Below are 72,089 nucleotides of genomic sequence, written 5' to 3' on the forward strand. Positions count from 1 at the left end.
TGAAACTAAGACTTGTATATAAAAATTGAATTCTGTGATGAAGAAGGAATTCACCTTTTAAACATCAACATGCTTTGAGCAAGGAGTCCCTGCTAATATTTCTAAGAGCAGGGATCCACAGCTTCTCCTGTGGGGCCTTGACAGAGCTGGCACGTAGCTGTCAAACATCAAAAGATAGGAATGAAGAATGCATTGAGTGCAGGGAGGAGGACTAAATCCTTTAAAAAGCCACTTATTTTTCTTCAGCATCACACAGTTTATGTCCACTGGATGTCTTTTTTCTTTAATAATTCCGTACTACAGAACAAAATCCACCCAGATTAATAGTAATGGTAAAAACAGCAGCAGAGCAAACATAAAAGTTATCTTGAATATCCAACATGCTGCCTCTCTAAAGCTTTTTGCTTTATAGAAGTCAATAGTATTTAGAAAACATTTTCAAAACTGCTCAGGAACAGTCTTGGGGTTTTTTTTCTGAAAGTATGTATATATTGCATTTTTCACCCCAAATGAGATTTTTGAGATAGTGAACAAAATCTGAAATGAAATGACAGGGAGATAAAAACAACCTCTCCATGGAGAAAAATAATGAACAGGCACATCTTAAATCTCTCATGTTAATACTTCCTTATTATGATTCTGTATTGACATGCAATAGCAGTGACATAACTAATAATATGAAATCTACAATTGTAATAGAGCACATGCATATATGCACACATTCACATGCATGTGATGGGTTGGCCTCTCCAGCTCTTTAAACAAAGGTCCCCAAGTCTTTTCCCCACAATTCCTATTATTGCAATCTCCCACATTCTAGTGGTTTGGGGAATGGGTTGCAGTCCTCACTTTTATTCAGAGACAATTTTCCTCCCTGTAGGAAGGAAGGAAGGAAGGAAGGAAGGAAGGAAGGAAGGAAGGAAGGAAGGAAGGAAGGAAGGAAGGAAGGAAGGAAAGAAGGAAGGAAGGAAGGACCAATTTAGCACTGAAATGATAATAGAGAAAAGAGAATAGGCATTCCTATCAGTATCAAAACTACATGCATATACACCCAGGTAGACTAAAACAGTAGCAAAACACAAACAATGGCTCAGATCAATCATTAATATAAATGTTTAAAAGTTCATCTGACAGAGAGGGGAAAACTTTCTGCTCCTGACTGGATGCTTTGTTTCAGGCCTCCAGGTATTGCTGGACTCTGCCCAGTATCTAAAATGATTAACTCTTTCATATCCAATTTCCATGGGAATATTTTTCCCCTTTCACCATAACATTTGATAAGTATTTGGATAAGAAACAGACAAAAGGCTAGAAAAGTATGGGCAAATATAACTTGAGGGTTTGCATAATCTGTTCACCCTTGTAATTCAAACTTCTTTAACAATGACCACATATATATATATACATGGGTTCAAGCGAAAAGAGTTAGCCAAGTTTATACCTGAGGCAAAATGCCTTCCCTCCCCATTCAACACACAGAAGTCAACAGTATGAATGTGGATTGCCATCCTGCCTAAGGGCAACAGAGTGTCATAGCTGTATGCAGAGATCACCTGATACATACATTTCCTTTTCTCTCAGCATCTGCTTTCTCAATTGTAGTAGAATAATATGCTTGGATAATCCTAGAAAGCATTTTAGAGCAAACCTTTATGGTTCACCACTTTTCCATAATCCAAGACAAACAAACATAATAACATAAATAGTATATATTGCTATGTTCCAAATTGTAAAGCACATGTGTCTCAAAAGTTAAGATACAGTTTTTAAATTTATTTGTATTTATTTATTAAATTTCCATAACCACCCATCTCAATCAATGACTCTAATTCAAAAATATACCACAACTAAAACACTAAATAACAAAAAAACCACAATAAAAACCAAAATAAATATACATAGCAAAGATAATTGGCCAGTTAACAGCCAGAAACAGGGCCCTTGACATTCAGGAACACAACCAAGTTTTTAGGGCCTTACTCACTGGTTGGATAGAAATGTGGAAAGAAGCTTTGACAAAAGTAGGAAAGTGGGTTTATAGAGACATTAACAGAAAATAAAACGCAACTCAATCCTGGGAAAGGAAGGAGTGTGAGAAAGAGACTCAAAATAACCCTGTCTTGATTCTGCCTGGTATAAAAGGGACCAGAGGGAAACTCTAGCAGAGTCTCAATGTTCTGTTATTATACCCTACAACAATAAATAGTATTCCTGCAATCCTTGTAGTGTCCATTTCCTGATCTGGTCCAGCTCAAAGATTTGACCCTCATGGACAAACAGATATAATTTTATTTTCAACTTGTTCTTCTCCCAGGGGCTATCATGGCTACTATTGTTCTACTATCATGGCAACCATTATTTTCATTTCCTAAACCCTCACAATTTATTTCAAGTTCATCTATGGTCAACCAAACCATTGATGAATTTTAAATGTGGAGGACACCTGTGAAGAAATCAGTTCAATGTTCTATAGGATGGTGCAGAAATCACTTCCCTCCAGTACCCTATCTACAAATGTGATATTTAGTGTTTTTTGAACAATCTGAATGTTTGCACTAGGGGGCTGCAAAACCACCAGGGACCACCCTTTTGCTTAGATTAAAATACTTGAGAAATGTTAGAATGAAGCTTCCTATACAGAGAGGAAGGGAGCACAGGAAAGTATAAGAAGAGGGTGGGATTTCCTGCCAGTGGGAAAAAGAGCAGAGCTGTGGTGCTTCTCTTGGAAAACAGAATTAAGTGATTGTAGCTGAGGCAGAAGTCAGATCAGCGGAACTGCTGAAGAATGACAAAGTTGTGTGATTACATAAATACAATCCAGGAATAGTGCATATATTGCATGACATTAGGAACCCTAAAAGCAAAGTTGTAACCCTCTTGTAATGACGCTTGGGTGTAGACTTCCAAGCCCATCATCATACATAAGAGTACTTCAGCACCAACCTGGGTGTCAGCTTTAAAGAGCTACATACTATATCACTTTGTACAGAGAGATGTTTCTTGAAAATAATGAGACGCTTCCTTTCGCATCATTTTTTTCATTATTGCCCAGTTGCCAGCATCTTGAGACAGTTCACAAGAGTTAAGACACAAAGATCTTTTGCTTTTTAAGGAATGACATTGGTTCCTTAACCCTGCTGCAGAAAGAGTTTAAACTTTATTTTAATTGTTCTATTTTTAAATTGGCATTTTTCTTTTCTTGTTACAAATCTTTTCATAAACTGATTATATAACTGATGACCTCATCAGGGACTGGATCTTGTCCAGTTCCCATTAGCCATTTCATTCTCCTGCAGGCACATCCTTTCATATCCAGTCAATGGGTACTTTCTTCTATGTGATATCTGCCTTTTTTTCTGGGCTGCATTAGCTTAGTTGTTGTTTATTTGTTTTACATAAGACTATTGATATCTAGCTGACTAGCCAGCGGAAGGGAGCCATTGAAGGGAGCACTGGCTGAAGCAAGGCTAGAGCCAGCAAGTTGCATGAGTGAGTGTGGATGGGTAAGAGACACAAAGAAAGGGGGAGGGCAGAGGATAAGTGAAGAGCTCATCTAGAATGACTACATTTCATTTTACAGAAGTTATTGAAGTTTATTTACTGAGAGAAAATCATTAAAATAAAACTGTGACAAAATACTGAGGAAATGTGATTATCTCCATCTCCCTTAAGAAAAGTTTCTGAAACACCCCAAATCTACTGCACATTATTTTGAGTTTAGAAAGATCCAAATACTTTTATCCTACATATGCGAAATGAAATTTGAAAGTAGAGAATTCATTATTACTGGCATTACATCTTGTCCTTCCTTCATGGACCTTAAAAGCCTTATCTTTTCTAATGGTATTTTAGGTTTTACACTGGTCAAATAGAGAATTCCAAAAATGACTTCCACATAGATGCCTAAGGTTGATGGGCTTCCATTAGTTGTACCTGCCCTATTTTTCCATGTGTTTACAGGCTAAGCCTGTGTCTGTTAAACTAAAGATTTTTAAATTTAGCAACTTTAAGGAATCAGAGATCTGCCTCAGGCCAATATTCCTAAACAGAGAGTGACATAAGTCTAACCTATTATCTTGCATTAATAGTGCTACTAACAGCTCCAGGGAAAATAAGATCCTCTGTTCATCACCTTTGCCATCTTTTACCTTTAATTTTTGATTTTCTATTGCATTATCTATTTTATATATATTATCTATTTTCTACTGTAATTTATTTGATTGTTGTGAACCATTCAGAATCATTAAGAGTCGGACAGCATACAAGTTTTAAAAATGATGATTATTATTATTACTATTATTATGCCTATCTTTTTTTTAAATTAAAAGTTGAGTTCCAGGCAGTGAAACAGCATAATGCAGGCATGTCAAACTCGTGACGTCACGTGACGTCGTGCAATGTATCGTGACATTTTCCCCATTGTTGGCAATGGGGAGGGCACAGTTTTGTTGTGATCCATCAGGCCCGCAGGCCGGCAGTTTGACATGCCTGGCATAATGGTTTCAACAAATTTGATGCATGCAAAGCAAGTGTTGATAGCTGTTCATAAGAATAACATCCACTTTACAGTTTGAGATATACCTTTCTTCCATGAATACTATGTGGTTTCCCTTCCAGGAAAAATATCTAAAGCTTTGTTAAACTTGGGGCACCTCCCATTGGCCAATATTTTGTCCTATTAAATATTTTTCTATTATTTTTGTTTAAACTATAATCAACCTCATGCTAATGGTAACAGAATATTGAGAGAATTATAGTTAATAAAAACAGGTGGGGAAAAACAAGAGAAAGAAAGATAACTTCAACAGTCACATTAATTCCCTACATGTTACTAAAAACGTCAAATAAGTGCAATCCTTCTTCAAAAGCAAGCAAGCTAGAAGTAGTTCATCAGCAATGTCAGCAATGAAGCAATATGACAATATAATCACCAGCAGTTATACTTATGATAGACATCCAAGTAGTTTCTTTGAACATCTTTGGACATCCTTGCGACCCATCTCTTTGTTGGGGGAAAAGTGAATTTCTTAGCCTTCATTTAAAGCTGCTTATTATTATTCTCTACTGAAGACATTTAACTTATTTTTCTGCTTCTAATTTTCAGTAAGCAATTGGAAGTACCAGAATACAAAAATCATAACTACATTTAAATTAAAAGGAACCATTTTAGTGAACATTATCTTTAACTTACAAAGCAATAGGATTTCACTTACATATGTGGAATGAAAGACATTAGAAAGCAGTTGTCAAGACCCCTTTCAAAGAAAATGGAGCAACAAAGCAAACTCTACATGATCCGTTTGAAGCCAATACCATACCCTTCTTTCAAATATAAAGCCTTCCAGAAGGGATTCTGTCACAGTCTATAATAAAGGACATCAGTTTAGCAACTGCCACCCACAGTTCTTCCACTTTATTTTGTGCCAACACTAATAAGCTTAATACTACTGGTATCTTTTGAAATAAACAAGTTAATCATGTCACTATAATATCTCTACTGAGGTAAATCAATACAAGCATGCACACAAATACATACAAAAGAGGCACCAAAGAAAATAAGGATAGTGTTGCTGAATACGTATTTCCATCAAAGCTAATTGATATAACTAAACCAATTCAAAAATCAACCAAATTATAGTGTGAATTATTAGATATCAAATAATAAAGGTGGTCATACCAGGAAAGGAGATGCTTTGTCTCAAGCCCATGCAATCTAGTCCTGTAGGTGTGCTCTGGGAATAGAGGTGCAACTTGAGAGGAAGAGCATTAGTGGCCACTGGAGAAGTAACTGATTTCATTTTAACCTACAGGGAAAAAAAGTAGTAATACATTTACACAAATGACTAGCCTGAACTAGTCTTCAATCCAAACAATCTGGATAAAAGAAAGCAAATGAGAATATTAAAGGATAGCAGGGAGTACTCTCTGAGTGAAAAGAGCTTTATGGGTATCAGAAATGCTAGATAAGTCATTATGAAGAATTTTAAAAGGAAAAGATTGGTCTTAAAATTACACATTTGTGATAACGAGGGATGGGGGAGAATGAATTAATACTGTGTGGTCCTTGGTGTTCTCCATGCAGTTGTTTAATACTTAATACTGCTTCTAATAAAGTTACATTTATATAGTTTATATTCTAAAATATAAATTTTAGAATATAAACTATATTCTAAAATATAAATACTTTTCAATCCACTCATCATAAGTATGTTTATATGACACCATGCATCCTATATGAGGCAATAAAGAAGACCTATCTGTCAGGATAACCTTTCCTTTTATGGGTAGTCAAGTGAACGCAAAATTGTCCTGCTGTGTTAGAAACAAAGGAAGCAGAAGAAGTTAACAGAATCATTGAAAGGGAAGGATGAGATGCAAACAGAGAGAACAAACAACTTATATTTGGTGCCTTACATTGAGTTGATCTTCTGGAAAGTTACTTGATTCATTGTCTCTGTCTGACTGAGCCTCTTTCACAAAGGTCCTTTTTCGATTTCTCTCCATCCATGTATCATCAAAGCTGAAGCACTTGTACAGGGATTTGTGTCGCTTCTGCTGGACGTGCTTTTTTATCTTTCCCTCCTGGATATAGAAGGGAAGGCTCCAGGCCTTGTCTTCTACATTTGAATCCAAAGACCCTGGCATCTGAATGGGCTTATTTCGATAAGGAAGACCATGCTTTTCACCTGACCTCTTTTCTGATGAGATTTCACTTTGTTGGAAATGTTCCTATTTTATAAATAACATGTGAAAATATCTTTAAAACATGTTTCTTTGGGCAGCTCATTGCAAGCAGTCCTTATAAATCTGGAAAATCTTATTATATTTGTCCCCTTTTAAAGTAATATCATCTATAAGGAAAGTCTTTATTGATTCAGTGTGGATGCTGCAATCTAAATGAAACCTGGATTTGCACTCACCTGTATTAACTTCATGTAAAGCCTGGGTGGATGCTCAGATAAGCACTGAGGAAAAATATTTCAGCATAGTGTAGATATTCTTAAACAGTTGCTTCAGGGCAGCACATGGCAGGACTCACTTGCCATATTCTGTTTGTGAGGCAGTCCCAGTTCAAATGCCCCTCCCACATGCGTTATTCATAGAATTACATAGAAAATTCTTAACAGCCATTTTAATTATTAATCAAGTAAGCCAACCAATCTAGAAGGACAGGCATCAGAAGACTTTTGATCAAGAGTTCCTTAAAACTGAAACTGCTGCTAAGAATACACAATTAGCAAGTTCTGGTAGCTATTTTCTTAAGCATCCTTTGCATTCTCTATGTATAACTGTTATTGGGCCTATAATAAGGAACACCTTGCAATATAAAACCTTGCCTCCAGAGGGCACAGAAAAATTTTATTTAGCTGTGACAGTTCACTACCTTCCCTAGTAATACTAAGATTGTTGTCCACATATCTAAACTTACTTGGTACACTTAGATGTTTCTCCAATTTTGGAATGCTGCCTTCTCCTAAGAACTATGTTCCTCTTTCCTTTCTATTATTTCAGCCAGAAATTAGATTTACAGATGTAAGTTCTACAGAAAGGAGTTCAACAAACTTCTATATAATTATTATATAGATGTATATAAACATCTATATACACAATTCTGCACTATATGGGAAATAGGAGGCTATAATTTCAGAAATCTCTAGGAATCTAAGAAGTTGGTGTCATGATCCTAGAAAGCCTAGTACAGACTATGTAACTGCCCTTCTGAGAAGCAAAAAAAAAAAAAGTTTGAACATACAGGTAGCCAATCCTTTTCACTGTTTTTTATTTTACATTTTTAGCATCGGTTGAAATGGTGGCATTTGTCTGATTTTCAGCCCACAGTAGAGGAGGCCTGAAGTTGTCTTTAACTGTTCTAGTCTTAAAGTAATATTTTTCCCTTTTCTCTCTACAGAATGTGGACTCATTACCATTCCCATGCAGCATTAGTTTAGGATAGAGCTTTTTTCCCCTATCAATTCACTCCTATTTCAACCTTTTCAACAGTCTCTCTTGTGCTTGTAGTCTAATTGATACATCATAATCTACTAGGCCAGGGGTAGGCAACCTCGGCTCTTTTATGACTCATGGACTTCAACTCCCAGAATTCCTGAGTCAGCTATGCTGACTCAGGAATTCTGGGAGTTGAAGTCCATGAGTCATAAAAGAGCCGAGGTTGCCTACCCCTGTACTAGGCAAACCTTGACAGCTGGGTAAATACACCATTCCAAAAAAACTTCCTACACTCAGTGAGGCCTGCTGTAGCACACATCAGGAAAAATGATTGGAGACTACTTTCCTGCTATAGGCAATGCTTGACAGAAGGGGCTGTAAAGTCAGAGAAAGCCACCAAGCGCTTTCTTAACTTTTCTCATTACATTGGCAGAATAGGGCTCAGCAATCAGGACAGAACAATTTATGCCAGCATACCTTTCTGCTCCTCAAGAACTAATGGACAGTAGTTTAATGTTTGACCATCCCTTTGTCTAGGAGAGCAGGTGATATGGATGTTCTCTGAATTCTGCAAAGTGCCTCCTGATCTGAATGCATGGTTGCAGCATAATTGCACAGATAATGTGTCCTGGTACATCTTTACTAAAAAAAAACACCTAACCCTTCATTAAAAGACAGTAAGAGAGAAAACTACCATCATTAAATTTTAACCCAGGTATTTAAAATGAAAAACCTGCATTTGTCTAGAAATGAAAAGAAACACTCTTTCAGCACCATTTTTTAGGGGTCCTTTCTGAAAGCAAACCTATGACTACAATACCATATCCTCACATACTTATGAAACATGAAAATAAGCTAATTAGCTCTAAATATTTTTTCTGAACAGTCTTATAACCAGAATCTTAAATTATTGTCTCATCTTATTTCCAGGTTCTCTGGAAAATTTACACAAATGAGTAGTTCTGATGCCATATGTCTTGTGAGCAAGTTTCTAAGGTCACCTCAAAATACGAAGTTTATAACATTGAGCATGACATCCAAATTAACCCAGAATTCCACTTGAGATACGTAAGGAAAAAATGAAGATAAATCCTTATCAGTACACTCAATGCCAATACACATAGTCTCCTGCAGAGCAACTCACCTCATTTCTGATTATATCACTCATTGAAGTAGTAGTGTTTAAGCTGATCTGTGACTGGCTGCTTATCCCACTGTCTTCTCTAAAATAGTCGTTATCTAATGAGTGCATGGACTGCAAGAAACTAGATCTGGGTTTCAATGTCTTTGGCCTCTCGGGTGCTTCCAAACCGCCATCAATAACAGAGATATTTCCAAGAGATATCAATGAAGTTGAACTTAATTTGCCAGGATAATGGAGGCCCATGCGCTGATGAGCAGTTCGAGGACTTTGCGGCTTGGGACTCATAGGCCTGCATGGCATGTCTTTACGTTCATACATTGACAACTGGGGGCAAGAAGGAGTGAAATGAGGAAATGATGATTGCAGGTCAAATTGAGTAATTGGAGATTTCAGCCAGAGTTCTTCATAGGAAGTATCCCCATCACTCCCCATCATTTTCTCTTTCCCACTGCAATCTGGGCTGTATGATGACTCTCTCCTCTTCCTCCTGGTGTCTATAGGAAGAAAGTCAGCAGGCCCAAAGGAATAGGAATGCCCACATCCTGCAGATGAGCCATTAGAAACATTGTATTTTAAAAATTCTTGCCCATTCTGATACTCCTTCAATGTTTTTCTACCAAAGTTTCCAGAGCTCCGATTTGAACAGGGATTTTGCTTCAGGCTATCTGTCTCTTTGCTTTTCAGAAAAGCTTTCCAAGATTGGTGCATTTTCAGTTTTTCTTTTTCATTTTTTAATGAAATTTTTGGACTCTGTTGAGCATTTTCCTTCTCCAGAGTTTTGGATTCAAAAAAACTTGAAAAGGATCTGTGGGCCAAGGCCAATCGGCTCCGGAATTTTTTGCTATCAATGCTTTTGTTACTTTTAAAATCATTCTCAGGAGAGGATTTCTGGACTTCAGGGTACTCAGTAAACTCATTATTGTTGTTCTCTCCAAATCCTAAGTTTGTTCCTTCTCCATATTTCACTCTGGCTAACATGGGAGAAGAAGAATATGTCCCTGAACTTTCTAAGAGTGTCCGATCAGACCTAGAAGCTTTTCTCAGACTAATTCTATTGAAAAGTCTAGCAGGTCTCTCATAGAATAAATCATCATCATCTGAACATCCTGCAAGACATTGATCCTTGTTTTGCAAAGTAGAACAGGATGAATTGAGGTCTTTCCAATTATCTTCTACTTCATCTGCTTTATCACTATCAAATGTTACTTCCTTAGTTTTCATGTTATCTTGATTGTCTGGAGATGTTAGCTTAGATTTCCTGAAAGATGCCATCTTGGAGAAAGCTAAGAATTTAGAATACTTAGCAGACTTTTCTGTGGCACCCATTCTGTTGATTCTCTGTACCGCCTTATAGAAACTATTGTTATTACCAAAAAAATTAATTATATTATTGTCCATCTCTTCACTATTTGCACTGCCCATGCTGATATTAATTAGGCCACTGGTACTATTATCTTGGGTGTCAGTTTTCATGGGAGTGTCACAAATATCTGGATTCACATTTATGTCATAGTTTTTACTAATGCACTTTGAATCTTTTGCTGAGACTTCATCTGATTCTGATTTGGGAGAAAAAGCAATTTCCTGCATTATATCACAGATTTTGGAGTCTTCCTCCTCAATAATTTGCTTAGCATTGATTTTATTTTCTTGAAGATGAATCTCATCATCAACAACAATGTCTTGGCACAATATATTTACACTATTCATTTCCTGTCTTCTTGCAATATTTACACAAGCATCTTGTTCTACATTTGTGGTCATAGATTCATCCATTGCTATATAGCCACAAGTTTGAGATTGATGGTTTGTTATCTGTACTGTCTCTAAAACAGAATCACCCTTCAACTGACATGGGTTTATTAGTGATATGTCCCTATTTGTTGCAGGCAGGTCCAAGGACAAAATATCTATGCACCCCTCTTCTTTCCAAGTTTGCACATTACTTTCTAAAAGTAAATTAGTTGTGGATGTATTGTTCACCAAACTAGCTTCTGTAGATTCTGCAGAGACAGGCAAAGACAGCAAGTCCAGCATGTTTGCATCTGCTTCGCAATGTGTATTTCTTGAACTTACCTCAGGGGCCATCGTAACTAGGAATTCATCTTCATTGTATGATGACACTTGCACAGAAAACATATCATTTGTACAACTGGACTTTCCATTTGGAGATTCTTCTGATTTTGTGGCATCCATGACGGTGATGAGGTGAGAGTTTGAATTCTCATGCTCTAGTATCTCAGTAAATTTAGCCAAAGAGTTCTCAACTTCAACCTTTCTTTGCAATCGTTCTTGACCAGGACTTTCCATCAATAAAGCTTTTAACTCAGAAATGTTATCTGATTTTTCCTTCTGGCACATATAATGTGGTATTAGTGCTATTTCAAAAGCAGAGACATCAACATCTTCACCATTACTACAGTTGCAAGCCTTCTTTTCTATATCATTGAGATGATTCAAAGGATATTTTAGTATATTGGATGTACTGGATTCCTGTTCTCTAAAATCTTTTACATTTGATGTCAGAATCTCAGCTGCCTTCTCACAGCCTATATTTGGCCCATGTTTGCTTCTCACTTCAGATGGTCTGAGAAAAGCCTCAAGGTTTTGAGTTTTGATGCATTTGCTTTCCTTGTTTACATCTGAATTAATCATGGAAGCATGAACAACACAAGTATTATCATATTTATTTGCCATATTGCATTTATCTATGTATCTTTCTGACACATGAACATCACAGATGTGAGATTCAGAACTAATGTGATTTGGAAACAACCCTTTAATTTCTATCTGATCCTTTGATTTCAGATGTTTTTTTAACACTAAATTGGCATTTATGTGTGTTGATATACATCCCATATTTGAAAAAATATTATTTTTAGAATTGCTTTCTGAGGAATTTGGCAGCTGGGACAATACCAAAGACTGACACTCAGATGTATCTATTTCTTTTGTTGTAAGGCCACAGAGCTGGGATTTGTTGGTCCCATGGGAGTTTTCTGTTTGCTTCTGTACATTCTTATTTGAAATCAAGTGAGGATTAAGAAATAATCCTTTAATATTAGTGTCTTTTCCCACTTTTAAGGATGTTTTTGAACAGTCTATGTTTTTCTTAATATGAACGTGATCTGATTCTTTTAGGGGCAATGTGGAGCAAGATTGGCTTAATTTATCTGCCAGACAAAGGCAATCATTGATATGTTCTCTGAAATCTTGACCATTTATATTTCCAGGAGAACTATGCCATGATTTCATTGCTAAATTTCCAGGCTTTGTGGAAGGCACCAGAAATGTAGATTTAAAATCTGTGAGTTTCTGCTTTTTGCCACACAAATTTGTTTCTACAGTTTTTTGACTGTCAAAAATATTCTTTTGACTATACTCGGTATTAAATATACAATCTTTTTTATACTTCATTTTGGAAGATTTGTTATATCTTTTCCAACTTCCATTTGTTTTTAAATGAATATTAGGCAAACTGTTTCTGGAAACTATTTCTGAGCAGGAACAGCAAGTTTCAGAAAAATTCAAAGAGCTTTCAGAGTTTGTTCTGAGATTAACCAAAGTTACTGCTTCTGGGCACAATCTCTCTTTGCTACTAGCACCTTTAATTTGATCCTCTGAATGGGTATAGAAGTGTGCCTCTCTGTTTGCAGATTTTGTCCCCACTTTTAACAAAGCTTCAGTCTGTAACACAAAATCATTTTCCTTAGCCTTTGACCTTGTGGAGGTAATACTGTAAGGTAACAACTGCTCCTTTCCTTTGACGTCTTCAATTTTGGATTCTGGTAGTAATAACGCCAATGCACATTTGCTTGTTGCTACATGTAAGACTGGAGGGAATTCCACACTTTCCTTCTGAATAAATCCCAACTCTTTTGTAAAACACTTGGGAGGAGACCTATCTCCTTTTGTTTTGGAATGCTTATGCCATGATTCTTCTATTTCTGAAGAAAGATTTGGTTCTCTAGTGACATCACTGGCAATGGACTCTGAGTCTGACACACTTTCATAAGGCTCTGTCTTGATATCTGACAGTGATTCACTTTGATGTGATTGGGTTTCAAAATAGTCTTCATCGGTTTCCTGGCCTGATCCACTTATCTCCAGTTCTGGAGTATCTGGGATTGAATAATTCTGGTCTTCTTCAATCTCTCCTTCACTTGTGCAGTTGTCAACTGGCTCTGAGGCCTATAAAAAGAGGAGAAATTAATCAATAATAGAGTCTTGTATACTGAAAATTATTTTATAACAGCTGTGGTTCCCATTGCTCTCCCCAGAATTACAACAGAAGAGATCATTTGATACATAAAATGCAGCGTTGACTGATAAATTTTGAGAGTTGACATTTAAATATCTTTAAATTGCTAAGGTTGAGAAAGAATGCTGTAATTGCCCATAAGAGCACATTGTACAATGCCATTGGTGGCATTTTGTGGACATTGTACTGTACTGTGCAAGAGCTAAACCACATCTTCCAAATAATTTTCAAAACTGCTTTAACACTTGGTGGATTTTTACACTGCTTTGTAATCTATGCAATTTACAAGTAGAGTGCTCTGTGTGCTTTGGTTGGAATATTTCTTCATATTAGAAGATAATGCATTCCCTTACCTTTATTTTAAGAATTTATCTTAAAATGTTTGTTATATAAATTCTCTATTACATGGAAGGGAAATCTTCTGCACCGCATTCTGTTGGTATTCAAACTGTAGTGATAGTCAGTGCATACTAAATCAACTGGATTAGAATTTTTGAAATTAAATGTTATCTGTTCCAACTACCGTAAATAACAGTTCATTTCCCAAAAATGTGGATGTGTAAGGTTTAGTGGCTCCCTCTACTGGACACTTCTAAATATGTTTACATTTGTTAGCTTTTGCATTACCGGTAAGTATTTGTCAAAAGATTTAAAACTACATTTTATGTATGGTGTTTTAACTTTGTATAGGATAGGTGCTTGATGCTTTATTTAATATTAGAAATATATTTAGCTTGTTTGATATTTCATTGGAGTAATTTAACTACATGATAATTCATGACAAATAGGTTCATAGAAATGGTCAGAACTACAGTAGTGGTCATTAATAATTGGTGGGGTTTTGGGTCCTAGAAAAATATAGTCTTCTGTCAAAGATGTCTTTTCCAATACTAGAATGCAAGCAAAATATATTCACACTGAATTTATATAACTTTCTTTTATTCCATCTTTATGACCCAATTTTTAACAACAAATTACGCTTAAAAATTATGGTTCAGTTGTAGCTACATTGTACACACACACCCTTCCTGGAAAATGAGGTTAAAATCTAAGATCAAAGTAACTCAGACAGAGGTTAATCAGCTGATGGAATTACAGAAGGTGTGAAGATTAAAGGTAAGACTCAGCTACTGAAAGAAATATAAGAGCCTGACTCTAAGCCCCTATAGCAGGGGTGTCAAACTGCCAGCCCAAGGGCCAGATGCGTCACGCCAAAACTCAAGACAACTCACATAAGTAGCCATCAAGTGCAACATATACGTACCAATGTGATGCACTGTTATTGCTGATGCTCTGCATTGACTTGAATCCCCTCAGCCAGATAATCACAATAGGGGTACAAGTTCAGGAGCCGAACCTACCATCAGTCACTTCTTTCACATGAATGACATTAAGTTGTATACCAAGAGTAAATGAGACATCAACTTGCTGATCTACCTGACATGAATCTACAGTGAGGACTTTAGGATGTCATTCAGACTGGAGAAGTGTAGCCGGATGATAATCAAGAGAGAGAAGATAGTTATGACTGATGGGGTAGAGGGCAATAGGCAATACAGAAGACAGACAGACCAGATACAAATACCTTAGTATCCCACAGTCACACAGGAACCATAATGAAGTGGCAAGAAAAACAATAACATCCAAATACCACCAAAGAATAAGGAGAGGCAGCTCAATGGGAAAAACAAGATCCATGCCAGCAACATGTTCTTAAACTGCCAGTAATAAGAGCTGGCCAAAGAAGTAAATAGAAGGTGCCAATGTGAAGATCTGAAGCTCCTCACAATGTACAGAGGTTTCCACCCAGAGGTTGTACAGAGGTTCAACACTATACACTAGCCAAAAAGAAGATGGTCAGTTTCTAATGAGTATCAAAGTCACTGTCATGGATGAAACCTAGAGCAGTACATCAGTAAGATGGCACTCGATGATGTTGAGAGAATGCTTGAGGCAGCAGCAGACATGGGAAAAAGACCAAGCAGAAGTGCCATGGCAAAGCAAGACCTTGCATGGGATATACCATAGACAGATAACTGAGGTGGCAGACATCTTTTTCCCTTTTAAAATGTACTTCTGTATTAGATATTTGAATTATTCATATCTGACTGATATAATTTTTAATAAGCAAACATCATATTTTTTTGCCCTTAAACCACTTGAGTCTTAGGTCACTGTTCGATTAGGTAATTAGGTAATTAGAGAATTACCCTGTGGAATTCTGAGAGAACCAAGGCCACAAGAAAATATTCATTTCAGCCAGGAGCAAAACTCATAGTGTTCTAACCAATCTGTTTCTTGAAATAATGTTAGCAACTAAGCCTGAAAGGGCAGATTAATATGGACTTAACTTTTCCACAAAGCCATCCACACTTATTTGAAAAATGAGGAGAACCAGCACAATCTTGACACACCCTCACTGGGTGCACAAAGAGTATCTTCCCAGGTGATTGGTGTAGTAAGGTTCTTCCCCAGCAGTTAACTTGTTTGCAACTTGTCTCTCTTAATGCAAGCAAGAAGTAGGTGTCTATGATTCAGTCATGCAGCCTCCACAAATTCTAATCTTTGGAAACCTTCCACAGCAAGACATTTTGTCACAGTCAAAAATCAGCTGTTCTTTGACAGGAAGTAATAATAAAAAACAAACAAACAAACAAAAATACCAGTTCTACTGCATAACATTTACTGGATATATGGCTCCATGACAAGTATCTTCACACAGAAGTTCTCAGAAAAAGAAGGGATGAATTATAGTAATTTCAATCTAATGTTCAAATAGCTAACACTATAAACTGCAAAAAAATTAATGGTGTTAGAATAGCAGTATGAAGTATAATAGTTAATACATCCTAACAATACCCTTGTGCAATCCTATGCCCATATGACAACCATAAGACAGACTTTGGCCAAAATGACAAGTACAGTGTTTCTGTTTAATTGTTCTGCTTAATGATAAACAAAACACACAAATATGCAAGCAGAGATATTCTTTCTTATAATCATCCGGTATACTTCAGAAAAATTTTAAACAGCAAATATTTAGGAGTTAGCTAGAATTGCAATCTTGAATGATATTAATAAGATAAGATAAGATAATCTTTATTGTCATTTTTTACTGTGGGCACAATGGCGCACCTCAAAAATGAAATTTAGTTGCCCGCTCTCAAAGTGAGACGCATGCATGACACACACCCAAAACATGCTACATACAACTTATGTATAGACCCAAACCCCTACATATACATAACAATAAAATATTAAATACTGTCCAACTTTAATAAATAACGAAAGGAGGAAGCCAGAGAGTTCACAAGGTTAATGCTGTGTGGAATGAAACTATGGTTGAATCTGGATGTTCTGCTACGGATACCACGAAGCCTCCTCCCAGAAGGTAACAAGGAAAACAGTTGTGAAGAGGATGAGTAGTGTCCCAGGTAATCTGTTTGAACGGACCCTGTTCAAACAACGCTTCTGTGCTATGTCCTGGATGGAAGGGAGGGAACTGCCAATGATCTTTTCGGCCATCCTCGACACTCTCTGCACCACCTTCCTGTCTGAAGCAGTGATGCTTCCAAACCAGATTGTGATGCGGTATGACAGGATGCTCTCAATCGTCCCCCTGTTTTACTGTTTGTTTTACTGTTCTTATTATGTCTTGTATTTTGTGAATCTTGGGTTTAAGCAGTTCTAGTCCATCCAGAGTCTTTGACATATTTTACATATTTCCAGTGGTGGGATTGAAATATGTGAACAGCCAGCTCTCTGTGTGGATGCCGTTTCCGGAAGTCCATTCTGGGCCTGGGCAACAAAAAATTAGCTACCGGTTCTGCCAAAGTGGTGCAAACCGGCTGAATCCCACCACTGCATATTTCCCTTAGAAAGTATGTTACCTTACCTAGGTATTTTTCAATTTATTTATCTGAATATTTTTAAAAACAGAAAAATCATTTGGCTGAAATCCTCGCCTAAATTGTTCACAACAAATAAACAGAAACAAATGAGTGCATCATTATCAATCAAAAGTGCTCTGGGAAACCAGAAACAAATTAATAGGTTGTTTTTAAAAAGGATGGAAGAAGCAGTTAATCTGAAGTTTTTAAACTTAGGCTATGCTATTAAACTATCTTAGAATGATGACTGATATATTAGCTCCTTACATATAATAGAGCCTTGGTGGAGCAGTGGGCTAATGCCTCCTTCAGTAACACCAGCTGCCTGCAATTTGTGCAGGTTCGCGTCCCACCAGGCTCAAGGTTGACTCAGCCTTCCATCCTTCCGAGGTAGGTAAAATGAGGACCCAGATTGTTGGGGGCAATTAAGCTGACTTTGTAATAATGCCGCTTGGGGTGTGTGTGAAAGCCCTAATAAGCAGGCATATACATAGAATGAAGGCTACTGCTAAGCTTGTAAGCCGCCCTGAGTCTTCGGAGAAGGGCGGGATATAAATGGAATTAAAATAAATAAAAATAAATAAATATATGGATTTATCATTTTTATGTCATTTGCATTATGGAATCAGAGAGTTAAAGTAAGTCATTTAGGCCATTGGGTCCACTCCTCAAATTAAAGCACCACAGGCAGACAGTTCTATAAGTTCCCCCAGCAACTCTAAGGAAGGGAAACCTCTCTGTAATGGGATCTACATTAAATTGCTCTTACTCTTAGGAAGCTTTTCTTTCATTCAGCTTAAGAACATTGTCCGTATTCTTCATTCTGGGGCAATGAAAAACAACCAGAAAGCACACTACTCAGAATAGAGCCTGGCCAAGTTAAAATGTACTCCTTCCCATGGATAGGCAAATGCCTAAAATTGCATTTCCCTTTTTACCAGCCATGTCACACTGTTCATTCATACTAAGCTTTTTCACAAGTACTATTACGGTACCAATGCAAGTATCCTTCAATACATGTACATTTGCTTTCTATTTTTTAATAGAATACCTCTTTTTAAATAAAAATATCCATTCCTTCCTCTTAAATACCACATCGTTTTAAACCTAACTTTTAATTTCTCATGACGGTTTTGAATTTTGCTTCTGTATTAGCTGCCTCTACCCAGCTTTTAGCCATTTGTAAGTTTGATAAACATTACTTCGACTTATCAAATGTGTAAAAAATGAAATACCGCACAACATAATTAATATTAGCGTGTCAAATGTGCATCATCAATGCTGTTAAAAACATACCAGTTTGCTCGATGCCCTAAACTGCATTACGCTGTGGCAATTGTGGAAAGTCTTTTTGACCAGACAGCCTTTAGTTCCATGTGACAACACTCCTTTTCCTGTTCTTTGCTGCAACATTTCATAATGTCGAAAGTCTTTCATTCTCCAGTTTCTACTGCTGATAATCTGATGCTTCCATTGATCTATTGCTGATGGTATTCTAGTTGGTGCTGCTTTGAAAGCTGTTTCCATTTGTGAGCCAAGCTCTATGGCTCCGGACAGAGTCAATGAATTTATTTGGGTAAAGAGAGTCTCCCTAATTCTCCCATCTCTTGCCTTCTCAATTAGCTGGTCACGCACAAGCTCATCCTGCAAAGGTCCAAAGTCGCAGTGTAGTGCCAACTTGTTCTGAACCAGCCCTCTTCTAACAAACCCCTTATCAGAAAGAAGAGACTGGAGAGCGTCCAAGGCTAAAAGGCTTCTGCCAAGATTTAATTACGCAGTTAACAAAAACACTAGAGCTTGTCTTCTCAAGCGGAAAAGTTGCTTTCAGCAACCAGCCCCTCCCCAAACACTCCTTTTATAGAGAGCTCAGGGCGTGGTCTCCCTGTGCCTCCTCCCGAGGAGTCTCACAGCCTTTCTTTGTTTGTTCCTGCTCGACTGCCTCCTGCGTCGGGCGTCCTTGAACAGGGCCAGCTGTGGGTCATCTTCCTCCGCACTCTCGGGCTCACGCAGCTGAGAAGAGGTCCCCGGCTGAGGACTCTGCAAAGCCTCCAAATCATCATCAGCCGGTTCGTTTCCCTCCTCCCCCACATCTGAGTCCTCCGATACATCGGAGCCGGCTGTCGGACCCACAGGCTGGCCCTGAGTCACAACACAACTCCCATAAAGCAGAAGCAAAACTCATAAAGTTTTCCCCAGGGAGCTGTGCTCGTTGCCAAAAGCAGAGCCTCTGGATCCTCTTGAAAACATTTTGCCGGAATTCAAAACCTTTCTGAAACTGATTGATTGGGTCAAAACATGTAATCGATCCCAATTTTGTAACCATCTTCTGATTTCCCCAACCAAGCTGGCAGGGATGATAATTCTCCATTTTCTCCAATCCTAAAGTTCACTTGGTTATATTTCTGGGGAAAGCAATTGAAGAAGGAAGGCATATGAGTCCACCATCCTCCAGAGCCACACTGTAGCATAAGTGGCAGTAAACACCTTACTTTCCTAATGAACAGAGCAGGTTTAGTCAGCAAACTTAAATCAAGACATTTCTCCATCAAAACACCTGACCTGTAATTTGTCACTTGGGCATCTCCACCCTTTAAAGCATTTATTCCTGAACATGACAATCTACAATGTCAGAGCTAGAAGAAATTAAAATTCTTTAAATTAAACAAAAAGCAGAGGGGAAGACTGTCTATTCTCACTGTATGAAATAGTCAGGGGGGGGGCAGAAATGTATATATCACGATGCAATCAACCCCTCCCCCCATTTTTTGACATTAAAAGAAATAAAAATTTACAATAACCTGATCTGCATGAATCCCAAACAGTTTAAATTCTATAACCCCACCCCTTGGGGGAGAAGCATAGAAAATAAAAACTTAAAACAAACATAAATTGTATAATAAATTGATTTTCATAGTCTAAGATTACTCTGGGTGCCGTAAAATCTACAAAAACCATATGGCAAAGAATCCACTTTTGTTAAAACTGGAGCAAACATCACATTTTAAATCATCTTTATCATGAAGTTTACCTAAAGCAATTTCTTCACACCTGTTCCTATCCAATATCAACAACACTGTGCCAAAGAAGTGGGGGAAGCTACCTTATCAACCAGGATTTTAAAAAAGCAGCTGTTTAGGCATGACAATAATATGTCTAAAGGGGTGTATTTCCTACAGTTTTGGATATGACTTTACTGATATCATAATCATTTTACTATGTTATACTAAATTTTACCCCAAACGTAGGAGGTATGTACCACTTCCATGCATCTGCAAACCAGTGAGTATTCACTACTTATAAGCAGATATTTGGCTACGAGCTATCTAAAACTTGGTAGAAAAAGGCAAAAAGGGAAATGAGTCTAAAAATTATGATTGGGAATCCAAAAGATATGTGAAAAAATGACATAATGGTTATCCATGATGGAACCTGCACCATAGATATTAACCTTTCCTTTCCTTTCTAACTCTTTGGTAAGGACTGACATTCTTACAGGAACTTTATGCTACACTATACACCAGGGGTGTCAAACTCAATTTCATTGAGGGCCGCATCAGCATTGCAGTTGCCCATTTTTGCTAAACTATAATTTGTTGAAACATTACAGTTATCTAGATTCACACAATATGCTTAACCATAAGCCACTTCATAAATCACAAAGTCTGGATTCACACATTATGCTAATTCAAAGTCAAAATGCAACATTCAAATTTAGAAATGTTGAGGAAAATTATGAATACATCTTGTTAAAACATTCTTTGGTGTCCTTGTTTTTGAATTAACATTGAACTTTGTAGTTTATAAATCATGTATTATGGCTTAATAATAGTCATTCAATTACAACAAACCATTGGTAAAATAAATCAAGAATTAGTATGCTGGAAACCCAGCCATTGTATGTGGCATCTTATATTCTCTATTTCTCCAACATGTTATCAATATTATCATAGCCAAAGGAGCAGCCTGAAAGGGTAGGATGGGAAACATAATCCAACAAACTTAGAAAGTATTTACTTATTGGAAAAGTTATTCTATTCAGTGGTGAAGAAAGCAAGTATGACAAAAAAAAGCCACAGATACACTAAAGAAGTGAATCATCCATTTATTTGTTAAAAAACTTATCATAAAAAACATATTCAAAACACAGTTCAAAATTATAAAATAATAGAGGCCTTCAAATTATTGCTACAAATGTACCAATGAATTTATTGTGTAGATAATTATTTATTTATTTATTTATTTATTTATTTATTTAAAATACTAACAGCATATATTCTGGGTGAGATTGGATGAGAAACATAAATGGAAGTTCAGTCCAGCCATCAGAGAAATACATGTATGAGTATGTTGAACCATCAAAATGCATTGAGTAACAAATCTGATGAGTTTCAAAGCAGTTGAGTACCAAGATATGACTGTAATAATAATATTCAGATACTAAGAAGCTTCAGATAACTGATATAATCTGGAATATATCTGTATCCATTACAATCAGTGGGCAGCTTGATGGTCAATAGTTCCTAAATTCAGAGGTCAGCGAAGGGCAAAGTTAAGAGAAGAGCAAATGAAAAAGATAATGTTATAACAATAAAATTGTTTTAGTTTTTTTTATTCATATTCTTTAATGATATGTAACTCCCTCAGACAAATGTGGTTGAAGTTAGTAGTAGATCAAAAACATAAGTATTTCTGTCAGGCAGCAAAATGCACTACCATATGTTATAGATTCCATGTATCAGAAATCAGTGTGGCAAAAAAAGTATCTTAAAGGACATAGCAATAGCAAAGCACTTAAACTTATATACTGCTTCACAGTGCTTTACAGCCCTCTCTAAGCAGTTTACAAAATCAGCATATTGCCCCCAACAATCTGGGTCCTTATTTTACTGACGATCGAAGGGTGTAAGGCTGAGTTAGCCTTGAGCCCTGTCAGGATCAAATTCCTAGCTGTGGGAATGCAGAATTAGCTTATGGTGCATTCTAACCGCTATGCCACCACAACTCTATAGTATGCAAACATTCTTCAATTTTCCATCAAATTCAGTTGAGCTTTCTTGTCAATCTTTTGAATGGAATTTGGAATTTTCCATACACAGACTTGACAGATTCAATTAATTTTGGCCAGTAGTTACAACTTCTTTATCAGTCATTTCAATGTCCCTTGAAAAAAGAGCTTATGGTTCTTTTCTATTCAAAACCTCTTTAGAGTATATTATCATTCCCAGATCTCCCTCAAGACAATCCCCATATCTTTTCATTTGGCAATCCTTATTTAAAAAATGTGAATAATTAAAGTTCAGGCCTGATATTCCTGATTCTCACAAATATGTGAGATTCATGCTTCCGAATCTGGGCTACTTTTAGCTACAACTGCTATATCACCTCTCTCCATGAATGCTAATATCCTGTTCAGAATTCAGGGCAGCATGTCTTTTGCAAGAGTGGCCACATTCAAAAGGAAAGTCCGCTTCCTTCAACATGACATCAGATCCGAGTACTAAGATACAAAATGATCATTGTCAATTGACCATTAGAGCCCAGGATTCCACATTGGAACATACAGGTGAAACTCGAAAAATTAGAATATCGTGCAAAAGTTCATTTATTTCAGTAATGCAACTTAAAAGGGGAAACAAATATATGAGATAGACTCATTACATGCAAAGCAAGATAGTTCAAGCCATGATTTGTCATAATTGTGATGATTATGGCGTACAGCTCATGAAAACCCCAAATCCAGAATCTCAGAAAATTAGAATATTACATGCAATCAATAAAACAAGGAGTGTACATAGAACAATATCGGACCTCTGAAAAGTATAAGCATGCATATGTACTCAGAACTTGGTTTGGGCCCCTTTCGCAGCAATTACTGCCTCAATGCCGTGTGCATGAAAGCTATCAGACTGTGGCACTGCTGAGGTGTTGTGGAAGACCAGGGTGCTTCAATAGCGGCCTTCAGCTCTTCTGCATTGTTCGGTCTCATGTCTCCCATCTTTCTCTTGGCAATGCCCCATAGATTCTCTATGGGGTTCAGGTCAGGCGAGTTTGCTGGCCAATCAAGCACAGTAATCCCATGGTCATTGAACCAGGTTTTGGTGCTTTTGGCAGTGTGGGCAGGTGCCAAGTCCTGCTGGAAAATGGTCAGCATCCCCATAAAGCTCGTCTGCAGAAGAAAGCATGAAGTGCTCCAAAATCTCCTGGTAGACGGCTGCGTCGACCCTGGACTTAATGAAGCACAGTGGACCAACACCAGCAGATGACATGGCTCCCCAAATCAACACAGACTGTGGAAACTTCACACTGGACTTCAAGCATCATGCAGTGTGTGCCTCTCCATTCTTCCTCCAGACTCTGGGTCCTTGGTTTCCAAATGAGATGCAAAAGTTGCTCTCATCAGAAAAGAGGACTTTGGACCACTGAGCAACAGACCAGGTCTGTTTTTCTTTAGCCCAGGTAAGCCGCTTCTGACGTTGTTTGTTGTTCAGGAGCGGCTTGACAAGAGGAATACGACATTTGAAGCCCATGTCCAGGATCCGTCTGTGTGTGGTGGCTCTTGATGCACTGACTCCAGCCTCAGTCCACTCCTTGTGAAAGTCCCCAACACTTTTGAATGGCCTTTTCCTGACAATCCTCTCCAGGCTGTGGTCATCCCTGCTGCTTGTGCACCTTTTTCTTCCACACTTTTCCCTTCCACATAACTCTCTATTAATGTGCTTTGATACAGCACTTTGGGAACATCCAACTTCTTTTGCAATTACCTTTTCAGGCTTTCCCTCCTTATGGAGGGTGTCAATGATGGTTTTCTGCACAACTGTCAGGTCAGCAGTCTTCCCCATGATTGTGATTCCTACTGAACCAGACTGAGAGACCATTTAAAGGCTCAGGAACCCTTTGCAGGTGTTATGGCTTAATTAGCTGATTAGAGTGGGACACTTTGAGCGTAGAATATTGCACCTTTTCACAATATTCTAATTTTCTGAGATTGTGGATTTGGGGTTTTCATGAGCTGTATACCATAATCATCACAATTATGACAAATCACGGCTTGAACTATCTTGCTTTGCATGTAATGAGTCTATCTCATATATTAGTTTCCCCTTTTAAGTTGCATTACTGAAATAAATGAACTTTTGCACGATATTCTAATTTTTCAAGTTTCACCTGTACATTACATATCAGTAAAATATCCATATAATACTATTATTTCATACCATCACAACCTAATCCAAAAAAACCACAAACCCCTTTTGGAAATATTAGTTTCTGAGAGTTCCCTAGTATTCTTGGGGAAAAAAGGGAAGAGTTCTCTAAAGTATTTGATACACAAAATAATAATTGCAGCTTCTTCAACCATGATTAAAATAGTTTGGATAGAATCTAGGTCTTAGAAAAATAGATAATGTTAGGAAGATACTGTATGTTCAGGTGACTCAAATGAGTTTTAGAAAGTGAAAATGCCAGAAACTTTGATTATTGTGGATCACATTGTAACACCAGATAATCAAGACCTTTGCTAATCTTTTTCTTATTTTTATTATTTGCTTGGTATAAACACTGGAAGTTTCTGTACTGACCTGTGGAATTCTCAACTTATTATTTTGTACATATCCAAAATATGAGCCACATCTAATACTTTCAAGTGTTTTGCCATCAGATTACAGGAAGTTTCTATTGTATTTTATCAAAGCAAGTTTGCTCATTTTGTGTGCAAAACCTTTCAGTGTTTTAGCTAATGACTAAGATGATAGCTACAACTGACATTTGAAGAGGTGATACTAGAGATATTATCAAAAAAAAGTATTCCACAAAGATTGTCTGGAGAAGTGATTTCCTGGTTCATTCTAAAGTCTCTTTTTTTTCTTCCATGGGGATAGCTGCCTACAGAAAATAACAGGATTTTATGATATAACAGCAAGTACAATCCAAAACAATAGGTAAAGGTAAAGATTCCCCCGCACATGCATGCTAGTCGTTTCCGACTCTAGGGGCCGGTGCTCATCTCCGTTTCAAAGCCGAAGAGCCAGCGCTTGTCCGAGGACATCTCCGTGCTCATGTGGCCGGCATGACTAGACGCCAAAGGTGCATGGAGCACTGTTACCTTCCCACCGTAGTGGTCCCTATTTTTCTACTTGCATTTTTAGGTGCTTTCGAACTGCTAGGTTGGCAGAAGCTGGGACGAGTAACAGGCGCTCACTCTGTTACATGGCACTCGGGATTCAACCCGCCAAACTGCCGACCTTCTGATCGACAAGCTCAGCGTCCTAACCCACTGAGCCACCGCGTCCCTTATCCAAAACAATAGGTAGCAGTAATATAGATAATCCTCAATTTATGATCACACTGGAGCCCAACATTTCTGTTGTTACGTGAGAGATTTCTTAAGTGAGTTTTGCCCCATTTTACAACCTTTCTTGCCATAAGTTGTTAAATGAATCACTGCAGTTGCTAAGTTACTAACATGATTGTTAAGTGAATCTGGCTTCCCCATTGACTTTGCTTGTCAGAAGTTTGCAAAAGTTGATCACATGACCCCTGGGACATTGCAACCGTCATAAATATGAATCAGTTGCCCAGCATCTGAATTTTGATCACGTGATCATGGAGATGCTACAATGGTCATGAGTGTGAAAAATGGTCATGCTTATTTATTTATTTATTTATTTATTTATTTTAATCCCATTTATATCCCGCCCTTCTCCGAAGACTCAGGGTGGCTTACAATCTAAGCACAAACCAATGTGCTTAGCAATAGCCTTCATTCTATGTATATGCCTGCTTATTAGGGCTTTCCCCCCCCCAAGCGGCATTATTACAAAGTCAGCTTATTGCCCCCAACAATCTGGGGGCAATAAGCTGATGTTACTTCAGCTTTCCTTTGCTTTACCAACCTGCAAAGGTCATAAATGCAATGGATGTATCACAAAGTGACTTTCTAATCACCACAGTAACCACAGTCACTAAACGAAGCAGGTGCTAAACCAGGACTACTTGTATAAAGATAGTTTCATCCGCTTTCCCAACCAGAGCAATGGAAAGATTTACAGTAGTTCAAAGTCTCATTGATTCCAATGTCAGCTCCTTTAATTTGAGAATCCTTTCTCTGAAGGGCTTCATGAGTGATGGGAAGCTTTTTTATGACGTTTCTGGCGCAGTATACTTTTAAATCTGGATCTTAATATTTTCTGGCAGTATTTATCAAGGGTTGTTTTGAAAATGGAGGGAACAGTTTCATTTTGGATCTTTCTATTCCATGCAGGGCTTGCTTGGTGCCATTCCAAATACAGAACAACATGAAAGTCTTTTGATCTATTTCATTACAAATACACCTTTGTATTATACATACAGTACACCCATCATTTCCATATGATTGGGATTTAAAAGCTGTAAATAGCCCTGGTTTATTATGACAACCCACTTGTGCTGCATGCAGCTGAGCATGGGTGACTATCTTCTAAAAATGCACTTGCTGGATTTATCTGCAAGATGTAGCAATTGATTTGAGTTACAGATGTTCAAGTAGAGATGAGAAAGAGGCCAATTACTAGAGTGCAGAAAAGTGTTGAGAGTTTATGTGCCTCTTTGCTCCCACTTAGGTTTTTTGTAGCCCAGATATCATAGCACTAATATAACCTACATACAGTATACAGATATTATGTTTGTACAAAATATCATTTTAAAAAGACCGTGAGCATATAAAGGAATGACTCAGATGCTGCTGACTTACAGCTCTTCCTCTTCCTACCAACAACTTTTTATCCTGGCATAGGTACAAGGTTGGCAAATAGTGAGATGCTTAATTACAATCTAAAGGACATGTTAAAGACAGGAATGTATTATTTCCTGTGGCTTTGTTTCTTTCTGCTGTACCCAACTCCATCTATTAGAAAAAACAATCACCAATTACTCTCCTTAAAGTAGGGTGCGATGGGGACAGGGATGAAGAGAATGTTAAAAGATGGCTAGAGATTGAGATAGGGATGAAGGTAGTTTTAAAGGATGTGGGTTTAGATATATCTCAAAGTAAATTCTTGTTTTGCATTGATATATTCAAAGAGAATCCGTCAACTGATATCAGATGGCAATCAGACTACCAAGTGTTCAGTATTCCTCCAATAATACCAAGCCATCTTTAAAAAATAACTTAAATGGGTTTGGCACAATTCCCAAAGAACTTTAAACCCATGTTTAGAAGTATCAAACTATCAGCTGATACCAGATGAAAGTTGGCCTTCTTTTGAAAACAGGATTATCACTATTCCAAACAGCAGTAGTCATGCATTCAGAAGAAGCCCAAACAACAGCTAACAGATCTAGAGATACCGTATAGATTACAACACCTGTCTCCCCTGCCAGCCAGCCATCCCCAGTTTTGTGCACAGCTTAAGGGAGAAAATTCAAAACAAACTGACTGGGGAAAAAAGAGAATGAAATGTAGAAGAGATTAATGCAAAGTTATGCACTCAGAAGTCAAAAATAAAGGACATTCAGTTGGGAAATAGAAACCAAAGACTAGACAGTCAGCTATCTTGAATCCACTGAATAGGATTGATCTTAATGGCCTAAATACTCCTTTTCTATTCCATGGTTCTATGATTTTTACATCTTGTAATGACATCTGTAGCACCACCCAACATGCACATCTGCTTATCCCAGCTCCTTGGAATGACTTAACAGACAGACAAAAATGCCAAATCCAGTCTGAACATTTAGCTGCCTGTGTGACAAACAAAAAGAAAGCAAAGGTAGTATCAATAGTAATATTGCAGGTGCCTTGGATGCAATTCCAAAACATCTGGAGCACCATTTGAACACAGTCAGAACTGATAAAATCATCATCAGTCAATTGCAGCAATTAGAACAGCTTACTTACTTACTTACTTACTTACTTACTTGGAACAGCTTACATCATGCAATGATACCTTTACGGCGACTTATTAAACAACATATCTCTATTCCAGGTCTTTGGGAAGGACTCAACATTTGGACAAAAGTAAGAAATTCAGTCTAAAAATCTGACTGTGTGACAAACCATAATAATAAAAGTAATACCAACAGTAATAGGCACTTTGGGTGCAATTCCAAAACAACTAGATCACCCTTTGAACACCATTATCATTGACAAAATCACCAACAGTCAATTACAAAAAGCAACTTTACTTGGAACAACTTACATCTTGCAACAATACCTTTAACACATGAAACAACATCTCCCAGGTCCTTAGCAGGGACTTAACAGGTGGACAAAAATGCCAAATCCAGTCTAAACATCTGGCTGGCTATGCAGCAAATTATAATAGTAATTTTTTAAAAATGAGAATCTGTCTGTGCAAGACATCAGCTGCCAGCATGATCTAAAGGGGATTAGATTATCCCTACAGGAAATGTCAGAAAATAAAGATACAGGTGACAGGGGGGGTTGCAATGTTTTATTTCAAACCGACCCCCATCAGCTGAGGGAGAAAAGAGAAAGAAATTGGACTACCAGATCCATTTGGGGAATATCCTCAGAAGCTTAACTTCTCCTAAAGAGGTCTTCTGTGAGTGATCCTAGATACCATGAGGACACCCACAACATACTGTCCAAAAAGTCCAAAAAGACATACATTGACATACTGCAATTGTTTGCATTGCCTATATAGAATTCCTGGTCACTTGTAGCACAGTAACTGACTTTCCTTAATTATTGCTCTGTTTCAGAGCTTTCCTGTTAATGCAGGGAAGTCAGGGTGGAGAAGGTAGAGTTGGCACACACATCCCTGCCTTCCTCCCCTTTTAAGATTTGAAAATGTATGAAGTGGGCTCACTACATGCAGCTTCTTTTGAAAACACCTGCCACATCCCAATAATTTTTGTAAATTAAAGGCTGCAAGCTGTCTGTCTCACTGAATAAAGAAAGAAGACAGTCTCCCGCATTCAGCCATACCTGAAGAACTGGAAATGATTTAAGGAACACAAATATCTGTCTGTAGGAGTTAAGATTTCTAATCCTTTTTTTCTGCCCACGTAAATTGTTCTGCATTCCTGTGAATCAGTTTTATTATTATTTTTTAGTTACGTATTATTTTTGAAGGGAAAAACGTCAGGATGTAACTGGAATGTTTTGGTCCATCTGTGCAAAGCAGAATGTATTTGTTTGCTTGTTATGTATGTTTTTTCTTTAAGACAGTTCTTCCAAGAGTAGTTTAAAAGTTTAAATATGAACACAATATTTTAAAACTCAGGGTCCATTTGGGAGTGGGTTCATATAAATAAATAAAATATCCTGTGTCAGAACAACATTTACCTTCTAATTTGTGAAATGCAAGCTTCAAGGTGCTATTTAAATTAGAGATCATCATTTATACAGAATGATGCCAGCATACCCTGGAGCTTCCAAGGATTAGATTGGTCTCTAATTTAATGGATCCAGATGGTTTCCAGAAGGTACTCGACAATTTTCCCAACAATTTGGCAGGCAATTCTATCTCTTACCTGGATGAGCTATAGAACACAGAGCTTGGCTAGGTATTGAACAAGATGGCATCATAGAGGCTTCTACCCAGTTGCCAATCCCTGTGGTCTCTGAGTTTACTGAGAACTTAACGAGGGAAATGGGGAATTCCAGTTGAGGAAAATGGTGATTCATACAACTCCAAATAAGTGGACATAATGACACAGCAACAATCAAAGGACCAACAGCAAGCTTGGTCCAAACAGAGCCTCTCTGGATAAGTGGATAAGAGATCACCCAGTTGTACTCCAGAACTTGTACTCCAGATGACTGTTCATTGCAAGGAGATTGCGCAACAGCAGGAGCCATCAAGCTCTCAACCATAGCAGTGCTTTTAAAGACACTAAATTCATCTAACTTCACTTTCTAATCACATTTGCATGTATAATTATTTTAAACTTTAAAAAGTTCTTCCAAACAACAAGCCTGAAAATCTTCTTGGTAAGTAAAACTTCATCCTGAAGTAAAAAAAAATATTTTAAAGAATTTAAGAGCAAAGCTAGGTGGCAAAATGCAAAATAAGAATTCAGCCTGTTTCAAATGGATTAAGGGACCAGACAAATTTGGAATGTTAGGATTTTTGCTAAGATTTTTTAAAAAATGAATAAATAAAATAACATATATGTGGGAATATGAATTGTTTAGACTGCAAGGAAACAGATTATTAGTGAAAATAAAGAATTTTGAGCTTTTATGAATATAGAAGTAGCATTTTAAAAGTTTTTTGGAGAATTGCGAGAGAGAAAATTGGGAATGACTTCTTTAAATATTATTTTTTCTATTCTTTCTTTCTTTTTTTTTCTTTTCTTCTTTTCTTCACATTGTATTTCCTTCCTTTTCTATTTTTCTCTTTATTTCTCACTTTAGTTTGTATTATCTTCCAGTATAGCAAAAAGTATTTTTAAAAGAAGTTAATAAAACTGAAGTGACTAAAAAGGTAGCAGAAGCCTTGGTGGAGCAGTGGGCTAATGCCTCCTTAAGTAACACCAGCTGCCTGCAATTAGTGCAGGTTCGCATCCCACCAGGCTCAAGGTTGACTCAGCCTTCCATCCTTCCGAGGTAGGTAAAATGAGGACCCAGATTGTTGGGGGCAATAAGCTGACTTTGTAATAATGCCGCTTGGGGTGTGTGTGTGTGTGAAAGCCCTAATAAGCAGGCATATACATAGAATGAAGGCTACTGCTAAGCTTGTAAGCCGCCCTGAGTCTTCGGAGAAGGGCAGGATATAAATGGAATTTTAAAAAAAGCAATTGCAGCAAAAAATCTGGAATGGGTGTGACCAAACATTGTGATTAAAACGGCAAGCATAAATTCATCTCTATACTTATTGTATCTACAGACTCTACCTGGTGGCCTTTGTTTAGAGTAACCCAGTGTCTTTTAGGTAACCATGGACATTTTTTCCCCATTTTCTTTTTTTCTATTGTATATCTTATCTTGTTATTACACACTCAAGAGTCCACTTGAATTGGTGCAAGATGAAAATATTGGAAAACAAAGAAGTTTTCAATTTGGAATGTAAAGCAATATATGATACAGAGTATGAATTAAATAATTAATGAAATGAAAAAGGAAAGAAAAATAGATACATGTGTTAAATATAAATAAGAGAAATTTTAAGGCAAGAATACTAATAGAAAGGTAGTAGGTGAGTTTCAAGAAATAAATGCTTATCAAAAGAAATAAAAATGTGCAAGAGCAGGTTTGTGCTGTCTTTGTAACAGGGAAGTTAGGAGAATACACTGTAAAAATAAACAGAAAGTAGTGGGAATGAGACACCAAAGAAGAATTCCAAAGGAAGACAAGATGAATGGGTGGATGGATGGATAACGATGAATATGGATGGAATAAAAATAAAAAATAAAAGAAGTATATTGGAATGGTTTTGTTAAATAAAATAAAGTAATATGTGTTGTATAGTAATACAAATATATGAAGGAAGAATGAATGCACTGAAAGGAAGGGGAACGTCGAGCACATTGTCACTGGATGGAGCTGACAAGATCCTCAAAAAAAAAAGAGATGTGGAAAATTGAACAAACAAAAATCTATAAATCAGATATTTAATATTTGATTTATATCTGATCAGATAAATCAGATGACAGATTAAGCCCAAAATTTCTGTTGTTGTGAGACATTTGATAAGTGGGGTTTGCTCCATTTTACAACCTTTCTTGCCACAATTGTTAAGTGAATCACCACAGTTAATAAGTTAGTGACACCGTTGTTAAGTGAATCTGGCTTACCCCTTTGATTTTGCTTTACCAAAAGGTTGCAAAAAGTGATCATGTGACCTTGGGATACAGCAACGGTGATAAGTATGAGCCAGTTGCCAAGCATCTGAATTTTGATCACATGATCATAGGGATGCTACAAAGGTCATAAGTGTGAAAATGGTCACAAATCACTTTTCTTTTTGTAGGATTTGGCAACTAAAGGCAACCTTGTTTGAGCTGCAAATTGTTCCCAAACTTCTAAAAATAGTAACATTTTACAATGTAATTGATCTTGTTAGTTCTCTTAAACCACATGCAGCTGGTTTTAAGAATTCGAGGGTAAAATCAGGGGAGTCAGAAGAAAAGCCACTATCACTAAATATGCAGAGCGTCTACTTTCCATTTATAGGCATATGCCAAAAATGCAATGGGGACAAATGCTGAAAGATTTGAGGGTGAAGGTTCATTCTCCAAGCTTGTGGGTTGGTTTCTGAACATTTTGTTACCACACAGAGTTTAGGGGATGTCATACCCTGAACTACGCTGAAGCTGTTACCTAGCCTGGTAACAAAATGTTAAGAAACCAAGCCACAAGCCTGGAGAACGAACCTTCACCTTCATCCTACACCTGAGCTACAGGTATTCCTCACTATTGCATATGAAAGATTTGTTGTGATTCGTAATGCAATTACCGTATATGACATACTTGTGTCTAATGCTAGAACAAAACACAAAAGGACAGTGTTTACTTTCCATCATTAGAAAGTTTCTTCGTAATAATTTTATTATGGAGGGGGAAGCCCCAAATTGGGAAAACTAATGTCAAAACCTGCCATCCACATATGTCACTGGCTGAAAAAGTCTGTGTCTCAGTCAATGGTGGAGGAACCTTTAGAAAGAGGTTCTCACAATCAATAAAGGAACAAGGTAAATCATGGTAAGACTTCAACTCAGGACAGGTGCTGAAGTCCCTGCTTCTATACAGAAACATTTGCAGACATTAATTGTAAAAATCTATAAAAGAAAATATTTCATTTTTATTTTGCTTTCGACCTAGAATACAAGTAATACATAAAGTGAGAACACTTTCTAAATGTGTTACAGTGCATGGCTGGCAAACAGAACTAGATGCTATCAGACCCCATTCATTCAAGTGTTGGGATCATTGGCCGTGATTTCCCTTGCTCATCAAATTAGGGAGTTTTTCCTACCCCAGTTAGAATACAACATCCCAGATCCCTCCTAGGCTTTAAATGTTATTACCGCCATTGAAATTGCCTGACAGGTTGTTGCCACAAGGTTGAAGGCACCTCAGGGTGTCTGTTTGCCACTTTATCCTGTGATTCTTCTTTCAGCCTGCAGCTTGTTAATTGAGCTGAAAGATATGGAGTAGGGGCACAGGGTGAAGTGGACAGAGCAATGGTTAAAATGCAGTATTGCAGGCTAATTCGGCTGACTGCCAGGAGTTCAATCCTCACCAGCTCAGCCTTCCATCCTTCTGAAGTTAGTAAAATGAGGACCCTGATTGTTGGCGGCAATATGCTGACTCCATAAACCACTTAGAGAGTGCATTAAACACTGTGGAGTGGTATATAAGTCTAAGTGCTACTATTATTGCTATTGCTATTACACAGGGAAATGTCTGGCATCCTATTTTAGTGCCTTTTAATATGAGAATATTTTTAACATAGAAATATGGCTAAGCTGGACTGCAAACCTTGATTTAATGAATGTTAATGCATCAGAATTTGCATGGAATAGACCATTTTCCTGGACTGACTAATATCATTTGTGTGATGATTTCATTATATTTATGATGTTAATTTATGCAACTGATATGTGTATTGTTTGTATACTTATATCATTAGACAAATTATGCAAATAAAAAGTAACACTCTCCAATTTATTAGATGTACATGTATATATCTCTCTCAATTAGTTCATTAAAACAAGATTTCACTATACACTATACAGGTTTTCTGATGTAGCCTGGATATTAAGAATCACAGAAAGGCTATAACCCTTTTTCCCAGGAAAAATACTATAGCTAGCTAGAGGAAGACTAACCAGGGTTCAGGGGAGGCTTTACTCTTAGTCATTCTGAAAAGCAGGAAACTGCAAAATACATGAAATTATATTAGCCCTTTAATCAGATATCTAAACATAACTGAATTATAATACATGCATGAAAAACAGAATGTTTTTTGGGGAGGGGCAAGCCAGCTATAAAAATCATTTGTTTCAACAATAAACCAAACTGCATTTTTCATACTGTATTCAAAATGCCAAATTAATTCAAAGATTCATATTTCTGTAATACTTTTAAATGAGTTTTAATGTTCATGAATTTTGAACTTTTGTTTCTGATTCTGTTTCTCATATTTGAAAATATTAATACAGATTAGAGTGACACCAACAGGCATACGTGGGAAATGCATACTTAACTGACAGTAGCTTTGCCTTGGAGATAGATGCAAGATCTGGGGTGTTTACAAATAAGCCTCTTATTATGTGGTCACCTGCTTCATTCATAAGAGTTTAGGGATGGAAAGCTCAGAGGATATCATTCAGCTATGCACTGCAGAATTTATTCATGTTTCTTGCATGGCATTTTAGCTTTCAAATGCTTTAAAAAGATTTTGCTCAACATTCTGAATATATATATACAAATATATATCCACTAATCCACTAGTCTCCAGAAGGTCAAATTAAATTTGCCACAAAAATGCCATAAACAGTTAAACCCAATCAGCTGATCTTTTCTGAATTTTAATTCTCCAAGAAAAAAGTCTGAAGAGAAGGAACAGCTGAAAAAGCACGCTTCTTCATGACAAAACTCAGTGGCATGGCCACAGAAACATCCACAAATGCTTACTGGATGCAGTGACCAAGCCATGCTTCCTGCTTTCTGGATGGACCATTGAGGAGGAGTCATTGGCCTTGCCAATGTGATGCTAGTGTAATTAATTCCTATAGAATTAATTCCTATAGAAAGCAGCTGGGGAATCTGTATTTCCACATCGTAATTTTGGATGATGTTCACTTGACATGTTTGTGTTCAATTGACTGTGTGCTGCCAGAACCACCAGTAAGGAAATTTGACTGAGTTGTTGACTGGTTTTACTATGGTGTTAAGTTAACTATGTTTCTCAACTCATCCAAGTAATATGGTGATAGACTTCCATTTCTTGCCCTGAATCCAGCATCTGGGCTTTTGAAGGTGAGCATGTTAATAACTAAGGATTCTATGGAGACATTCACTGCTGCAGGAAAATCAATGCTAATTATATATCAGTAATTTTCAAACTTGACAACTTTAAGATGTATGGACTGCAAGTCCCAGAATTTCCCAGCTAGCATAAAGTCCACACAGTTATTTCAGTTATCAATTATCCCTGAAATATATAACTTTCTTCCAGACTCATTCAGCATATTTCTACTATACAGATAGTCCTCAGCTTACAACTACAACTGAGCCCAAAATTTCTGTTGCCAAGCAAGACAGTTATTAAGTGAGCTTTGATCCATTTTATGATCTTTCTTCCCACAGTTCTTAAGTGAATCACTGCAGTCGTTAAGTCAGTCGTACAGTTGTTAAGTGAATCTGGCTTCATGACCTTGGAAAACTGCAACCGTCATAAATACATGCCAGTTATCAAGTGTACAATTTTTGATCACATGGCCATGAGGATACTGCAATGGCCATAAGTGTGAAAAACAGTCATAAACCAGTTTTTGCAGTGCTGTTATAACTTTGAACGGTCACTAAAAAGTTGTTGTAAGTCAAAGACTACCTGTATTGCACTTTTCCACAAATCTAGGAAGCTACATATCATTTTTATCATGAACGTTAATCATACCCTGAACTCTGTTTGTTATAGTTTGTTTTGTTCTTTGTTTTTGTTGATAGAGTGTTTATGTCACATAGACACAAGCCAAGCATATTCTCTTTGTGTACCATTCAGAGCACTGTCAATATAGGATCAGTGTGCGCACTATGTTCTTCTGCTTGAACCAAGTTCTCCAAGTGCAGGCCTACATTCAGCCTCTAAACTAGGGATGGCTAATCCCTGGCTTCTAGATGCTGCTGGATTGCTGAATCCATGAGCACCAGCCAATACTGTAATGTTTAGAATGTTGTAATCCAACAATATCCTAGAGCTACAGGTTCGTCGTCTATGTTAGCATTTAATGTTTGCTGCTGTTGAAATAGCTGTCATTTCTATATCTGGCAGTAGCAAAAGAATGATATGCAAATTTTTTGAAGAAAGGCTGACAATATGATGACAAGCACATGTTGCTGCCATCTTATCTGCTAAAGCACACAAACCTTTAAAGAAATAAAACAGATTAAATAAAATTGCTTGGAAAATGCATAGGGAAATCTTCAAGAACAGCTGAACTGCTGGTGATTCATGGACATGCTCACATGCAGTTTTCCTAGCAACATAATTTTTATTTTTTTATTAAATTTATGCACCACTGACACCCATTTCGCTGTCGCACGAGTCTGTGAGACTTACAGTCTGAGTCATCAAAGAAGTCTATCTTTACCTTCTGATATTTGTTACTTCTCAGTCTAGCCTGTAGCCTCAGGATTGCCTGGAGATCTCACATTCAGGTACTAATCAGGTCTAGCATCTGAGCTCAGAGACAAGGTCAGACAACCTACCTGATATTGCAAAATGCACCAATTAGGTAAATTCTGCACCAATGTTTGTCTTATGAAAATATGAACACAAATGCATATAAACCTTTTGCAAAGTTAACAATTATGGCCATTGGAATGGAATTTAAAATAAGAAAAAGTGAATAACTAGAAAAAAATCCAAATCTGTCCAACTACACCAGCCTGTAGTTTTCTATAGGTTTAGGTACAACCACTCTTAAAGTTTCAAAAAAGTGGCACTGATTAGTGGAAAAATTCCACAATTTGTCAGATTTCAGTTTATCAATCAACTCATAAAAATACTTGAAAAAGATTAGTAAATAATAGTAATAGTAATTTTACAATAACCTCACATATGTTGAATAGAGTAGACTGTTTCTGAACATCTACTGTATATAAGAGGAAGTTCATCTCATGGGTAATACCAGACCAATTTTAGGGATTCTTAGTTGATATACCTTGTTTTAGTTCAATGATGCTGGATGACTGCAATATTATGCATTATTTATTATTAATTTTGTACTATTAGAGTATTTTTAGATTTTATAATGTATAATAATATAAGAGTTGCTTCTGCAAGATGGGTGGCCATATAAATTGAATAAATAAGTAAATAAAGACTATCCTACTTAGAGTCATTTGTGAGTAAGGTGTTACAGATCTAATAAATAAATAAGATAAATATACCATATTTCCTCAAAAATAAAACCCACCCAGAAAATAAGCCCTAGCCTTATTTTTAGCGTGCATCCAAAAATAAGCCGGGGTGGTGGTGGTGCAGCCAGGTGGTGAGCGCACAGGGGCCGATGGTATCTGGCAGCAGCCACAGCCCACTCAGCACAGGTAAGTCCAAGTGCTGCAATCACCAGGCCGGCCTCCCAAGCAGAGGCGTGGGGGAGGCAGGCAATCTGGACATGCTGCGTGGCTGCCTGGCTTGTGGGAGGCTTGCAAGGGCTCACGTGATGGCACCTGCAACAGGCGGAGGCAAATGTATGGGGAGGAGGCAGGTGATCTGGACATGCTGTGCAGCCACCTGGCTTACAGGAGGCAGAGGTAGAGGCACAGAAGGGGAGGCAGGTGATCCTGATGTACCACAGGCAAGTCAAGAGACAGTAGGATGGAGTGGGCAATGCATCAGGATCGCTTGCCTCCCTCCCATGCCTCTATCTCTGCCTGCTGCCAGTGCAGCTGCATGAGTCCCACATGAGCCTCCCATGAGGCAGGCGGCTACACAGCACATCCGGATAGCCTGCCTCCTCCCCCCTGCACCTCTGCTTGGAGGCTGGCCTGGTAGTCGCAGTGCTTGGACTTACCTGCACTGCGTGGGCTGTGACTGCTACCAGATACCGTTGGACCCTGCACGCGCACTGTGTCTTAGACGTGCACCAGGGGGGTGGGACTCCCAGTCAGGCTGATCACCCTGATACCGTGTTTCCCCCAAAATAAGTCCTAATGTATTATTTGGAGAAACACAGTATGTAATGGATTTATAGGCAAGGCATTAAGTATGTCAGTTTTTGATGGGAGGTCATAGTTCAAAGAAGATAAGTACTCCAAGCCTACTGTATATGCAGGAACTATGCAGAGATTACTTTTGTGAAGTAGCTGCTGTTTGTAATGAAGTTGAGCTTGCCAAAAGGAACTGAGCCATATTTTAAATTTGGCCACTCAAAGAGGTCTAGAAGCAAGACACTTGTCCCTTGTCTCCAAGTTCCTCCCAGCACCACCCTTATCGTTCAGCTGGTCTGAAGAATCTCTACATACTCAACATAGGGAAGTCAGGAAGTTAAGAGAGAAGGAAAGGGGATTGTTAAGAAATACTGCATTTGTATTCAGGATCCAGAATTAGCAAATGTTCATACAATACTACATTTGGGGAGTATTAATGAACTGAATATTCAGAAAGTAATAAGCACTGAAAGTCAGGGTCGGAAACACTTCTGCTACAATATTGTTAATGAAACAGGATAAATCATGGCATTTCTTCTCAGAAACTCATTCCTAATTACAGGTAGCACTTTTTTTAAGAGCCAGTCCAAACAAATTCTTACAAATAATTTATGTTTGATACAGTATCCTATGAGACACACCCATGTCAAACCAGTTTTCTGAATACCTCTCCACCCTTCAGTTTCATCTTCATAATACAAGGAAAATAAGGCCTCAAGACTCACAAGCTCAGAAATTATCCTTAAAGCAGCTCTTTTCTCTGCACCGTCCCTGCCACAAAGGAGATCTGACTCATTTACAAAGGCTACTGTATTCACATCAAAGCCCCACATCAGCCATTTATTATTGTCAGGGGATCAAATTCTCTAAATTCTCACAGCCTGATAGTTCACATGCAACCATTGGTTACATAGCTACATAATGTAATTCCACAAAAGGAAAGATTAATATTCATCTGGCATTTAATGAGATTAAACTGCTAAAGAGCCATTCATGTTTTGGCAGGTGTTGGTTTCCTCTATACTGCATTTGACTGTTAACACCACTTACAGTTTGCACCATTTATGTCTGGGCTTCATCCACAGGTCCACCAGATCCTCTGTTTAATCACTTGTCCTTTTTTTTGTCCATGTTCATCTAGTTTAATATGAAGACCATAAATGTTTTGTTCTTGTTTCAGGGGTAATTTTTTTCAAGATGTAGAATGCTATGATCAGGGCTTTTTTTCTCATAGAACACTCAGAACGGAGTTCCGGCACCTTTTTTGGATGGAACCTTGTAGGGTAGGCAAGGCGGGTTGTATGATGTGTGTGAGCTCCGGCACCTTTTTCTTTTACAAAAAAAGCACTGGCTATGATAAATAACAAATTCATTCTTCTGAGATATGACTCTGGATGCATGAAGAACACATACTTGGCCCAGCATATTCCATCCACACCCAGTCCCATTGGACAAGGTCAGTTTTTAAGATGTCAGGTTCTGCTGTAGGCAGAATAAGCTGCTGACTGAAAGATGTTGCTGTAAATAAATCAGGCCCAAATGTCAGAATCATTTTGGAAAGCTTTTCAGTCTTCAAAGTTTTGTGCATGATGAGACACAGTTTTCCTTGCACATGTCCAAATATCAGCCTCAACTACACATAACATTTTTTAGATAAGACTGCAGCTGTTAAACAGCTAACATTGTACACAACTGTAATTTCAATTATTTAAGAAAATGAACATCTGGTATGTGTCATTACTTCAGAGCTGTATAGTCTTGTCCAAGCAATTTGAAACTAATAAGATTCTGTAGACTCAGAAAAGGAACAAGCATGTTAAGATGTGAACCTCTCTAGACTCTCTGAAGTAGCTGGCACATTATAATAATTCTGACTTAAACAGACATCATGGCTGGCTAGTGGATATTCCATTCATATTCAACTGTTTATTCCAAAATATAGCCTTTGAAGAATGAGGCTCAAAGCATTCCAATAGATTGAGAATAATGCTGTTCCTCAACATCTGTTTCAGTTTGTTAAAATGATATAGCTAGAGACAATTCCTGTTAAATTGCAATTAAAAATATAATCTGTCATAGTAAATCTACAACATATTAATGGCTGGGGGAAATGAAAATTAAACATGGAGACACCAGCATCAGAAACTATTTCTCCCAGGGGTTCAACCTATTAAAACACCAGGACGAGTTTGGTTGGGATTAGCAGAAGGTATATTTGGAACTAAGAAGACAAGGTCTACCACCATATAGCCAATCAATCAATCAATGGCAGCTGCAGGGACAACCTAGAATGTCAAGAACATTCTTTCTCTATGTTCCAACATCTGGTTTGTAGCAAGCCAGCCTTCTACACTCGCCTTCAGGCTGATCCTTTCAGTTCAAATAAAGTTAATTTGCTGCCCTCAACTCCAGGCAACATGATCAATGGTAAGGTCTGCCATAGTTGCAGTTGGATACTTCTGAAAGAAGTATGTACATTGTATTTCTGTCTTCTGGTTTTTCTACACCAACTCTATGAGAAGGTTGCTCTGGGAGAGAATGACTGGCCCAAAGTCACCTGTTGACCTTCCATGATAAAGCTAGACTAGAGCATTAGTCTCCCACATCCTGGGCCAGTTCCATAACTACTGCAATTACCTTAAAAATGCTTCTAATGTCTGGAAGATATCTAAATACATCAGAAAAACATTCTGATTTCTAGTAAGTTCTCACTAGTATGAGAAGGATAGGGAGATATGAAGACATTTCTAATGACATTCCCCCAACGTAGTGAAAATCATGCACGACAGTTCAGCACTGATAGTAATCCGCATTCAGATGACATAAGATTGTATAAATAACATGGAAAAATAATGATATCTTGGAGAAGGAGAAGGAGAAAGAGATGGCATTATAGTTTATAAATGGTAAAATTAAGGAGATATGAGACCCATGTTAATCACTTATTCATAATCTAATGGGCAAGATATATGTACTGAAAGTTTGATAGTTGATTTATAATGCTGAAAATTTTACAATTCTAGTTGTTATGTTAACAAGCAATCAAAAATCAAAATCCTCCTAATTGTATTTATTCAGCATTAAGCCAAAATTATTTTAAAGATTTAATTTCCTCTATCAGTTTAAGTTTTGTTATGGAGAACTTATTCAGTGGGATGTAAAGTTCTTCCATATTTCAATGACACTTTACAGAAAACTTGAAGTGTAACAGTTTTAGAATGACTGGGATGACTTTGAATAGATTTTCTATGCATTCCTTTAATTTTTAGCCTTTATCATTTTGGTGGTGGAAATATTCCAAACTTGCAAGCGCACACTGATACTTTTGGTGAATTATTGAAGAAGTTGTTTTAAAGTTACAGAGTTTTAAAGTTCCCATTTTATTCAGAGCAGAGAGACGTAAGCAAATATTGTAGCACAAATAATTTCTTTGTACACAGTGAAGACAGAACAGAGCCTCAGCTTTTCTCTTAAACTGATTGAAAAGAAGCCAGCCCAAGAATAATTACTCTGCCCCCCTCCATGGGATAAAACTACTCTATATGGGTATCCAGAGCAACATTACTATGGTAACCAGACCTAACAGATTTAACTAAGAACATTTTTCAGAAGACTAGCAGGAGTGAAAAGCATTTTCTAAAGCCTATTCATACATTTACACAACTCGTCCCCCCACACCATAGATACAATCATAACAGTTTCAAAGACAAATATTATTTTACCAATGGCAGTGATTTGTCAGTCCTGCAGAAGAAGAAAAAAATCACTCCTATAATACAGCTGCAAGAGACCAATCATATTACCGATGTATATAATTATACCTTATTAAAATTGATGTCCTCACTAGTGTGAGAAAGGACAGAGAGAGATGAAGACATTTCTAGTGTATTCTCCCAGTAAAATGAAAATCATGCATGACAGTTCAGCACTGGAGTAATTTACATTCAGGTCACATGAGACCATAACTAATATGGGAGTTTTGCCTGTAAAAATAATGATATTTCAGTCTTGGAGAAGGATCAAAAGATGGCTTCATAGTTTATTAACCATCAACTGAAGGAGCAATGAGAATTTTATGTTAATAGTAATCCAGTTCTTTTTGATGTTTGTTTGATTTTGCTTTTTAGGATAAATTAATGAACATATTTGAGAAATGAGAAATACCATGCATAAACCTTAAGATCAACGTATTGTATAGGAATATAAAGTGACCTTTGTGTTGATTACTCTTTGCACGATATGTCATTCAATGCATAAACCATTTTCTATTCAGGAATGAAGATGACAAAACTTTGGGCACTAATGCATAATAAGCATATTTAGTTCTGATTACACTTCAGCATATTACATTATAATTTAGTTTAACTGAGTTCCCTTAAAAATAGACATGTCAGGTTATATGCTTTGGGGATGCATACTGTCACTCTTTAATGGGGAAGAAAAATATTCTTTTCACAATTACACAAAGTAAATGGGAAAACTGTACTGAATACATTTCTGTTTATCGTACTACTGTCAAAGAACTAGAAGATAGAGTGTCTTCCTTTCTGAATACTGAAAGGTGAATTGAATTCCCTTACTTTTGCTTTTACAATAATTTTATTTACTTATTTGAATTCCACCTTTTTTATTTTTACAAATAACTGAAGGCAGTGATCATATCCACAACACATCTTCCTCCTCCTATTTTCCTCACAGCAACAACCCCGTGAGGTGGGTTGGACTGAGAGAGAGTGACTTGCTCAAAGTCATGGTTTTCATGGCTAAGGTAGGATTTGAACTCACAGTCTCCTGCTTTCTAGCCTGGTGCCTTAACCACTAGACCAAACCAGCTCTCAACTGTTTAGAGAAATGTTTAATCAACTGTTCTGAATTTCTGAAACAATGAAATATAGAATATATAATTTGTCATCAGGGACAATCTTCCCTTCTTTGCTAAAATGGTTTTATTTATCAATATAGTATAAAACTTCTATAATTTACTAATTTCCAAAAAAGATGTTTCACACATTATACTGATGTATAAAGACCTAAGATATTTTAAATGGAAGTGATAAAAATCATGTTGATGTTAAAAATATATGTATTGTAGAACACATAATTCCATTTCCCGTTTAAAAAAAAACTAAATTTGCTGTTCAAACTGGCTAATTTGCTTAAATGACAGCATACTGCTTGCAATGAATTCAAGAAAGTTCATGAAATGAGTTGCATTAAATATGGAATAATCAAATATTCTAATCTAAATAAAGAGGTTTAGAATGTGTTTTGCCTGGTAACTGATCCTAATTGATCAATCCTTTTTATCCATGAAACATTGAAAAAGATACACTTGCCAAAACTCTTAACTTAAAAGTGGATGGATATTACAGGGATTGATTCTCTTAAATTCCCTTTAAATGTGCCAGAAGATTTGTGCAGATTCTTCTGTTAGTTCTAGTTCCAGTCATAACAGAAATTGCATTTATCCACTTGTATTTTCTGCATTTTTCAACATATTGACATGACATTTTCTGCAAATTTCTTGGTGAATAAACAAAGTTGCATACAAATGACAAAAGCTGCCCTCTAAACTGTATAGTAAATTGTCTTGCATCCATTGGAATTTATTCTATAGCATCAGGCTGAAAATTGGAAGTTGGCAGCACAGGACAGGGCAGTGGAATATGCCAACAGTTAGCATAAACCACAGGATAAACCATAAAACAGGATATACTTGAATAGCACCACTTTCAGAGCTAACATTGAAATGTTCTGTTAACCTCTAAGTAATTATGATATGCAAGATAGATCTGTGACCCAGTTCATAAAATTCAGCAATGCCCTAACACCTGAACACAAAATTTATTGCATCTCAGACGTGTTTACAAATGAATGCATAACTTGAAAACAAAGTTTAGTTATACTTGCCTAAAAGGCAAGAAAGATGCTTAGGATATATATAAAATTTAAATATTGTATCAAAATGAATCATTTGCATATTGAATTACTTCAATGAATCAAAATATTCTGACAGTTATTTTCCATAGTTACTCCCTAGAACTACAAATTTAAAAATATACATTTATGGAAAATATCATAAAAGACATTCCCCCCTCCCAAAAAGCATGATATTTATGTTAACCACAAGGAATTTATATTTGGAGTGTCATTCATATCTGTAGCCTCATGATATCAAGTTCTAGCAATTAAGATTTGAAACTATTTAGAAAAAAAAAGTTTAAAAACTTCTTACCTTGAAGAAGCTCCGGAGAAAATACATTATGCTAAGCATTTTTGGAATAAGTAATAAGGAACTGCTCAATCTTTGGAACATCCAAGGCCTGTGAGAATTCCTACAACCCCTGCTGTGTCTTTAGTTACATGCTTTCTTGTTGCTATTTTGGACAGACTTAGTACAAGAGAATCATATGAGCCATGCCAGGAGCTTATGCTAAGGAGTTGCATAACAATTAGGGCTTATCTGAGCTAGCTGCATAGTGCAAACAGGTTTGTTCACAGTTTGCTGATTCCAGAGTACTTGTACTGGGCATGCTCAGAATACTAACCATTGTATTTGCTAAATGTAAAATAAGAAGAACCATTTGTAAATTCATCCAAAGGAACCAGTCCGTTATCAATGAGACTCAAAGAGAAACTACATTGTTGGTTATTTACATCCTGTCTTCCTCTGCCCCTCCCCCTCCACGTTTATTTTTGCCAAGTGTTACCTCAATTAGGAAATATTTAACTCCTTGCTTCATTTCTCTTCATCTCAATCTTTAGCTCAGGGCACATAACTGTAAATGACATTTACGGTAGTGAAACCAACCACAAAAAGAGTTTGAAGAACCTCCTCTAAAAGTGTGCTTTTATGCATTTAATTGTTATTTTACACTTTCTCCAAATAATTACAGATGGTTTTGCCATTAGAAGAACCTTATGAAGTAAGGTAAGCTGAAGAAGAATATGATGCAGTTATTTCAGTATTTACAGTAGATAGGAGCAGATTCAAGTCCTCTTCTCAGCTATGTGACTTCTCAGTTGAAGTATTACCTCCTTGACCCAAGCATGAGCAGAAATGCATCTAAATCCTAGCACCAAGCTTTCAAAATGTTCTTTCAAGCAGAATTAAAGCAAGTGAAATTAGCTTGATAGAGATAACATTACTTTGAGGCATTCCTGGACTATTAAATATTAGGGCACTGAGGTCCTTCAATTTTTTCAATAGAAAAGGTGAAGTGAGAGACAATCTTTGAAGGTTATCATTTTTAGATATTGGGAATTCCTTGAATTGGCCCTTCCTAGAGGTACCATTCATCCTTCCTCACTTTTCCTGTTTGTTTGTTTTTTGTGGGCCATGTGATGTCGGTAGACATGCTTTCTGGGAATGACTTTTCTTCACTTACTAAAAACATGCAGCCTTGGAGGATTTCTGAGGTATTACCCAGCCCCTGAACCAGAAGAAGCTTTTTCTTTCTTTTTTTCTCTTTCTCTCTTTCTTTTTTATTTCTTTCTTTCTTTCCTTCCTTCCTTCCATCCTTCCATCCTTCTCCAGGATAACTTTTTAATATAGGAAAACAATCGTACAAGCATCTTTCAGAGATTAATGTGGATGAATTAAGATAGGGGACGTCTCAGTTCAACCTTTCTTTCAACTTTAAATAAATCAAGATCATTGGGTTCATCCACAGTAAAATCCCACCATCTGCCAAAAAGTTTCCTAAAGATGGAAGGTTGAAGACTGCACAAAAGTTGCATAATACAATGAGGCTAAAACATGATGCCTTCAAGAGAGAGCATACTACCAATCTTTCAACTAGACATTTGCTATCTCCTGATCACACTCCTTTATCTCCACTTTTTCTGTCTGAAGGAATTAGGAGAAGCATAAGTGCAGTCCACAGGTTGCAAAACTCAAACTGTCAAGAACCCTTTTCATATTGTGAGAGTCAATAAGACTAAGAGTCTTCAGATAATCTCATAGTATATTACTGCCAACCCTATAAGAGAGATGCCAGCCTCACAGGGAAACCAGATAGGAAAACTAACCCTACCCTTTGTAAGGCTACATAGACAAAATCATGCAGGTTGGAAGGTCAGATTTCCAACCTCCACTTTTAACCCCCTCATCAATTAGGGCTGGTTCTTCCTAAGTTAATTCCTCTGACTGTTAAGCTACTGGGGGCTCTCTGTATCTTATCTGACCATTTTCTAGGTCTTTTATTTTCTTCTTATTTTCAGCGTCTCTTCTCCTCATCCCTCAAGGTATTCTTAAGAAACCATATAAGTCAGGACTATTTTTATTGTTAATAGCTATAGTAACAAAATCATGTGAGCCTGAATGTGCTTCCTTCTCCCTCTCTACCTTCATGTGAACTAGAGAATGACTTGTCTGAGATATTTTCTCAAATTATCTTCTTGACCTGGGCTCAAGTCCCACTTATCTGACTGTTATCTTGGTAGCAGGTTTTTCTCCTGTCCTTCAGGGCCACTCCCTATGCATTCTATGTTCACTTCAATTGCCTTATTCAGTATTGTTAATGTAATGTTTAATTCTTAACTAACACAGATGATTTTATCAGTAAAATCTTTCCAAACCTATCACAGCAATCCAAAAGAAGTTCTAATGACCTGCCCTGTCTCAATTAAGTCTCTTAAAGAAGATTGTTGGATAACATTCCATTATTCACTATGCAATAATCCCAGAGAAATATTGACATTTCGCTGCCCTTATCGTCACAATTTAGACCTGAACATGAACTAGTATCTGGCTTGAAGATATTTGCTCTTTGTTTTCCAGTATCTTTTTTGTTGCTTCATCTCCTGGATCACCCCCAAAAAGCAAGGAACCCTTGCCCCTGGGATCTTTAGTCAAGAAGAAGCAGTAAGGGTGTGCAATCCTATATTAGCAACTTCTATATTTATAAGAAATAAGATCTATAAGATGTCTGAAGTGGACAACCTTAATCGGTCTACCAGTCCCACAGAAGATACATCCTCTATAAAAGCTACCGTAAATGGATTGTTTCAGAGCTGAGGCTGTGACCAAAAAAAGAGATGGAAGGATAGAGAATAGGAAGAGATGTAATGCTATCCAAAACTGCATTTTAAAAAAAAGACCTTAATGTGTTTGCTTATATTTTCCCTGCTGTCTTTATTTTAGTTGTTCAATTTCTCCCAGGGTTTTCTGGACGTTGGACCTGAATTCCTACTGTATGTGCAATTAGACATATAAGTTTCTTGTGGCCCTTATTTCTTTGAATATTTCATCCAGAACTGTCCAAGGTCAAACAGCTAACTTCCTCCTTCACTGATTCTCACCTCAGCCCAATCATGTTTTGTAATTTCAAGTTCTTCATCCTTGTCCTTTCTTTAGTTTCTCCTTCTCTTGCACATTTTAGTTTTTGAAGATAATCTCCCCAATCGTCTCTTTTGAAAGCTAAATACGGCTAGCTCTTTTAACTGTCTGTCATAAAGGTTGGTTTCCAGCCCCTTTTTCATATTGTTAGTTCTCATCTCAACTTCTCCCTGTACTTTTTAAAGTTTGGTTGCCAGAACTAGACATATACTCTCAGAGCAATGTAATCAATGCAGTTTTAACAGAAATATTATCTACCAGAAAGTACTTTACTGAACATGTGCTCCACATGAGTGAGCAACATCCAGCAAAGACCTACATCAATTGGATACCATCAAATGGTCAGAGAGAAGGAGGAAGACCAAAGAAAACCTGATGCCAAACATTTCAAGAAGATCTGAAAAACATCAGCCTTAAATGGGAGGATGCAGAGACTGTGGCTGCAGACCAAGAACTGTGGAGAATGCTTGTAGCTCAATGTGCTTAGCAGAGGATGTGATAATAATAATTATAGACCATGTTCTGGTTGCAATTCCTACGTTAACACATAAAACATGTCGGTTTTTATTTGCCTTATCTTGTAATGTCTGCCTCAAAGCCATCCAAGAATTTCATGGCTAATCTGAAATTTAAATCCTATCAATGTGGAAAGTTCCAAAACTGCCAACTGTCACCAAGATCATTACTACTAAGTGTAGAATACTATGTTACCTGGGTAACAACTAGAGTGTACAGAGTAACATAAAGAGTATGACCAACTCCGTACTGCTTACTATTACCAATTTCTATATTCAGGGATAGAGAATATAGGAGTTAAGAAGACCAAGGAAGCATCATTGGTGGGCCAGAAATTCATTGTGGGGGAGATGGGAGAAAAAAAGAAGTCCAATGTGAAGAAGATCAGAAGCAAGAAATGAAATAACCTGGTGATGTGCAAAAGATTCTTACTCAGCGTGGATGGGATGGTAACTTGCTGCTACTGCTGCTGGTAAGTGAAGGGGAGTGAAGGGAAGAAGAGCAGGTACTGTGAAGAATTATGCATGTCTCGGGGAAGGGAGATGGGGAAGGGAAACAGTTATAAAGAGATGTACAGCTGAAGAACAAGAAATGAACAATTTTATGTGTGAGACTGAACTTACCTATCCTTTCTTTGCTCAGCACACAGTAGCTGAATATGGTTTTGCAGTCAATACACAAGTCTGAGTGTTACATGACCACGGAAATTTGATATAATGCCTTGCCAAAATGTGTTGTCCATTACCATGATTTTAATGTGACTCAAGTCCAGTGTGCAATGGCTAGATAATTTCATTTTGTCTTTTTTGGATATTAGAGGATGCATATTTGGCTGAGTAGGATAAGGCAGTTGGTGAAAAGTGACAACCTCATGCTTTATCACCATGGCTGGGAGTGACGGTAGCAGGTAGAGGAGTTAGAGCACAAGGAAAGAAGCCATCATAAATGGAGAGTTGGTTCAGATTCAATTAGTGTGGCTCTTTGAGACTGCTGGCTCATACTACTGGTAAATATGAAAGTTTTTTGAAGAATTTTGGAAGGAGTTTATTGGTTTTATAAACTGGAAAACAAATTGACCCAATATCAGAGTAAGGGTGCAAGGCAGCCTTTGTGAGAGGAAGGCTGAGAACAGGTTGGGGTTTCCTGGGTTGTCCGTGAGGTGTGTTGTGTGAATTCTGATTTTGAGATAGAAATTTTATGTTATTTTATTTTTGTCTGGTGAAACATTTACTTGGATTATACGGGTGGAGATTGGTATGTGAGGGGTGGGAGTAAAATTACCTTCTTAGGCAAAACTTTTTCACCTCTGGAAATAGCCTCACCCAGACACCTCAAAATCCACTTCAAGGCAGTGGATGGGTGGAGAATCCTCAAAGTGATTTGACAGGTTTTAGTGATGTTTGTGAATGATACCCCATCTCATCCCTGCTACACTGCTCTCAACATATCAAAGGGAGCCACTAGGAAAAATTATGCTATTCCTGGACCCAAATATGTCTCTGGAAGTCTGTCTCTTAAGAGTGGGCACTTAAATTTATGCACAATCAGTAACAGAGTATTTTTTCAGGCTCTGCTATTTTCTTTACGTTTAACTGGAATGACAGTTAAAAATAATTTTCTTTGCCATGCTCTAAAAAGGGGGCAGAGCATTCCTAACACAATTCAAAAAGCTACTCTTATTTTAGTAATTCTGTGTGCCACAAATAATAAGGTAGCAATTAAAAATAAGAGGGAGGAAAGAAATTTATGCCAGCTCTGCATTTATACTGCTTTTGGAGACCACTTGGTCCCAGAGGTCACAGCATTGATGGTACTCTCATTATCTCCCCTGAGTTGGCAGTATTAAATCAGTTTTCCACTTAAGGAGTTGAAACCAAAGGAAAATACAATTATTATACCAGTGTTCTGATGAGCAGCATATAAATTTGATAAATGAATAAATCCTTAAGCAGTAGTTAATTGTATAATAGATGTCAATTCATGCAACATCAGGCAGAACACATGTGGTTGCCCACTGGGTTCTTTTCCTCCCATTCATGCTCTCAATTCGCCTGACTTATTATATGATTGCTCATTGCTTGATTGTGAGTGAAGAGATGTTATGACTCATTTGTCTTAAACAGGCAATTAGCACTGTCAAAGCTGACTACTATCAAGATCCTGACACTCTAAAGTACAAATAGAAAAAGGGGCCCTCAGCTGAGCTATCTTCCATCATTCATTAGTGGTAGGAAATATGGGGCTTGATTATGATGTGTTGCATGGTGCAAACTGTGGCCTGACCATACTGTCTATGTTGTTAGGAACAGCAATATCTCAGGGGTATAATTTTCTTCCTACTTAAACACATGCAAATACTGTACCTCTAATCCGACTGTTTGCTGCTCAGGAAAAAAAACCATTCCCAACTTCATTAGAAGTGATATGTAAAGCAGCTTAATCACTGGATGGATGTTGGTATATTCTGGGAGATAGGCAGTCTATATACTGTACATGATAGATAGATAGATAGATAGATAGATAGATAGATAGATAGATAGATAGATAGATAGATAGATAGATAGATAGATAGATGATAGATAGATAGATAGACTTGAATACATGTGTGCAGACATGAATAGCGTTTTACTTTTTATTTATTTTATTTCTTAAATTTATATGCCACTATCTCACTGTTGAACAAATCCTTGCAGTTCTTGGTTAGTGGGGTGTGTGTAGTTATATACATAGATCTAAACTTGTGCAGATTACTTCTATGTGATATATATATCTCTCTCTCACACACACACACACACACACACATACACACACACAAAATGTGTCATGAATAAATGTAGCTTTAATGTTTTTAAAAGGCTACAGATGAAATACACATGGCTTTTAATAAACTGATAAGCATTAAAGGCAACTTGAGTCATTAACAAGATGACATTTAAATTCTGCTCATATGACTAGAGATTGGTGAATTTTTAAACACAGTTATCAGCTCACTTTGCACAATTAAATAAAATGGAAATGACTTCCAGAGCTTTTCAAAATGTGACTCTAAAAATAAAGGAACATTGTTTTATATAGCTCAGATGTTTAGCCTATCAAGAAGTGCCTCCTCAGATTGGCAGAAACTCTCCAGACAGAGCTTCCCTCTCATTTAATCCCCCTCCTTTTTTTAAACTAGGGGTGTTAAAGACTGAAACTGGGACTTTTTGCATCCAAAGCAGGGGCTGTTCTACTGAACTGTGTTCCCTTTTTCTTGTCTATAAGTAGATCCTTAAATATGAACTAGAAGATGAAAAAGTCTTTTATTTTCATTCATAGCGTTCCATCATTAGAGTTTACTCCTTAGAACTGCAATCCAAATATTGTGCTGAAGTCAGTAACTGTCTTGTTTTAAATATCCCAGGCTGATCTGCTTTGTTTAGCAGAAACGACAGCTCTGATCATTGCACATGCCCCTTTTTCACATGCAACTTAAGAAGACCTGAGAGAGTATTCACAAGTGTAAAGGAAAGACGGGACAGTTGCCAAGTGTGGCAAAAATCACCCTCAAAAGGTTCTGAAAGGTTCAAGACCTCTTGTTTCCAAGGGGACGCCATTAAGCAGAGAGTAATTAAGCAACCATTATTTTATTTTGCAGATAAATCAGAGACCAGTTCTTGTCTACTCTGTGCTTGAAAACAACAACCCAAAAGGTTACGATAGCCTATGAAACAAGATAGTCACTCTTGGGACATAACTTTTAAGACTGAATTAGGCTGGTTCTATAAGAAAATAAAGTAAGAAAACTGAAGATTAGTGCTGGTCTTGTGTGAATTTCAGTGGGTAATAATGCTGAAGAAAGATTCATGGAAGGACAAATTCTGGGAACTTTCACTCTGGCACCAAAAGCTATTCTGAAAGGGCACAATAAATGAAGGAGGGTGGGAGCTATTTCCATTCTTGAGAGAGATGCATGAGGATGACCTTTTATTTTTCCTTTCACATGCATGCATTCCAGGTTGCACATTCATTCATTTTCTAGTGACGTAACCCTAGCAGTGCCCAAAAAAACCTTCCTAAGTTTCTAATAAAAACCAGGACATTTTAATGAAAACTCCAAAACTCTAATCCTATAATTATTTACTCAGGATCAGGGTGCACTTTTGAGTAGACTTTACAGGGCTGTGTTGTTAAGAATTTATCCAGTTGACGTTTTAGTGAGAACAATTGGAATCTGTTTGAAATTTAGCTCATATATTTAAAGGGCATATATTTAAAATGTACTGCAGAAAATATGTACTGCAGAAAATATGCACTAGGAAAAAATGCAATATATACATTTATATTTTTAATTTTGTCCCACATTCAGCCCTAAATATACCTTTTTACAAATTTTCAGAAATCAAAATATTAGAAATAATATAAAATAATTTTCTTGCCAACAAATTTCAATCCTCTAAGATAACGAAATTTTACTTCAAATGAAAATTTCTTTTGAACATACTCCAATCCAGATTTGGTTCAACCTCAAAGGTAACAGAAATCTGAAGCTTTGGAACATTTACTAAATTCATCTCTATATGGTACTCTTCACTATGGATTGATGTTAGGTACAGATTTTAACAGGAAATTGGTTCTTTCTTAATTCTATAGAGATCAATCTACAGGTGCTGATGAACAAAAGTTCAATTAACATTAACTTGACACATAATTTTGTTTCAATAGTAATCAAAAACTTTTTCAACAAAAATATCAAATATGATCCTATTTAATTTGTGGTGTTTAAGAAATACTTCCATCTGAATTTCTTTTCTTTTTTATAGTTTATCAAAATATTAATACAAAGAAAAATGAAAAAAATGGGAAAGTAAGGTATGGAAACAGGAATAGGAAAAATGTAGAGGAAAAGGGGGGGAAGCATTGACTTCCGACTCTTTTTAGCATAGTAGAATAAGATTATAACATACAGCCTCAGCTTTTTAAATAGTAATATATACTAGCCATTTCTATAACAACAAACCTATCTAATCAGCAGAAGCACCTGAATTTCTTAAATGAGTTTGGGGATTCCAAATAATCACATCTTGTTTAAAGGGAAATTGGAAGAGATGCAGAGCAAAGCGTGGGAAAGATCCCCCTAGAGGTGACCATAAAATTCTGTTGTCTGAAACTGAGTTACGTAAATGTTGACTCTGTTAGAGCTCTAAATCCAGTGGCACTGAAACATTATAACCTACTCGTGACTTACTGACTGTAATGTATTGGGGTTTTTGCTTGTACTGATTCACGTGTCTGTTTAAATGCTGCTTAATGGTTACTCAATGGTGTTTCTGTGTAACAACTATGGACCAAGCCAGACTTGTTGTCTCCAGGAATATCATTAGTAGATTTGGGGCGGGAACGGGTTCCTTTAAACCAGGGGTGTCAAACTCAATTTCATTGAGGGCCACATCAGCATTGAGGTTGCCCTCAAGGGGCTGGGTGGGTATGGCCAGGGTGGGCGTGGCCTACTGGGTGGGCATGGCTAGAGTGCGTATGGCCTACTGAGTGGGCATGGCCAGCTCTACATCATTCGCATCAAGGGTGCCTATGGGGGCCTGGGCAGGAGTGGGACAGATCTGAGGGTCTCTGGCAGAAGGAGGGTCTCTCCAGGGCCAAGGCAGTGGGGGCCGTTCCCTCACTGTTTCCAGGATGGCTTCACAGGCCGCATGAAACCACTTTGCGAGCCGGATCTGGCCCCTGGGCCTTGTGTTTGACATGTCTGCTTTAAACCTATTGGCCGCCGCCTAGTGGCCGACCGTATAAGTAGCTGCGCAGCAGCCTCTGTTTCAGTTCTGTTCTGCTTGACTTCAATAAAGCATGTTTCTGTTTGGAACCTTCCGTCTCATTTATTGCCTGCAAGAACCGGCTACACAACACTGACCATAAAGAGCAATGGGATAGAGATAGAGGTTTAATTATATATACTGCTCAAAAAAATAAAGGGAACACAAGATAAGACGTCCTACTATTAAATACAGTACATTGTGTTGTTTAAGTGTTCCCTTTATTTTTTTGAGGAGTATACTTTGTCTCTGTCCACCGATTTGCCTGCTCTTTGTTTAAGATTGTTAGTTGAGGTCACTTCTTTTAGCCTTTCTTCCCATGCATACACACAGAGAGCATACTATCTATGATTTTCCTCAAGTAGGATGCAACTAGCTAGATCCTTGGTATTGCCTAACCCTTTAATGCATTTGCAGCAAATAAATCTCTTTTCTATTATATTTTGTTTTAAAAAATGCTTCACTTATCCTTGCTCAGGTGAGATTATCCTTTTCAAGAAAGTTCACAGGCACAATTCAATCCTTAAATTTCACATTAAGACCATATTGAAATGTATTGTTCCATCTTCTCTTGTCTCAAATATAAAGAGATTTCAAAAGATGAATAACAAACATAACATTAATCAATTCCTAAACATTTGGCAGACAAATTTCTTTCCATTTTTATACAATTATCCTCTTTGCTATGCTCCAGGCTCAATAAAGCCAAACTTCACAAAATGAGAAATTCTCATTTTGGGAATCATGTTTACATACAATATTTTATACATCTTTCATCATTTCAACCAGCTCTGTAATGAATTTTCTACTAGAAAGAGCTACCGTAGCCATCAGTCTATTATGCATGAACCTATTTACCAAACAGCTAGTCCCCAGTGATGAAAGGTTCCAAACAAAATTCTTTTTCTAAGATGTTAAGCACTTTCCACTGCCAAGCATTCCTAAGAAAATGCCAAATAATTATTCATAATAATAATAAATACAAAAGCTCCTCTTGGCAACAGACAAACTAAAGTGGACTGGGTACACAGTCTGGTCTTCAACATTTTAATTTTCTGGAATAGCATAGAAACAGGGTCAGAAGATTATTGCCTTCCTCTACATAATCCTGTATGTGACTTTATACTGTGGGCCAGTGGAAATGTTAGTTGCTGCCCTCTCATTGGAGCCCTGCCATCTACTGTTTATTGCCAGGCAGCTGAACTCACATTTTCTACTCATCATTCATTGCTTTGTTTCTAGTCTCCATTTAATAGACTGGGCATCAGATTCTAGAAGTTACAAAGGCCTATTCTGATAAAGCTTTATAAACCCATCTGTAAAAGCTATTCAGATCAGCTCAGTGTGATATATTTTAGACATACAGTATGGCTCAGAATAGTATGTTATGCATACATTCTTCTTTGCTTTCTTTTTCCCCTCCCCCCATCACATTTAGTGCTGTGTTCTTTTTTTTTTTAAAAAAAGTATACTACAGGTATAGCATTACAAATAGAATTTGTTACTTTTTATTTGATTGTTGATAAAAGAAGCAAGTGTCAAAGAACGAAATTTCTATTTGTTCATCACAGGATTTAAATTCAGTTAGAATCAAATCTCTGGTTCTATTATTGTAATTCAATCAATGCCACAGATTAGGAAGAAAATGAGTGGGATAAAGAATATGTTAAATTGGAAATGTTTCAGTCCTTTCGGAAAACACTCCAAGTTCTCAATACCGTCTCTCTCTCTCTCTCTCTCTCTCTCTCTCTCTCTCTCTCTCTCTCTCTCTCTCTCTCTCTCTCTCACACACACACACACACACACACACACACACACACACACACAGACACAAACACACACCCTGCTTACTAGTATCCTGCTGTTAACCAGAATATAATTTGCATGTGCTGGCACAGTGCATCATTGGCAGTTTCAAAATCTTTCTACCTAAGGTAGCAACATTTTTTTACTGCTTTTGGACAACAAATCTGTAGGTTTTAAGCTAGTCTGACAAGATGGAATATTGTAAAGATGCTGATTTAGACAAAATGACAGTTATCGTATCAGAAATAAAACATAAAATAACAAAATGAAGGAATAATAGAAGGAATACAAATAAAAGATCAAATTTAGTAATAATAGAAAATTGAAAAAGTACAGGACTTAATTAGAAACAAGAAACATGAAGCAAATATCATCAGTAGATAAACAGAATAGGAAAGAAAAGTCCATTTTGAAAAAAAAGAAGATTGTTCTATCTACTTAAAACTGAACTTTAAGTAAGCAATTCTTAGAAAATACCATGGAAATAATATAAAATATTAATCAAATTAGACATAAAAAGAATATGTGTCTATAACACCTAAGCATAGTCTTAAAATTTTATACGTACATACAAAGCGGCAGAATACTATAAACAAACATAAAGGACATATATGAAGATTAAGTACAAAGGGCCTAAAGTAAATGAAAGAATCATTTGGGTAAAGCTTGATTTCACTCTGATTAGAACACTTCCACTAATCCATAAAATAAATGGAATTAAGTAATTGAAGTCATTATAACACTTTGAGTACAGTATAACTAGAGATATTTGAGGTATACACTATATATTTGTTTTACATTCCTAGATTCAGCTGTTCTCAAATTTCATTCAAAATAGTATATATCTTTAAAAGTTTTGTAGATCTTGTAGAAAATTGATAAATGTTTAGACATTTTGTATGGAAACAAAACAGTTTACTGAAAGCTGCATGTTAAAAGGCATGTACTGTGGTTAGATAAATAATATTTTTATACATGCAGGATGTCATAGAACATAGAACAATAGAGTTGGAAGGGACCTTGGTGCTCTTCTAGTGAAATCCAACCCGCTGCTCAAGCAGGAGATCTTATACCATTTCAGACAAAAGGTTGTCCAGTCTCTGTTTGAAAGCCTCCAGTGAATGGAGCACCCACAACTTTTGAAGGAAACTATTCCATTGGTTGATTGCTTTAACTGTTAGGAATTTTCTCCTTAGTTCTGGGTTGCTTCTCTCCTTGGTTAGTTTCCATCCATTGTTTCTTGTCTTGTATTGTGGTTTCTTACAACCATAACTTGCCCCAGATTGTTGGGGGCAATTAAGCTGACTTTGTAATAATGCCGCTTGGGGGGGGGTGTGAAAGCCCTAATAAGCAGGCATATACATAGAATGAAGGCTACTGCTAAGCTTGTAAGCCGCCCTGAGTCTTCGGAGAAGGGCGGGATATAAATGGAATTAAAATAAATAAAATAAATAAATAACTGAGCCCAAAATTTCCATTGCTAAGCAAAACAGTTAAGTGATTGTGTCCCATTTTACAAGAGTTGTTAACGATTCACTGTAGTTGTTAAGAGAATCATGAGGTTTTTAAGTGAATCTGGTTTCCCTCATTGATTTTGCTTGTCAGAAGCCCTCTGATTACAGATTACAAATGGTGATCACATAATCCTGGGAAAGTGCAACCGTCATAAATACATACCAGTTGCCAAGCACCTGATTTTGATCACATGACCATCATTCAAGAAGAAAAGAAAATGGAAGACAATACCAGTGTTTCTATTCGGATGTAAAGTAGTGTGCTGATCTGTTAATGTTAATGATATCTGTTTATATAGACCATAGAAGTCTTAACAAGAGATTAATTAAAGTACAACAGCTTCGATCCAGAATAAGTAGTTTTGTTGAAAAATAAATATGGAAACCAGATTAGTAAAGCTCATGATGAGAGATTAAAAATCAAATACCATGGGAAAGCTTCATATTTAAGCATTGTAGTATAACAATCTAGGTTGATTGAATTTACATTTTTAAATTTTAAAACAAGATGTCATGTTTATTCAGAAAGGCTAGGGAAAAAATATGACTCACTGTAATATATCTTCCTTGCTATAACAATTGAAGAAAGGAGTTGACAGTTTATGCTTAATTTATCCAACAAGCTGATGAATGGTAAATGTTTGCATCAAGAAAACAATTTATTTTAGGTGCAGTTTTGACTGCTAGAGTTACAAATAATTGGACATAATATTGGATAAACTAGTTCTACTTGAAATTCTTCATGTTTCATATTTGATTATAATTTCTCTTTCTCATCAGACAGAAAAAGCTTCCCATTTCATTCAGTGGGTTTCCAGACTTCAAGTAACAATAATACTTTAGACATTCTCAACATTTTGCCTAATAATCTTTTCCTTTGACAGAATTATTTACTTCTTTACTGATTGTTTATGCAATGAAAAGAAATTTTAATGAAGATTTGCATTTATTCTTTTTGTAAAAAATTCAGCACATCACACAATATATTATTTGGTAATATTTGCATTTGAAACACTTCCATTTGCCTTCATTATAGAAGATGGAGGGCAAACCTGTTAGGCATATGATTAAGCCTACCTGGTTGGGTTGGAAATATATAAGCCATGATTTAAATGTGATGATTGGCCAAGGGTGTGTTTGCCTCCCAATGGCCATAAAAGGGAGCTAGGGACTAGTTTCTCTCTGCTCTTGCTGTTTTTTTACTGTTAGTTACTCTGTTACTGCTATTGTTGGTTTGCTACTGTGTTAAACCTGAACAACTGTGTTTTGACCTTTGGACCAGTAAGAAGACTTTGCATTTGGAATACTCCTTGGACTGTTACTATCGTTTATCTGTTCTTTACACGTGTATGACCTGGACTGTTTATTTTTGACTGTGCTTTGTATTACACCACAAAGTAAAGTATTCTGTTTTTCACACCTCAGTGTATCTGTGTGGTTACTGTGTGAACTTTGCTGCTCTCAGTACCTTTTTTGTCTGTGCAACTTCTTGTTAGCTCAAGGAGATCTCTGCACAATTCCTGACAAAACCTAAATTTGTTCAGCAAAGGAATTTAAAGAACTGAGACAAATATAAAGATTAGCAGATTGTCAAGTGTTTACCTGAGAGCTTTTAAAAAACTAGAATGTGCAATAGCAAAATTATGTAATATGTGTTTAAAACTGTGTCTCCACCAGTGACTTAAGTGACAACACAGACCATATTAAAATGTTATCCTCCATCCTTCGGTTGGCAGAGAAGTATGCCAGGATAGATTGCATTACCTATCCCTATCAAAGAATGCTATTCTACCACAAGAATGAGGGCAGTAAGGGCTGCCAGCCTTATCATTTGAATATAGGACAAATTAAAGAAAGGTAGATTTCCCTAGTCTTGTTTCTCTTCTCACCAAGTGACAATTTTAGTGAGGGGAAAAAACCATCAGTTGTTGTGTTTAATGTTCTGAGCACAACTGAATAATTGCAGGGCTGGGATGAAGAATTTAGTACTTTTCATAGTTCTTGAGGGTTGGCCATTGCAAATATTTAGATAGGAGACCACTAAGAAATATAAAGTAGTATAAAGTCACCATGTGACTATGTCCCTGTCAAGTTGAGCTTAACTAAATTAGTCATCCCCCTCCCTTTTTTTGCCACAGTAGGTTTAAACTTAACTGTCTGATACTTTTTTGTTTATCATATTTGCTAAAATAATTCTGGCAATGATGATAAGGAGGAGGAGAAGGAGGAGGAGGAGGATGGAAGGGACCTTCTATTCCAACCCCGTGCCCAGGCAGGAAACCTTATACCATTTCAGACAAATGGCTGTCCAATCTCTTCTTAAAGACTGCCAATGTTGAGAATTCACAGCTTCTGGAGGCAGGTTGTTCCACTGATGAATTGTTCTAACAGTCAGGAAGTTTCTCCTTAGTTCTAGATTGCTTCTCTCCTTGATTAGTTTCCATCTGTTGCTTCTTGTCCTGCCTTCAGATGCTTTGGAGAATAGCTTGGCTCCCTCTTCTTTGTGGAAACCCCTGAGATATCGGAACATTGCTATCATGTCACCCCCTCGTCCTTCTCTTCATTAAATTGTTGTTGTTGTTGTTAGCTGCGAAGTCGTGTCCGACCCATCGCGACCCTATGGACAACATTCCTCCAGGCCTTCCTGTCCTCTACCATCTTCTGGAGTCCATTTAAGCTCACGCCTACTGCTTCAGTGACTCCATCCAGCCACCTCATTCTCTGTCGTCCCCTTCTTCTATTGCCCTCGATCTTCCCCAGCATTAGGCTCTTCTCCAGGGAGTCCTTCCTTCTCATTAGGTGGCCAAAGTACTTGAGTTTTAGCTTCAGGATCTGGCCTTCTAAAGAGCAGTCAGGATTGATCTCCTCTAGGACTGACCGGTTTGATCGCCTTGCAGTCCAAGGGACTCATTAAACTAGACAAACCCAATTCCAGCAACTGTTCCTTGTATGTTTTAGCCTCCAGTCTCCTAAGCATCTTTGTCGTCTTACATTTTACACAAATGTCACTGTCCATTGTGGAAATAAAATAAAATAAAATAAAATAAAATAAAATAAAATAAAATAAAATAAAATAAAATAATAAAATAAAATAAAATAAAATAAAATAAAATAAAATAAAATAAAATAAAATAAAATAATAAAATAAAATAAAATAAAAAATAATAAAATAAAATAAAATAATAAAATAAAATAAAATAAAATAAAATAAAATAAAATAAAATAAAATAAAATAAAATAAAATAAAATAAAATAAAATAAAATAATAAAATAAAATAAAACCAATATGAAAAGTATTCAAGAGGATAGGTAAGATATTTCCAGTCAAATTTTAAAAAGTCTCAACAGCTTTGATTAGGAATATTGATTTTAACTGGGTGCATTTTTGTCGGCCAGTAGAGGGCAGTGTGGTCATATTTTTTACAAAGGGTTCTGATTATTTACAATACATATTGATAAACTTCAATAACCATAGACTTTATCCAGTACTTCTTAAATGTATAGGGCTAAACAGCTATTACTGATGTCCACATTTAATTTAAGCATCGGTGAATTGTTTTGTTTGCTTGTTAAGGAGTGGTAAATATAAATAATTCTGCAGGCTATTGTCTTTTCTTCCTGGTTTGGAGAAAGCCATTCCATTTATTAATAAAGTCTCAAAGAATCAGAACAGCAGCATCTAAAAGGATCTGAGCAACAAAGAAGGAGACTAAATTATTTTTCTTTTAGCATGAGAGCCATATGACATCCCTAGAGCAGGGAAGTAATTGAGTACATTTTCTACAGCTCCCATCCTCCCATAATTATTGAAAACATCGGCACTGTTAACTGACATGTTGAGATGGACAATACATGAAAAATGCAGTGTTACTCTAAACAGAGATATCAGAATTTAAAGAATACAGACAACTCAAAGCTTTTCCCCCACCCACACACGCACATAAAACTTAGTCCCATCTATATGTGTAACATCCCTGCAACCATTTTTGCAGCCCTCAACCATTATCTCACAATGTGGTGGTTCTTAGCCACAAAAATGTATCCCCTTCTGTTCTAAATCACCTCAAGAGCTTTCTGAAATAAAGTTCTACTTCCAACAATTAAGAATCCTATACAAATGGGAGAGGAGCTGTAAATAAATAAATCTTGCTGATATACAGTATATACTATCAAAAAGAAAGAACTAGTAACTTACTACAGAAACAATTTGAAAGGAATGGGGGGGTTTTTACAGGAAAATTGTTTTTTGTTACTTTTATCAAGATGCAAAAATCACATGATCAATTTATGGCTGTGAGCAATGTAGGAATCTGTTCCCTGGAAATAAATTAGCACTGCACTAGAGGAAGCAAAGTGGAGACCATTTATTTTTAATTGCCTGGTAAATAGCATATTACATTTATGAATTAGGCCACTGTTCAATATGCTGATCAATCTTTAGCTGAAGACTGCAGGGCTAGTGAACAATCAAAGCAAGAGCACAGAAGTAGAATACTTGTATATCTGGAACCTGCTAAAACTTGCCTTAACAGACATATCAGCTGCCTCTTGTTTTCTCTCTTTAGTATGCAAACTATGCCCTACTGGTGATAAGAAAAGTAATTGTGTGATTCAGGCCAGCCACATGATTCACTCAAAATACATTAGTACTGGGACATGGAGACTGACATTTGAAAAATAGTTGGAATTTATTGCAGCTTCTATTGTTCAACTGAGATCCAACTCTTCATTTACTTAGGACTTGAGTTCACACTGACTTTTAGATACTGCAGTTTCAGAGATTACCTCTTTCTCAGAAAAAAAAGCAATAAATCAATTTGTTGCCGCTGGGAATTGTCCAATAACCCACTGCATTTTTTGAAATAAAAAACATTTGTTTCAAATCCTAATTACTCTATCAATAATAGGAACAGCCCTGACATTTTGTGATCAGAATTGACTAGATGAAATTTCACAGGACAAAAATTTGTTTCTTAGTATTTTTTATCAACCTTTCTTTGTGCCACATGTAGCTATTATATTTAATCTAGGATAATGGGGAGCACAGGCGTCTGGCTTCTACAGAAACCATCTGCATGGAGCACAAAAGAGGTTAGGGTTGAATAATTTTGCTCCCAGCAGTATCTCAAATAAGTGATCTGTTAGAACAGATAAGTTGTGAGCAATGTCTAGTTCTCTTAGCATTCCTCATTTTATCCTTAAAAAAAAAGTCAAAATTGTACTGGCTGTTCTTGGATGGAGTTTGTTTCCTATCTCATTCATGTTCTCATTCTCTCTCCTTCTGTGGTATTAAATTAGGCTATATTTTGCATTGGGGTAGCTTTACCCCCAACTTTCCTTTGTTGCTGGAACACATACCAATCTCTCAGTGAGCTACAGCTGAATGCAGTTTGCTACAAGTTTTGTTTTCGTGCTGGACAGAAAAGGCCTCGTGGGAGGTACATTTGTGTGCGTACATGCGCAGTAATGCATGTGATTAGAAGAGAAGAGTAAAGAATGAAAAGTGCACAGTGAGCAACTTCTAGAAGTATTCAATGACTGCATAATGAGCAACCATCTCTGCTGAATATTGATTAGTCAGTTCTGGCAAGGTCTTGGTTCTGGGAGGTCAGGGCTCCTGCCAGATGCTTTGTGTAAAGGCAAAGCAGAGAAAAGATGTAAACTCCAGAATGCTTGTTGACTTACTGTTTCTGTTTTTCTAATTGGTGAGGGACATTTGGGGCCCATGTTACATGAGACCGAAAAGCGTGGATGCTAAATTGCAAATATAATTGGAACACTGACTGCTAATCTGTTTGCCAATTTGTTATTATAATTTTCTTTTAAAAATTATACTGTCACTCTCAAAAGTTTCTCTGTTTGGAAGTACAGTCGTCAAAAGGAAAGTAATTGACATTTACTGTGGATTTAATAGAATATTAATTTTGTAAGTTTAAATAATTAAATGTTTAACCATGCATATCTACTCAAGTAATTTGAATGAATTTAATAGAGTTTACTCAGATAGGTATGTAGCGGTTGGCAGTGAAGCCTCACCAATGACTTTTTCTTTCTAAATTTTATTCAATCTAGTGCTGCAACTAATATTGATGTAGAAGCTTTCTCCTATGCCTTAAAAACTACAACATATATTGATGATTTGTATTTCTCTTTAAGCAGCACATGTTAAAACCAAGTAACCATGTTTTCAATAAACTGTGTGTTTAGATTGTTGTTATTTGTTAGTCATACTTAAGGAATAATTTTGAAAAGGGTTAATAGTTAATGAATAATTACTGGATGTCATTTGGTAATTGCTGTGAAATCCTACCTTTTGAATGGCTGGGTATCGTTTTTTCCAGGCTGTCTGTCAAGATACAAATATCAAAAGTTAGAAAGGGAGAAAGGAACCATCACAAACAACTCACATCCAGGCCATTCATTTCTAATGCTCTTTTCTGACTTCAGTAGAATTACCCAGAAAATTCCTAAAAGCACGCTGGTTTTGCATTTCTTTTCTTTCTTTTTTTTTCAAAGAATTTCTCCATTCTAGGCTGATGCTGGAATTTGTATACAAAGGCCCTTCATTCAAACCAATCGTGTGAGAAATAATTATGCTGCATATTCTTTGTAAGCATACATATCTGAAATCACATTGCAAGAGGCTCCTTCTCTCTGCCCACTTGGTGTTTTTTTTAAAACAGAACAGAAAGAGATGGTAGAGGGACAGAGAAAAAAAGAGTTAAGGATGCTTGGGACAGAAGAATAAATGTCCTACAATTTCTCCTGAAATAGGCCCCAAAAGCTTTAAAAAGGTAGGGGATGTTGGTAATGGGAGAGTGCAAACCATTTTGTATGTGTTATTGGTAAAATGCACAGACACAGCTAAGGCTGAATATCTGCCACAGTACAGGTGTGTGGCTTTCTCCTCTAGCTCTCTGAACCCCTGAACTTGTGGTATCACTGTGGCATATTTTAACAAGTGCTTTAGCCTCAACTCTACTTACCAAGTTTTGGTAGCATATCTCCTATTTCTCTCCCCCTCCCTACTTATGCTGGATGCTGGTTTAATCGACAGAGCATATCGCCTGCTGTATTCTAGATTCAAGAATTGATGCTACAGAAAGCTGGGCAGGCAAAAGACATGAGGTGAGTTTGTTGAGAGAGGGAATTTGAATGAACGATCTTTGGAGAGGTGTAGGAGTTGATTGGGCAGAGAAGAAAACGTACAATGCATTTACCAGTGGGAAATCCATCACTGAAGAGAATCCATTTTGTCCTAATGTAAATCATATTTGAATGAGCTACAATATGAGTGGCATGGTCTGTAATATGTTGTACCTGTGTATGTAAGTAAGTAAAATGAAACATCTGTTTTTAATTTTGTTATGCCTACAATTTGGATAAAGGGGAGTCATACTAAACAATTGTTCTTGAATTTAACTGTCAGGATGAAAGATGCCAATTCTAGTAACCATTTAGTGCTGCAGCTAATTTTCATGCATTTTTTGAGCAAATATCCAATTTTATATACTTTAAATTTACTGGCCTACAAATCTCATCACTTTTGAATAGAATTCATATGGACTGAGGTACTTATAAATATCATTTAATAAATAATTCTTGTGTTTATCCTTACTTTAGAATGATAGAACAGACTCACAGATTGTAAACAAGTAACATTGCTTTTCTACATGTCAAAGTAATTGAACTACTACTAGAATTTTACAAAGCAGTGGGATAATGATATTTTAAACTGTTTCCTAATTACCTTTAGAACATAAATTATTGTAGATATCTTTTTTAAGTTTAACCCTTTCACCCAAACCTCTCACACCCATCTCAAAAATGGAAAAACAACAAGTTATACAGATATTTGTTCAAATATTCTATGAAATGTGGCAACATTATATTATGCTTCTGTTCCAACTCAGTTTCAGTTAGTACATTTTTTTATTTTTACCTGAAATGCAAATGTGTGTGTGTGTGTGTTTGTGTGTGTGTGTAATGTCCCACCAAATTCCAGAGAGCCTTTTTCCCAGTAGTTATAGGAAGACAAATTAATGCTCCTATTTCGTAATTTTGTCTTTTCATATTTTATACTCCTCGGTTCCAATTAGTTTTAGGGAATAGAGAAACATGGTTTAAATTAGAAATGTTATTTTGAGAACCCAATGTCAAGTCATATTCCAGATCAATCAAAAATGTTGCACTATAATTAGTGTTTTAAATGAACAAAAGCGTATTTTTTACTTCTACAAGTAGTTTTCTTCGGTGTCAACTAGTAAGAAAGTTGATGGGGAGGAAGTGCAAATTAGCGGGAGAGGCAGATCTGAGGAAATAGAAGTGCTTCTCCATCTGTCACTGAAAGAAAGAGCAGGTACTTTCAGACTTTGGTTTTGCGGGAGGCTGAGGAGAACCGTTTTAGATGATCATGTTCCTTATTTTCCTTGGGAAAAGCCAACTAATATTTCTTTTATCCCCATTCCTTAATTCCATGTTTTACAACTGTTTCTACATTCCTGAAATGTTAGACCAGGAAATAAAACAAATTTAAAAACATGTTTGGCTGTCCCATCTTAAAAAAACAAAAACAAAGAAAATATGTATTCTGCATATTTCACATTTGAAATCACAACACTATGTTTCCAAGAACAAAATGCAGTCTGCTTGTGGTGATCTGACGCCAAATGGAATTATTTAGCAGTAAATATTCTAGGAAGAGGGATGCTCTATTGCCAATAGCATGGCTATCCACGGTCTTGCTGTGCCTATGCCAGTCCAGAAGCTGACAAGGTCTCTTTGATGCCACCTTCTTCACCTAGCAACCTTCCTTCCCTCCTCCCCGCCCCCCCTTGCCTTCACTGCTGTAGATTTTGCCCCTAGCTGAATTACTGAAATCAATCTCTTACCTTACAGAGTTTCAAGATTAGCCAACAGAACAAATATGCTGTCAGGGTAAATTTTGCCTTCATATATCTCTCAGGTAAACAGCTAACATACATTTGTACAAAATCCACATCATCATCCACACTGCCTTCACTGCTCCCTGCACCAGCAAAAGCCTCCTCTTGCCTTCTTTGATGTCCCCCTGATGCATTCAGAAACTTGTTGAACTCCATCTTATCAACTATTCCTCAGTCTTTCACAAAGCCACCAGCAAGAGAGAGAAAGTCCTTTGTTTCGAGGCAGCAGTTAACTCTTCCTGGCCATCGCACGATTTGGCCTCTGCAATCAACACAGTGCTGATGATGCTGGAACAAAACTTCTTAGGTTAAAACTGCTTTGGCTGGTTGCCTTTCTATTATTGAAAAACCTCTTGGAAGCGTGTGTTTAGCTACAAGATAAATATAGCACTGCCCAGAGAGTGTCAGCACAAGAATACTTCTTTGGTTGCCAAGAGTGAAAAGAAAGATTCCATTTAGTCGAAATGCAAGCCCCAGTTCCCCGCCCCAACGCCCCACATCACTGCTCCCTTGTTCTTATTAGGAAGCAAATAAAAGAAAAAATGATGATCTATCAAAAAACTATGGACCAGTTCTGTTTCCTCAAATGAAGTCCCAGTTCGGGAAGGAATATCATCCATTTTTGTGCTGCAAGATTTTGTTGTTCGTATTTCTCCCAAACTGCAATAATTTGTTGTTTGTTATGAGAACACTTGCTACGGATTTCAAAAGAAGATAATATTGATGTTCAACATTCTGAGCCCTAGTAGATAGACAATGAAGGCCAAATCTCTGAAGCTTATATTTTCCTAACTTTACATATTGCAGATTAACAGGATGTATTTCAACATTCTACAATACCCAAGTCCTTACCTGAAATTTACATTTCCCAGTTTCTACCTCCAAGCACCAAAGGATTGAAGTTACAATTATCCTGATCATATTTGCTGTCTTTGGTTAAACACCAGTCTTTGTGAAGTTCTTAGTAGCAATTCCATAAACCCAAATTATCTTGTCAACCCCATTTGTTTATCCAGTTCCTGACTTGTGAATTCTTTTCCATGAACTGGAAACATAGAGCACAGCCCCCAAGCCCCCAAAGTTTTGAACTTTTTTCCTAGCTCTTCAAAAACCATAGATATATGATTATAGCTGTTCCTAACAATATCATTTGCTCCACATGAATTAATCGGAAAAATAATTGTTCCTAGATTTAATAAGAACTTGGAAATTCTCATATCTTTGATTCCTATACCTGAAAGAGAATACATTTCATAAGCCAACAGGTCTAGTCGTTTTAATATCTCATAATAGAGAATTACCAATTACAAAGTTTTCACTTTACTACATCCTTCTGGCCTTTAAGAGTCTAGTACCTTCTTTACTTTTACTTTTTTGTTCTCTTGAAGGCTCACAGCCTATTTCTTCTGTGAGGACTTGGAAACTGTTTAGTTTCCTCCTTTATTTGATTCTTTGCCCTAAGGAGAATTCTTTCTTTGTCAATTCCTCTTTGATGGGATAAATCTTATAGCTCTTGCTGCTGCGATCCTTTACTTTTTCTCCAAAGAATGCCACATATTTGGAAATATATGGCGAATAATTTTTGGGCACAAATACAGACATGCCACAAGCATTGCAAGCTTTGACTCTTTTCTTCTTTGTTTTGGTTTCTTCAGATTTGGTTGCTTCAGATTCTCTCACTAGGTGCCTTTTTCCTGATCTGTTATCAAACTCTCTGGTTAAACAAATACTCACTCTTTCATTTCAGTGGAAAATTTGTCACATTCCCACACTGAATTACACAGGCACGCTCTTTTTGCTCCACTTATTATCTTGTTCAGTGATGCCTCTTATTTGATAATGAAGTTATAATGATGCAAAATAATGGATTTCATTCCTTTCTCATTCCTTTCAACTGTTACCATCAACTGATTGCTTCAATGTGATTTTCTTTTCTAATGAATCCCACCTTTCATGCTGACTGCATGGAATTGTGAGACAGAATATGCTGCATCCATTATTGTCAAGCCAGATGAGAATATAAACAAAAACAAAGGAAGAGTTGCAGTTACAGGCTTCAAATTCTTGATATTTTAATTTACATGATAGCATTCTCATAAAAATGTTTTTCTATACTGAGGGCTTCTCTAACAATTTCATGTACCTTGTTTTTCCTATTTACTAATGTATATATTATGCTGAACACATATTAAGTGTACCTGGCATAAGCAAATCAAGAATTGGCAGATGTAAATATAGATATGTGTATAGACTAGATTCCCATTTTTGCTAAACTATAATTTGTTGAAACATTACAGTTATCTAGATTCACACAATATGCTTAACCATAAGCCACTTCATAAATCACAAAGTCTGGATTCACACATTATGCTAATTCAAAGTCAAAACGTAACATTCAAATTTAGAAATGTTGAGGAAAATTATGAATACATCTTGTTAAAACATTCTTTGGTGTCCTTGTTTTTGAATTAACATTGAACTTTGTAGTTTATAAATCATGTATTATGGCTTAATAATAATCATTCAATTACAACAAACCATTGGTAAAATAAATCAAGAATTAGTATGCTGGAAACCCAGCCATTGTATGTGGCATCTTATATTCTCTATTTCTCCAACATGTTATCAATATTATCATAGCCAAAGGAGCAGCCTGAAAGGGTAGGATGGGAAACATAATCCAACAAACTTAGAAAGTATTTACTTATTGGAAAAGTTATTCTATTCAGTGGTGAAGAAAGCAAGTATGACAAAAAAAGCCACAGATACACTAAAGAAGTGAATCATCCATTTATTTGTTAAAAAACTTATCATAAAAAACATATTCAAAACACAGTTCAAAATTATAAAATAATAGAGGCCTTCAAATTATTGCTACAAATGTACCAATGAATTTATTGTGTAGATAGTTATATACATAATACGGTACATTGTGTAAATATAGAGACAAAGATTCAAGTATAGAGCCTTCAAAATATTTGTTTTGGTTTTTTTTATGTTAGAATTAATTAAATGCAAGGCAAATCTAATACCATAAGCAACGGTAAAGCATTTAATTTAATTAGTGATATGATTCAACATACATCAAATGTCATTTAACTTAAAAGTTTTCTTAAGATTATGCTGGGAGATAATGTAGAATAATTTACCATGCATATAAAATCATGCTGGTTCATGCAAATAAACACATTCAGTCCATCCTTTATTTATTCTATCATTGGTCTGACCTTGAAAAGCAAAACAGATTCACATCATCCCTATCAACTCTCCTTTTTTGAAACACAGTTCATTCTAAAGCTAAATTCCTTTGTTATTCCTTTTGTTGGCTATTAGTTATGGGTATGGCCATTTCTATCATGTTGACATTTGAACTAAATATTTCCAAACACTTGGGTTTGCTAAATCAAAGCAATGCAAAATTAGTTATCTTTTCATTGAGCTCATGCCATCAGAGCAGAATTTGGAACCAAAAGTCAAGTATTCCTCCTAACAGAAAAAGCAGAAGACTCCTTAAATACTGCAGGCATGGTTTATCACATTTTCAAACATGTTAAGTAATACAGTTTGCCATCTAAACATATAGCATTACAACCAAAATCTAAAGATATTGAATTGTATCATCTGATTCCTGAAAATGTTCAGTTCATGAGTGAATATTAAGAGATATAACAATTGTTACAGGAGAGTGAGTTTTGCAAGCAAAATATGTAATATTTAAAGGGTAGCTCAATATATCAGAGTTTACTAATGAACATCTTGGATCAATACATTTGCTACCAATTGAAGCAAGAAGTGCTAGAATAAAGTACTCACTAATGAACAATACTTAAAATAAGTGTTAATGTTTTATATAAATATCCATATATTTAAGAATATTGTTTGATGAAGAATGGACACACACAACTTATAATACACATTCTCAGTTTTTTGTCTTTTATTGTGGCTAAAGTAGTAGCTATGATGATGTACTTTGAAAATCTGGGAGAGATTATTTACATAATTTATGTTGACAAATTCATGTTCATACAGAAAATATGAGCACATAATAGTATTATTTATATCTTTAAAAGGCAATGGCAACAGCTCAACAATTCCCACTCTAACCCTTATATTTGTGTGTGTGTTTGTGTTTGTGTGTGTGTGTGTGTGTGTGTGTGTGTGTGTGTGTGCATCATGTATTCTTGTTCTTCATATGGAAATGGCAGAGAATCCAATTCTAATATTGCCATGCTATCTTTATGTTTGTCCTATCTATATCTCATTGTACTTTTGAAACTGCACAAAATTTGATATCATCAAAATACAGATAATACTATTACAAAAAATAGAATTAGTTAATTATTGGTAATATATGTAGTAAAAAGGCTGGATTTTTGTGACCTAAGTCCAGATCTTTTTTATGGATAGTACTAATAATTAACTTATGTCACAATGTTGTGAACCTGACAGCAAAGCTAGCAAGTGTTAACTCTTTCAGTTCTCATAGCCTCTCTAGATACTTTGTGTGAGGAGAGGGGGAGATAGGGAGGAGGATGGAGGTAGAGAGAGAGGGAGGGAGGGTGGGAGGGAGGGAGGGAGGGAGGGAGGGAAAGGGAGAGAGAGAGAGAGATGGTTGCGGTTCTCAAAAATAATTGTCTATTGTTAAAAATTATATTGGAATATGGAAGAATTTCTCAAAAAATAGTTTGGAAAGACTGATCAATGGAAAAATTAACAGTATAGATTCAGAATGAAAGTTTGGCTAAATTTAAGCAAATATGGAAGAATTTCTTAAAAAATAGTTTGGAAAGACTGATCAATGGAAAAATTAACAGTATAGATTCAGAATGAAAGTTTGGCTAAATTTAAGCAAGAAAGAGTCATATGTCATGCAAGGAAAACTCTTACTCAGAATATGTCTTTTAAGAGGAAAATAACTAACAGTAACTAGGACAATTTCAAAGTTTCTAAAGATGTTAATGCATCAATCAGGTTCAATTAAAGAAATTTAAAACTATCTAGTTTAGGAATACTATTTTTACTTATTCTTTTTCTTTTTCTTTTTTTTCCAACTTTTTTATCTTTTCCCTTTACATGATTATGTGCATCTATTTTTATAACAATAACAAATAGTGATGATATCAATATTAATATCATGCTTACAATTATATAGATATTTCTTTTTATTTCTTAAAATAATGTAATGAACTTAATTTTATATATTTAATTAATGAATAAAACAATAAATTTTAAATTTTATGATAATTGGAAATTCTTTGGATATTTACTGATATTTTATACTTTATCCATTATGTCCCTTTTACATTTTTTATGTAGCTATTTATTCTATCCTTTTAAATGCTTTAATAAATAATAAATATATAATTTTTTTAAAAAAAATGTAGGTGCCTTATCATGCCTCTCAGTGGTTTTGACAATTAACTATTTAGTACTTTCATATAAACTAATTTCATTCTGTCCTATCCAAAGTTGTTGGAATAATAACTGGGAATGGATTGGGATTAGGCTGATACAAATTCAAATTCAAATACAAATTGCCTACTTAGTGATATATCCCTCAGCCTATCCTATATCATCATATGGGCTGTCTTGGAGATAAAATTGGAGAAGACAGTATCACTTTGGGCTTCTGGAGAAATGGGTAATCATTTCAGTTCCTCTCTTACTACATTTTTTAAGATTGGTTACATAGATATAGAAATTAATATGGTACAGATGATGAAAGTTGATTCACAAATGAATGGTTCATAATTGTATGAATGCAAGAAATCATGTGTGCTCTCCTTCCTATTGTGGACTGTTCAGACAATATTGTTTCCTTGATCAATGGAATTTGAAATATGAATATTTTGGACAACCATTTTAAAAATTTATCAGATACAATGTTTGTAGTGCCAAAAAAGGCTATATACAACAACCAGCAAACATGAAGATTCCCAACAGAAATTGTTCATTCGTGCACATATCCAGGCTGAAGATGATGCAGATGACTAATATGTCCACTGTACAAGCAATATTCAAAATATCAGCTTGTACACATTCTCTCTGCCAGAAAAAAGAAGCTCTCTATAACTCTATATGGGAGCCATAGTGCTGGA

The sequence above is a fragment of the Vipera ursinii genome (genome assembly GCF_947247035.1).
Source record: "Vipera ursinii genome assembly, chromosome: 5".
Lineage (NCBI taxonomy): Eukaryota > Metazoa > Chordata > Lepidosauria > Squamata > Viperidae > Vipera > Vipera ursinii.